Genomic DNA, 72,089 nt, shown 5'->3' with positions numbered 1-72,089 from the left:
TTAAATGTGTGCTGCATTGAACCAAATTAAATTGATATTCTAGTTACATATGTTCCTGAACCTTATTATACTTTCAGAGAAATAAAGACAAAATGTGGAGGAGAAATTGTGATTTCAGCACGATTTAATAAATACTCATTTAACCTCCACTATGCACTATATGCTATAAAAATATTTATTCCTGTGTGAGTAAAACGATAGCTAAAATAAGTCTCTTAGTTCAATTCTCCTAAATGACTATTCTTTTGCAAATGATTTCACATGAGACATTTTGTGCACTGAGAATAAAGAAAGTTTCTTCACCCTATTTTGTCTTTATTTCTCCAAAGTGCATTAGCAAAATAAATAGAGTTTATAATACAGTTTTCTTACTCGAATAGGAAGAAGCATGCAATGTTAATGCAACATAAATGCTTAATTTCACTTCAGCTAGAACACTGCAAATGTATCTAGCAACTCTTCTGCCTCATTGGTATTTAAAAAGTCTGGAAGAATGCTCAATTCTCTTCACAAGTTGCTGATTGCTTAGAATAATATATTCATCAAATAAGCATACACTTGGTTCAACACCAAATAGCAAATTCAGTCAAAGAGGAGATATTAGAAGATCTCTTTAAAAATGTTTATCAACAGTACATATGAAATTTCTCCTGTTTCCTAGTTTATCATGCTGATGAGTTGCTATACATATGCATTTAGGGAACCCCCCGAGAATAGTGGACTAATTATATCTTGTATGAGTTTGTGTGTGTGCATGTGTGGTTATAGTTTGATGTGATTCATTCAAGAAGCACTGCATATCTTTTATATCTTCAGAAATATGTAAAGATTCATAGATGAATAAGACATTGGCACTATTCTTAAGGACTGACGATTTTGGAAAACTAAGCACTTGAAGCCAAGGGACTAGTTTGGTAAGAGTGATCCTAGCAAATTATTTAAAAGATGGTTTAACAGCTGTCCAAAGAACATTACTCAGTAGTTTAGTGACTCGAAGGCAATGGACATTCTGAAATGAGATATATTACATTTCAAAGGATCTAGTGTTGTAATTTTATTCTTTAAGCCCTTCCTTTTCCCCACAAATCTGCGGTATTTAAAAAACAAAGAGATTGAAATGATATGGTTTCCTCATTTTCCTTATATGTATGTTTTTAATATCAAAAGAGATCTTAGTAATACTATTAAATTACCATTTTTTTAAATCAAAGTCCTCTATGCCTCCTTAAGCCAAACTCCACATTAACCATTAGTCTATTTGTCTTTTTGTTTTATGGATTCTAGTTGCTATCATTGTTGAATTTGCAGAAGCTGAATTGAATAAAGATAGTGACCTGGAGTTACTTATTGTCATCTGTTCAATTCAATTTTTGTAAGTAAAGAAGAAAATCCATTTAGTAAATACAAAATAGCTTCTCATTCTTAGTTTATTATGAATGAAGAAAGATTGCAAAAATGCTAAACAATATTTGAAAGCCTGGGTTTTGAAGATTTTCCTCAAAGGAGTCACCAAATATTGATTTTTACATCATTTCTCTTAGCAACATACAAAGAATAAGGCCCGTCTTCTGATTATCTTCACACATTCTGGTTTTAAATCCATGCATCACATTCTTCAATTCAAGAAACCTTGAGATAGATATGTGATGTCTTTCCAACAGAAATAACTGTCCAAATAAATGTGTTAAACTGGTGTGCTCACTTAAAGAAAGGTTTCCAGCTGATACAGGTGATTGTTCTAGCTGATATGTTTGATTGCTCTCATGTAGGCAATTACAAGGCCACAAGGAGAAGCACATAGAATCTGACTTCCAACCACAACCTGACTGAGGGCATGCTCAAATGTGACAGCCTTTGATGGAGGACACCTGAGGAGTGAGAGTCTGCTAAAATAAACCTGTAAAGAAAATAGCAAGAGTGGTATTTAGAAACACACACACACACAGAAAGGAACAAAGGGACACTGACTGAAACAGGAAACATGGATTAGATTTTGCATAGAACCTTCTCATGGTCAATCTTATTTCTACATATATATTTCTATGATCTCTATCTTCATGTCCTCTCATTCCTTACTTTTCTACACCCACTTACTGTTTACTGCCTTCAGCATGAAAGTGCTCAATAAGCTCTTGAAGTTTAAGAAAAGCATGGTAGGAAAACAGGTTTTTCTCTCACCTACCATTTATCACAGTACAGTGAATTAGTGAAAATTGGGTACACCATGTCAAATGTTTTTTTTTTTTATTTCTGCTGTTTATTTTATTTTACTTCAAGTTTGATATTTCACAAATTATACCCTGATAGATTATAAAGAAAAGAGTTAATAAGCATCTCTCAGTATTTTATTTGTAATTTAAACTTCTGAAAAATTTCTCTATAAACATGTAAAACAAGACCATTTTGCAGGAGAAAATACTACTACCTTATATTCTCAATGATATTATAAGTAGCCTATGTTTTTAGATTTCCCATATGCATTTGTTGCTATTGTTGTTCTGCTTCCATGATGTCTCTCTGTATTTTTTTAATGTGATATATAATTTTTCTGATGTTTCCTGTGTAGAATTTAGTAATGGAAAACTAGAAAAGGTGAAAGATGACTGTGAAGAACTAAATATGTATTAAAATCGAATTTACTTTCAGTCCACATAATTTATTTTACTATAATGAAAATTAGTCATTATCATCAACATCACTCTGGAATTGGGCTTTCATCAGATTAAATACCAATTTTTAAGAGGTGAAAGGCAGTTGTGATCAAAGTTTGGTATGTCTCTTTTGTGTTAGTAAACTATGTCACACAATTCTGTAAATTTCATTCCTAACTTTTATTTTTGTGCTTGAGTTCAAAAGCCAAAATGGACATTGAAATAGAATGAGGAGAATTTCATATTTTACTTTGCGGTTAAAATCAACTGTAAAAAATATCAGAATATAATGTGAATTTTGAGATTTCGTAATTGGCTTAAGCTATAACAATCCACTGAGAAAAAAAAATCCATTGAAGCCCCAAGGTAAAGTATTCTCTCAAATAAAGGTTAAAAGATGGCACCTTCAGCATTTTCTGAAGGCACATTATGTCTGGGCATATATAAAACCATCAAAGTGAACAGGAGCCCCATGTGTCAGCTTAAATTAGTTGACCATCCCACTTTTAGAGTTGTTGCTCATCATGAACTGACATTTTCCATCATTCGCAACTGACAGGAAAAAAAAAAAGAAAAACAGAAATGACCTCAATATGTTGGTTTGTAGAACCACAGACCATGAAAATTCCAGCTGGTGTTGATCTGAACCAATGAATGCAATAGGGATAAATGCCTTCATTTCAACTTTAATGGGATTCTTTGGCCATATGTAGAAGAAACAGTTGTAAAGTTTCCACAGAAGCTAGAGTGAGAAAGTGAAGGAAAGGTAATGTTTCCAGAGAAATCACACTCCAAATACAACCTTGTTCAATAGTCACCAAGTAGTATGCACTCACTTGATGGCAGTATCCATCTGGATACTTAGGGCCCATTTTCAAATGGGTGATTTTATATTAGGAAACATGGGAATTAGCAATGTTAATTTAACAAGGGCATAAACATGATTATCCCACTATTATGAAAATCTACAATTCATCCTTGATTTTTCCAAAAGAGTAAACACATATTTCACAGCAACAAAAATCCATAAAGGTACCTTGCTCTACATGCTCTTGTAACTTATTTTACCACTTAGGAAACAAAGGCAGAGGAAAATTACTGTGCAAGATATACCTGATGTGATAATTATCGATGGCTCAGCTGAGACCAATTTCTGAATGCCATAAATTCTCAGCCAGGAGTTTTGTATTGCAAAATGTTACTGCTCTTCAGAAAATATGCCTGTATAATTGTCACAAGAAGTGACCAAGAAAGCAGTTTCTTTATGTACAATTAACAAAAAGAGCCACACTTGGGTTTTAAAAAAAGAATTCTTAAATGCATTGATCTGTTCTTGACTGTAAAAGGTTGGATCACAGAAATTTTCTTCAAATTTTCATTACTTATTTTTATAGGCATGTTTATTTCTACATGATAACTACATGGTTTCTTTCTTTACCCACAGAACATTTTGATTTTGATTAATGGATTTTAGTACCACATTAATATTATCATGCCTGATTGGAAGTTTTAAACTATTACTCATCCTTATAACTGAAAATATCTTGACATATATTATTTCATATTTGACCTTGACTTTTCAGGAGGACAGTATTTTACAGAATGGATTGAGGATGAAAATATATTCTTGGCATTACTTAGGCAACATAGTATTTTCATTTTGAAACTATGTAAAATTTCAGCAACTCATAAATCTACACATGACTCCCTATGGTATAGAAGTTATGATGAACCTCCTAAGAAATTTAGGCATATGGTGGTAAAATATGACCTGTCATACTGTATTGTATTATAGATTAAGGAGGAAGAGTTTCTGATAAGTTTGTATGGAAATTTAATGTAATATTCAATAAGAAAAAAATCTGTCAAATGCATTTAATTCACAAAACTAACTTTTTTGTATTTCTATGCTGTTTTAAGAATAAATATTGAGAGTAAAAGAATGATGAAAACAAAGGAATAACTTTAACAGCTACTTTTAAAATGAAATATGTGTTCTTTTATTTTGAAATTGTCCTATAATGTTTATTTATTGTGCTGTCCAATTCACAGAAAGGCACAAAACTTACATAAAGTTGTGAGGTAGACAAAATTTTCTTCAGGAACTCTCACTATTATTGATTTAAATTCCAAAAATGCTTGGTTTTGTTTTGTTTCTTTTTTTTTTTTTTTTTTTTTTTTTTTGGTCAACTGCTATATTATCTCACTCAAGACTTCTTAGTGACACATCCCATTTGGTTCTTTTTTCCTATATTTGTATCAATATCAGAATGACAGATTTTTTTCTCTTGGGATATTGGTCAATAGACAAGTTTACCATAAAAAAAAAAAAAGACTTGAAAACCAGTTTGAGACTATTTCTGACATTCATTTGCATATTTACTCTCAAATCTTCTAGTTCTGATGTGTTAACTATTTCATTGTTATGAATTTCGGTTTTCTCATCTTTGAAATAAGCATAAAAATCACTGCCAGACAAAGCTGTAATGATAATTAAAATGTATTGTAATACCTTCAAGTTAACAACAACTTATATAGAAAATTTAAACTTGTAGCAGTGGATTAATATGACTCCAAAATCCATAATCATTCCATAACACCATGTGTGGCACTCATTTGCCATATATCAACTCCCTCACTGCAAGCATGGGATACATTACCAATGTTAAAGTTGTCTTTTCTTCTGAACTTTGATGTGATGCTCGAACCTTTTTCTGCAACTGTATTAGAATTGTCACAAGACAAAAAAGTCAAGAAAAACAAGTTTAATATATATATACTATTTTATGCCAACATTCTCCAAATTTATCTTGTCACTTCCTAAATAAAAATGTACTTTTTTAAATGGAAAAAAAATGTTGAAGTAGATAATATTTAATTAATCCAATAATCAATCTCTACTCTTCCTAAGTGACCTCTTTATTATATAATTTTTAAACCTTGAGAATCGTTTTTGCTATGTGTAATGTATTTATGATTATGTGTGAGGTGCGACTCTTGGTAGAGGTGTCACAAATCAATTTCTAACTAGCTAAATGGAGAAAGAGAAGTGAATTTTTTCATAATCTAGAATATTTGGAGTAAGGGTGGCCTTATGCAACACTGATTTTAGGATTTGAAGCAATGACAGTAGAATTCTGTTTCCCTCTGTCTTCCACTTGTTTCCCTCTTCTGCTGAGGTGTATTCTCCATTAGCAGTGAACATGGTTCTAGAAATTCCCAGGCTTTTATAATTTTTAAGATCCATGACCTCAGTAATAGATTCTCATTGTCTCTAGCAACCTCCTAATACCTGGAAAGGGAACTTGACTCGATGTAGGTCATATACTCATTCCCAGATGAATCAATCTCTGTTTTGAGGGAGGTAACATCCCCCTGGGTCTGCCAGTCGCCTCTATGGCTGACCCAACAAGAACACAGAAGGCAGTTCACCACTCCCTCTCCAAAATAAAAAGTCCATTTTAATGCAACAAGAGGAATAAATAACCACTTCTCAGTCTGCATGAAAGTCTCATTATTATTTTGTTTTTCATAAAGCAATGAAACATTTTTATCATGAAAAGCCATGTTATAAACAACATTGGTAAAATGGAACTTTCTAAATCATTTATTTTCACAGTTTATATGTGACTATTTCCATTTCAAAATGTACAGATCTCCACAGTGGAATTGTCTTGCTCTTATAATTTTTGCCCTTCTCCATATCATTGAAGGAATCTGAACAGTAATATAACCAGTTACAGATTGAGTGTGTTAAGTATACAAGTTTAAATTTCTATAGAAGTTAAGGACTAAATTTCGTTATGAATATAGGAATACACACCCATAAATACAGATCCACTAAATTTTCAAAATATAATCCTACTTAGAAAGAATATCCAATGGAAAAAATATACTCTCTTCCACAAATGGTATTGGGATAACTGGACAGCAACATGCAGAAGAACAAAACAGAACCATTTACTTATACCACACACAAAAATAAGTTCAAAATGGATAAAAGACCTATACGTGAGACAAGAAACACATTAATATCCTGGAAGAGAGCATAAGCAATAACATCTTTGACATCAGCTCTAGCAACTTCTTACTAGATATGCCTCTAGAGGCAAAGAAAATGAAAGCAAAAAAAAAAACTATTGGGACTTCATCAAAATAAAAAGCTTCTGCACAGCAAAGGAAGCAATCAACAAAACTAAAAAGCAACCCAGGGACTGAGAGAAGATATTTGCAAATGATATATCTGATAAAAGGTTAGTATCCAAATTCTATAAAGAACTTATAAAACTTAACGTTAAAAAACATCCTGTTTAAAAAAAATAGAGACATGAATAGACATTTTTCCGAAGTAGACATCCAGATGACCTACAGACTCATGAAAAGATGCTCAACATCACTCATCAGGGAAATACAAGATAAAACCATGATGAGATATAACCCCATACTAGTCAGAATGTGTACAAGAAACAAAGAATGTTGGGGAGGATGTGGAGAAAGGGGAAATCTTTTACACTGTTGATGGGAATGCAAACTGATGTAGCCACTCTGGAAAACAGTATGGAGGTTCCTTCAAAAGTTAAAAATAGAACTACCCTATGATCCAGCAGCTACTAGGTGTTTACTCAAAGATACAAAAATACTGATTCAAAGGGATATATGCATTTCCATATTTATAGCAGCATTATCAACAAAAGCCAAATTATGGAAAAAGCCCAAATGTCCATTGATGAATGAATATGAATGAAAGGAATATGAATATTCCTTTATACAAATAAAAGAGAAAAGAATGGAATCTTTCTATTCCCAATGACATGGATACAGATAGAGAGTATTATGCTAAGAAACATAAGTCAGAGAAAGACAAATACCATATGTCTTTACTCATATATTGAATTTAAGAAACAAAACAAATAACCATAGGGGAAAGAAAGACAGCAGAAAACTGAGGAACAGACTCTTAACTATAGAGAACAAACCAGAGGGGAGGCAAGTGGGGGCATGGTTAAATAGATTTTGGCCATTTGTTGTGATGAGCACCCAGTGTTGGATACAAGTGTTGAATCACTGAACTGCATACCTAAAACTAATATTATACTGTATGTGAACTGGAATTTAAATAAAATTTAAATATATATGTGACAAATATATATATATATATATATATTCCTGCTTATCTGAAATGGCAAATAAGTAACTAATATTCTATTTGGCTATTACATCTTGAGATTGTAAATGTCTTTATAAATAACACTCTTAAGTTTTCCGCTAAAGCCTGGAAACAAAGTGAGGAAAATGGAAATCAAAATAGTACTTCCATTTTTGATAAAGTGACTAGGTAATATGACTAGATCTATAGGCAAATGGATCTTAGGCATAGTTAATTCATTGGTCATAAGCATTATTGGTCAACTGCAGGTCTTCACCTGTAGAAACAGAACCTGCCCTGATCATTTTCGGGCAAGGAGGAGAGAACATGGCCACTTTGCAATCAGCTGCATTCATGGCCCCTTCCTTCTGACCTTGCCAGTCACGTAAATCATTCTCCCTTGTCAAAAATGGAATGAAGTCAGAAATATTACTCTATTGCAGATCCTGCAATATAGAAATATGATGCCAATAGAAAGTACGTTCCCTCTGAATATGACCATTTCTGGAGTCCATATTACCATTTGTAATTGTCATTTGATTCAAAACTTTCATTATGTAGCTTGTAAGTCTTAAGGCCAGGGAAATTCAGGGATGATGTTTAAGGTGGTAAACCTACTAAGGAATTTGAACTAAAATTTGAATTTTTCTTCACTCCTTTTAGTCATTGATTTATTTAGCAAGTAGTGGCTCAGCAGTTTGGAGCCTGCCTTCGGCCCAGGACATGATCCTGGAGTCTTGGGATCGAGTCCCACATCGGGCTCCCTGCATGGAACCTGAATCTCTCTCTGCCTCTCTCTGTGTGTCTCTCATGAATAAATAAATAATCTTTTAAAAAATCTATGCTAGGAAATAAACTGAAACACATGAATACAATATTGGTCAAAGCAGACGAGTGCTTTGCCCTCACAAATATTCTAGTTTAGAGGATGATACTGTAAAACAATAGGTGATTTAAATATCCTCCTAAAATGTTGTGATAAAGAAAGGTTTTCTGTAGTTAAAAAAACTCCAAACTAGTTTCAGGGGACACTCCGGAGACACTTTTTCTCAATTAGGGGCTGAGGGTGAATGGAGTAGATGAAGTAGAGTAGGGCTAGGTTTGGGGACAGTGGCAAGAGAACCAGACTCATGTGAAGATTGAAATAGTAAAGTTTGTCTATAATGGACAGAGACAGAAAGTAGATAATGTATGACAGGAAGTTGGAGCAGTAAAAATATACTTAAATCATTAATTAATCATTGAGCCTGTCAGGTTGTCTCTTGAGAGAACTTTCATTGGAAATAGAAAACAAAAGTATCAGAGAGAACATAGGGGCACATTCTGGAAATACATGAAATTCCATCTGTGTGGACAGAAGCCAAAATTAAGTTGATGAAGGACAAGCATTCATACAGGAATGGTGAGGTGGATTTTTTTTTTTACCAGTGAGAGAGGTGGATACCAAGACCCAAAAGAAAGGAAGTGAGTGACAGGGATGAAGAGAGAGAGATCAAAAGATAAATTGATATGTGTTCAGACACCCACATATGCTCTCAGATAAATGGCACTAATATTTTAAATAAAATTTTTGACATTATTATTTCCTTGGAATATCTATTTTCTGCATGGCCCTAACTGACAATAAATGCCAGTACATGATTTCTTGGGAGAAGCTGTCATTTTTCTTTTCATTTGAATAGGAGGTCAATCTTTCAATATTTCCATTGTTTAATAATCAAGAGGGTGGTTGTAGACTCGCTATGATTAATGGGTTTTAACAACACAATAATTATGTTGTCTAACTTGAAACTTTATTCCATCATTCAGCCAGGTATTGTGGTTCACACTTCTGAAATAGGGACTTGAAGGTCGGAATAGGTTAGATGAAGGACAGTGAGAAATAGATTTATATCTTCTTCCTGATTTTGACTCCACTTCTGATTAATGATAACTAAACCCAAATTCTAAAGGTTGCAAAGTGGTACATGATTCCTAATCTTTAGCGTGGGACGCAGGCTCCTTTATGAATCTGACGGCATACTTCCAACCTTTCTTTTATGTCTGCAGATGCAATGCAGCTGAATCCCTGAAATCACAGGGCATCCCAGGACTTTGGGCTGCTTTTCAGCATGGATCCTTCTGCATATCCCACCTATCTCAGACTCAGTTTCAAGACCACTTTCTCTAAAAATGATCCCTAACCCTCTAGACAGAGTTTGCTATTCTTTCTTTTCTGTTTCCACAGTAAGTACACAGCACCTAAAGCCTTTCTTTATCATTCTTAATACTCATATGATTTGGTTACTTGAAAAATGCACACATTACATAATACTCCTTACAAGTACATAGGGTGGCCAATTGTATTTTTTCAGCGTCCAACTTGGAGAGTTTAGGAAGTTTTTATCATTTAGTAGAGGTCTGATCCCTAAAGATTGAATAAACAAATGAATGAAAGAAAATCAAAGAAATATGTAATGAGTTAAAAGAATCAGATTGCAAGATGGGAGAGTGTGAGAAGAGAGTCACAGATTGAAATTTCTGTATTTGCCACTTATAGCAGTACAGCCCCAGAGACCTCCAGAGCACAGAAAGCTGAGTTGAGGGTTATGAGAGTGGAAGAGGTCAATTGTTTGCAAAGTTAAGATGTCTTCGTGGATATTGTAATCACATTATGTGATAGCAGGAGTTATAAAATTGAGGAAAACTGTGAGCTAGATTCTATTTTCCTTTGGCTAATCATACAGGATTAAAAAAATAATTTAGAAAAAATGCCAATGTCAAGATTAAGAAAAATAGTTTTAGATTTCCTCACTTAAATAAGTGGTTTCTTTCAATGAATAGGACCCCAAGCAGATGTTTATCTTTCCTCCAGAATGCAATCTCCCACAGGTGGCTAATCAATACACAGGTACAGCAATCCCTTTATGGAGCTTACACAGGAACACGGCTTAGCTTAAGATCCAACTGACATTTTGGAGCCTTGCTAGGGATTTAATATCAGACTCTCTGGATCCATTTTTCCTTGTAATATAAAAATTACTCAAGTCTGCCAATGGGCAAGATAAAACTAAAATACTAAATCTTTTCTCACATGCTGTGCTGTAAACATGCTTCCTTGCATTTTTTGTCTGAAAAGAACAGATGCTCTGGGAGGGCAGGGTTAATATTAGACCATAATTTATGAACTAGGCTACCCATAATTTAAATCACAAATATTATTCGTATCACAGTTAACACAGGCTTTTCTGCCTCTGCCTAAGAAGTGGTGTGACTTTGGTATTCTATTGACTATCCATGCAAGTCGTTAGCTGTTCCTTTATCTACCAGGAATAATAATCCTAAATATTTACTCAAGATTTTAAGAGAATATATAAATTAAGCTTTTCACATCTTCGAATGTATACAATTTCATTCTAAAACGTTTTGGAGTTTCAAAAATTCCTGCCATCTTGAAATATAATTTCAATATTCATGAGGATATGTTAGGCCTCCCACTTCATCCATCTCTTCTCATGTGTCTGATCATCTTAGCTCTACTGGAATTAATGTTCTAACTCCACAACTTTGTCAGTCCTTGACTAGGAGTGTATAAGATACTCAGCACTGTTCTTATGCACATTATAAGCATGAAATAAAGAGTAAATGTATTTAGCTATACATTCATCTGTTCCCTTTCTTTGTTCCTCAGTAACAATAAAAGGAAAAGGAGTCATTGAAACTACTTTTTTATTTAAAAGTTTGTTGGAGGGACCCGTGGTGGCTTGGTGGCTCAGTGTTTGAGGGTCTGTCTTTAGCTCAGGTCGTGATCCCGGGATCCGGGATCCAGTCCTGCATCAGGTTTCCTGTGAGGAGCTTGCTCCTCCCTCTGCCTGTGTCTCTGCCCCTCTGTGTGTGTGTGTGTGTGTGTGTGTGTGTGTGTGTGTGTGTGTATCATGAATAAATAAATAAATCTTTTAAAAAATAAAAAAATAAAAGTTTATTAGAATAAATTGCAATTATTATATCAACAAATTTCCTCCTTTGAAGTACCTTCATTGGGATTCACCTTGCTAGTATTCCTACTCTCATGGAAAATAATTTTGTTCTGCCTCCTGTCTAATGTCTGCAGACAGTTGATTCATATAATTTATCCATTCATGTAGTTGTCCACAGTGGTAGAGCTAGTTGAGTACTAGTTAATCCATTCTAGTTAGAATCAGAAATTCCATATCTGTGTTTTCTCCTTTGCCTTGAGAATGTCTTTACTCTCAGCTCTTTTTAATTATTTCTTAATCTTTTTATACAAAGTATTAACTCAAGTTTACACTCATGAGTGAAAACTTTGAGAACTATCCCAGAGAGACAATCAGTTTCTCCTCAGATTTCCTCAGAATTTTATTCACAGGTCTATACATTTATATTACATAATTATCAATTTAGCTCTCTCTATTTTGTCTTTATGCTGTGAGCATGAGTACTCCGAGGGCAAGAACTATAACTGTCTACCTTTCCCCAAGTACCCTTGCTCATGATACATATTAAGCATAATAAATAAATGGAAGAAGGGGAATGAATTCTTTCATTTCTTAGGCATTCTAGATTGTTCTCCTTCTTTGACATTTTCAGCTATCATCATCATAAGAAAGTAAATCCAAGCATATAGCCCTGCCACTAATGTTTTAGGTGTTTGGTTAGTTTTGTTTTTTTTTTTAAGAAACAAATTATTAATTACATTCTACAAATAACATATGTGTATATACACATATATATGGAGAGAGAGAGAAAGACAATTTCATAGTAATCCAGTTCTTATTTCATATAATCTTATTTAATCTTATTTTTTTGTTTACATACAGACTGTAGATTTGTAAATTTGCCGCAATCTCTACTGTTTACCTATCTTCTTTTCCTTCTAAAATTCAAGAGAGGTGCCATTCCTTGCAGAAACAATTCACATCACATCACAGAAAACACACCACATCACCATCACTGGCATATCAGCACTCTGAGAAGTCTTCCTAAATTTATACATTATGCTTATGATGCATTGTGTTTTGTATTTTATTTTGTTGTCTTTACCGCTGATCTTTGAAGTCCTTAGGGAAAGAAATTGTGTCTTGCTGATGCTTTCATTCCCGGGCATTAGCACAGTGCCTGACATATAATATGCAACTGACAACAATAAAATGTTTGGTCAATAGTGTTATGCATTACTTTAACATATTTCTTTGCAACTTTTTTCTCCATAGTGTTTATTATAGCCCATTTTTCAATCCCTGTTCCATGTCAATTTTGTAAGGGTTCTAAGTTTTATTTAAGGATTCTCTGCTATTTATTTTTACAATTATTCCAAGAATTATTAACTTCTTTTCTCTTTCTCTTGTTTGTTTGTTTATTTATTTATTTATTTTTATTTATTTATTTATTTATTTATTTATTTATTTATTTATTTATTTTCGTGAGAGACAGAGAGAGAGAGGCAGAGACACAGGCAGAGGGAGAAGCAGGCTCCACGCAGGAAGCCTGACATGGGACTCGATCCTGATTCTCCAGGATCAGGCCCTGGGCTGAAGGCAGTGCTAAACCGCTGAGCCATCCGGGCTGCCCCTCTAATCAGTCTTAATATTCATATGTATTACATGTAACTCAAGATTGTTTCTGAAATATGATTTCCTATTACCTTCACTGTCTTTTTTCTATTAAATCATCTAGGCCACTCTGTACTAGTTTGCCTCAAGGAAAATATGCCATAGAATAGAGCATAAAAAATGGGAGTCTATTCCTGGATTTTAATTTCCTAAACCCTAGCCACCTAAAGGGATATAAAAGAGTCAAAGCAGATACAAAATATTTATCAGGATACACAATTAGTGAGAGCAGTATTTTCTTCCTTGCTTCCCTCCAAGACTAGAAAAGATTCTTCCAGGCTTGAGAAGGCAAAGAAATTCAGTGGAAAAGCAAAAAGGAATGGGATTCCAAGGAAAGGGGGTCTGCAACCAGTTCTTATAAGACTGAAAAATTTTAGAGATTAAAAAAAATTTTAGAGATTAAAATTTTAGAGATTACCCATGACTACCTGGGTAGAACCAGGAGATGAGGGGTGGCAACACTCCAATAAAGAATTGTCTGCATGATGTATGTAAGCAGACTGAGCCTTATAAACAGTGTTTTCTTTTTGTTAGACTGTTACATGGGCAAAATAATTCAAATACAGTCAGTTGGAACAAGGTAGTAGTAAAGGTACCTATTCACTTATAAGAATTTTTAAAAAGAGAGAGAGAGAGAGAATGAAGAGAATCTTCACAGAGTTTTGTGTGAATCAGTGGCCAGTGACTATACACCATGAACATCTTGGTGGCAATATTATATTGTGGACATTTGACTTAGAAAACAAGATTTACTACCTCCCGCCCTTACTGATCCCATGACACACTCTACACACCCAGAACTAAAACTAAGAGAAAAAAATTGACTTCAAATTTATTTCCACTGTGGCAGCAGAATAAGGATTAAAAATGAGTTTTGAAGTAAGATTTATACTCACCACATATACTAATTATTTTTTGCAACTTAACAAAATGAGATATCAAGATGAAAGAACGTTTATGCATTGTTTCATTTCAGCATAAACAGATAAAACCACATATCCAAAACAAAGATAAAGGAGCCCCTAGAGAGTCGTACAGTTGACAGTCTATGTTTAAATTTGAAATGTTGGGCATCACTACGTATATTATAGTCATAATAATTGCTAAAAATTGCTTAGTAAATTCCAACTTTTCTCATCATAAGACAGTCTTTGTAAGATGACTAGAAAAACAGATTTAATTCTGAAGAGATAAGAAATTAAGGATTTCACTATTGCAGTGAAATAATTAGAAAAAGATCATAAAAGATGCCAGGTTTTCTAAAAACAATCCTGCCCTACTATGTGATTTAATCAATATTATCATTTTTTCTAATCAAAGTAATGCACATTACCTTACTATGTATAATTATTCCAAATACCCCAAGCATCAGCAAAATTGCAAACGGCAATATAGCCATATTAGTTCCAAGATTGTGTTTGTCTCGTTTGCTTCTTTATACCAGTGAAAGAAGTTAGGTCTTCTTATGCAGTTAATTTGTGTCTAAGAGATAGTCTTACATGCACTCTTAAATCAGTTTAATCTTTTTCTCGAAACCACTGCCATTGAAAAGCATGGGTAAACCAAATACCATCGCTGCAACGGCCATTATCCTGTTGACTCACATTTCAACCACGTTCTTTGCCTTTGTTGTTGCTAAAATTCAGCTCTGCTATAAGTTTTCCTATCTTCTGACTCCCAGATCTCACTTTTGAAGCCATTCATAATAACTTTGTTCTTTTGAGAAAATGTAATTCAAGGATTCTTAGCACAGCTCCAAAATTTTTACTCTATTATCTCATCCTTCCACTCTCCAATCACCATGACCTATGCCACTGTGTGTCTGAACATCACTTGTGGGATTGATTTAAATTATTTTTGAGGTGCAGGGGTGGCTTAGTCTGTTAAGTCTCTTCCTTCAGCTCAGGTCAGGGGCCTGGGGTCCTAGGATCAAGCCCCAAGTTGGACTCCCTGTTCAACAGGGAACCTGCTTCTCCCATTCTCTCTGCCTCTTCCCCTAGTTCATGCTCTTTCTTGCTCATTATCTCTTTCAAATAAATAAATTAAAACTTCTAAATAAATAAACAAATTTATTTAATGGAAGCTGTTTAACCATTATGCAATTACATTGATACAGAAATATGCTATAAAGGTGAAGAGGAAATAACAATTAACATATGCTGGATAATTACTTTTCCTAGCTCTAGCCAAATTCACGAACCTTATTACATGATTTATTTGCCCTGTGTTATGTTCGCTAGTATATATGAAATACCATTATGAATATAATCCACTCTAATTTCAATTTATTTCACTTCTGTTAAAAATCAACTAGTGAAACAATATGTCATTAAAACTGATTTGAGGTAAAAGCTTGAGAATATAGATAATGATAACACAAATGCCATGTATATAACATCAAAAAAATTGAAAATAGGGATCCCTGGGTGGCGCAGCGGTGTAGCGCCTGCCTTTGGCCCAGGGTGCGATCCTGGAGACCCGGGATCGAATCCCACATCGGGCTCCTGGTGCATGGAGCCTGCTTCTCCCTCTGCCTATGTCTCTGCCTCTCTCTCTCTCTCTCTGTGTGACTATCATAAATAAATAAAAATTTAAAAAAATTGAAAATAAATTTGTTTCTGAATCTCCAAGATGTTCACTAACCTAATCAATCTACAAATTTAAATCTCATGTATGTTTGAAACCTGAAAGAAAAATTTCTTGAGTAAACAACTAGTAAATCAACAGAATAAAGACATTCAGTACAGTGGAGTGTTCATAAAGGACAATCTAAACTCATTTAAACCAGGACCTCCTAAGCAATACTCATTTTAAAACTCATTTTGAGTTTATATCTATATATCTCCTATGTAGAGTGTGTGCCTTAAAAAAAGTGTATGGGTCTTTAGAAATTAGTTGAAAAGTTTCAGATGTTTTGGCTCATGATCTAGCAGTTGGGTGAAAAATTTATTTTAAGTTAGCATAGGTTAGCAAGAAACAAATGGATTTGAATTTCCTTATTGAAGTCTGGCAAGACTCATGCATTCTATTTCTTTGGCTATTTCTGAATTTTGGTAACTCTTAATGTATGTTCTGAATTATTCCTCTTGTGCTGTTTTTTCCAAATTCACATAACCTTAGCTGTTCACCATGACCATGTCTTTAGCTTACAACTTGAATCTGACCCTTGAATTCCACTAAAAGATCTTGATGCCCAAGTAGTTATGATGACATAGAGTTGAACTTAATGCATGCTATATTTTGAAGATGATAAAAGACAAAACAACCCCCTAAGAAATACTCTTCTAGGATAACACTAGTGAAATATTCATATAGATAAATTATGTGAAAGTAATTCAAACTCTGTACATTTATTATTCATTGACATAATAATACATATGGTATAATAAAATATATTTATTATTATTACATTTCAAGTCATTTATACACTGTAGCTCTAATAATTCAATGCATTTGATATCTTTTTTTTTTTAAGATTTCATTTATTTATTCATGAAAGACACAGAGAGAGAGAGGCAGAGACACAGGCAGAGGGAGAAGCAGGCTCCATGCACGGAGCCCAATGTGGGACTCTATCTCAGGACTCCAGGATCATGCCCTCAACTGCTGAGCCACCCAGGCATCCCTCAACGCATTTGATATCATTGCTTATTTCTCCTTATGGAACCACATACTTTTAATGTTAGCTAATAATTCAATAATTATATTGATGTATGTTTCAATTTTTAATTTTGAAATATGGTAAGCTGTTCTTTTGTTCAATAATTCTTTTCTTAATAAAAAGTACTGGAGGGTTTTTTGCTGGCTTGTTTGCTTATGTTTGTATATCAATCTCAGAGACTTGAATATCTTTCACATTGGAAATATTTTGAGTTAATTTCCGGGCACCAGAAAAGAAAAGTAGCTCTCAATCACCTGTCCCAACCTTCAGCAGACCTATGCTAAAGGGCACTGCCTTGGAGAAACTAATTTGCCCTGTGGCGGCTCTGCAGATTTGCCCTGTGACACTGAGGTCACTTTGACATTTGTGATCTTGCCATTCAAGGAATTCACAAATACTCCTTTGTCACATAATGCAGTACCATAAATGTAAGGCATAATTATCACTTCTTCTTCAGGAAGCACTCATTGTTTTTAGTAATTTCTTCATAGAGAAGGTGTTGTACATGCAGAATTTGCCACTGACTCTCCCCCAGGGAAAATTTAACACTCATCTTTCTGGTGTCCTTAGCATTAGGATACTCTTTAAGTCTCTTCCCACTGAAAATTTTGAAAGACTCAGAGCTTCAAACATATCATATGCTTATTATGGGTAAGAAATATGTTGATTTTTATTTTCCAAATGCAATAGATAATATGGAAATTTTCTAGGGTTAATATAAGATAACTATTCTGTACCAATTCTCTTTTACACTTATGTGAAGCTACAAAATACAAACAAATACCTGAATTAAGAACATTTGTTTTCCATAGTTCTTCTTAATGTGAACTTACACTTCGGATGCACATGAATTATCTTATAACAAAATGAATAAAATCAGACCTTTTCTATGAATTACAGTTAAGGTAAACTATAACTGGGTCAGTTTCAAGAACAATAGGATTGTTCTATGAGTCACAGCTTCAGATTTACATTGTCATATTCTCACAGGCTTTATTGTCTTTTTCTCAGGTTAACAAAGATGAGCCAGTTGAATCCATGAATAGGATTCCCATCAACATCATTGCAAATGCACAGTCAAAGAACGTCTGCAACTCTACTCTTTAGTAAAGTAGTACAGATAAACAATGAGGCATCTGCTGTTCCCTTTATCAATTGTATTTATCATCACTTTCTTGCTTGCTGCGCTATAGCATTATATCAAAAAGCTACACTCATTGAGTCATTTGGTATTATTAAAAAAATACCAAGATCTAGATTCAATTTTATTTAATACCTGCTCAGAATTTTGAGTTGTGACTATTTTAGTCATAAATTGATTTTGAGCTATCAAGTAAAAATATATTCTGATGGCTATTATGTACCAATTTATTTTATTTTATAAAAGATTTACTTATTAGAGAGAGCAGGGCAAGAGAGGCAGAGGAAAAGCAAGAGAGAATACCGAGTAAACTTCCCATTCAGCACACAGAGCAAAGAACCTCAGACCTGAGGCTTGATCCCAGGACCCTGAGATCATGACCTGAGCTGAATCAAGAGTGAGAAGCTTAACCAACAACTGAGCCACCCAGGTGCCCCTGTACTGACTTATATAACTCTCAGAAATATTGTATTTTAAGGTGGGCTGTTTGTGGAGCATTACATATAAATTTTAAATTTTGTTTAGACAAACAACATTAGCAATAAGGCTCATTTCTATGCTGACAAAAATGAAAGAGTACTTAAATCACTGAATCTTGATGTGTATGCATTGTGTATGAGAAAATTGTCCCCCATTTGTGTCAGTAATTTTGGCTCAGATTGAACTCATATATGATGACATAAAAAAAGCTATCTGCAAAAAATTCAAGAATGTGCTAGCCAAGAAGAAGAAGAAGAAGAAGAATCCCAGTGTATTACTGAATGATTTATTCAATATGTATGATCAGGATGAAATTCTAGTTAAAGGTAGCAGGATATAACAATAACAATGAAAAATGCCATGATTTTAAGGCAAAAATAAATAGTTGAGTTGAGTTTATATGTGATTTCATTTTCCAAAGAAAGATAAACTAAGTGGGATTTCAGGATCTATATTGAGTTTTAAAATACAATGTAAATGCCAATATAATTTTTAAATCTCTCTCTTATTCTAAGTAGAAATGGGCTTATGGAACCAATTTTGTAAGACCTAAATTAATGTAATTAGTTAAATAAAATAATTTTAGAATTTAAAATTATTTTGGCTTCCTTTCTTGTAATAAATATTTATATACGCATATAAAATTTTAACACCTAGTTATGCAGTACAATAGGTATTAATTTATATGACTGCTATGAAGTAAAATATTTTCCTTTTAAAAATAAATTAAATATGAATAGTCCTAACTAAATAGTTATAGGATCCTATTTTTATTCTTTGTGTTCTTTATTCTATAATTCTGTAAACACGTTGGTTTATATGAACATTAGTCATCATCACTACACTATAGATTTCAGATCACTACACTATAGTTTTATAGATCATCACATTACACTTGGTGCCAAGCTTGGTGCCTGCCTCATAATAGGTGCCCAATAATCATTTGTTAAATAAATGAATAAATGAAACTATGTTAAACTTTCAATGTATGATAAAAAGTGCATTCACGTGTGTGTTCATATGTGGGAGTACATTCAGACTTGCTTCTAAGTATGATCAACTGAACTTAATTGTTGTCTTTTCAAATGCAAAATAATGGCCATTGCCAGAAATAAATTAAATGCAATTTTACTCACGAAATCAATTGACTATCTTCGCTGCATTCTAGTGTGATGGCCACTTAAAGATCTGGGAGACAGTAAGATAGCTATGATTTTGAAGTGTTTTACTCCAGTTACAGAGATCAGGGACAAAACAAAAACAAATAAAACAAAAATCTCAAGCTATAATTATGTTTCTGAGGATGGTATAGAGGGGTCTATAATTTTTTTAAGTGGTCTCAAGTTCCTTGACCCTCCTTTTATCTAGAAGTAGGAGTTATTGCCTCCCAGTGAATCTCAACTGGCCTTAGATAACACTGTTGGCAAGGCTTAACGCATAACTTCTGCAAGTAGGCACATCACACTATTCAGCTTCCACTCTGTGTCCACAATCACTCCGGAAGCCCTGAGTTGCAATGTAAGGTCTGATTATCCTGAGGATAGCATCTTTAAGAGAGCTACCACCTCGTGAAGTACTCTCATGTAGGTGCTTAGGTCAACAGTCTGAGCTGAGCCTGATCTTTGAGCCTTTTAAGCTCAGGCGATAGACAAGTAAATAAAATCATGCCAAAATGGTTCTAACCCAGTCTTTTGAATCACTTTGAGCCATTCGGATCTCTATCCTTAAGCCCAGGACATTGAGAGACAGAGATAAGCCATATTCCTTGTGCCTTGTCATAATTCCTCACCCACAAAATCCACAGTTCTGTTTTTTAGGTCAGTAAGTATGTGGATATTTGTTATGCCTTAATAGAAACCTGGAAAAGGGGTTAGATGAATGAGAGATACCAGCTAACTTGAAGAAGTCATGGAAGACTTCGTGAACACAGTTACCCAATTAGTCATTTGTAGTTTCTGTTGAAGAATGTTTAGTAGTGGAAGTAGAAAGTGATAAATGCATGAGGACAGAACATATTCACTGAGTCACAGCAATCCAATCTGGCTACAAGGTAGAACACATATAGAAAAATCAGGTCAGGCCGGTGGCTCAGCAGTTTAGTGCCGCCTTCAGCCCAGGACCTGATCCTGGAGACCTGTGATCAAGTCCCACGTCAGGCTTCCTGCATGGAGCCTGCTTCTCCCTCTGCCTGTGTCTCTGCTTCTCCCTCTCTCTCTGTTTTTCATGAATAAATAAATAAAATCTTTAAAAAAAAAAAAGAAAAGAAAAATCAGGTCAGAATAGTAGGTTGGGACAAAGTTATGAAGGTTTCTGATGAGGGAAGATCTGGATATAATGTAGTATGCAGTGGACCATCACAAGACACATGTGAGTAAGTAAGGATATGAAACACACACCCATATATTTATATGACTGTATATAAATATATCGATGTATTTAAAATATATATGTATGTATGGCATATTTCGGTGGCAAGTATATGTGTAAAAACAAACATGTATCACATTAACCAAAACTAGAAAACTAATAATTTATGTTTTAAAATCACAATTAAAGTGTGTTAATATATGTCTTTCTGTACTAGGTTACAAACAATAGATTTTTATCTTTTCAAACAATAGATTTTTTTTTCCTTTTGCCATTTTCATGTAACTTAATTAGGATGCAAACATTTGAGCTCGTGTTACTACTTGAAAAGTCAATATTTTACAACTGATAGGTAAAACTAGTTATGTAGGAATGACTTTATATTTTATTACAATATTCTGAGTATTTTCTTTAGTAATATGACTATATAAATATGAGTATGTCTTTAAAGATATGGGGCATAGATCCAGGCACCTAAATCAATACATGAGATTACATGGCTATCAGTATTCATGTGCTTCTTATGTCTTCCCATGTTTATTTTTTCCCATGTTTAAATAATTATAGAACATTAATAAAATGACACAAAAGAATAAAAATTTTGAATGATGCTAATACATCATTCAGTCATTTCATCATATAAACAAAGGTTAAGCTTGACAGGAGATATAATTATAGTCTCTAAATCCAAGGAATTTTTTCAATATTTATGGAAAATGAAAATGTGTTCCTTCTTTAATTTTTCTCCTTAGATATAGTCCACCAACTTTGAAGTGCCAAGTATAACAGAAATGCAGTCCTATTTGTAAGTATGCTAAAAAAGTGCATGATGACAACAATATAGGAAGTTAGTTGAAATAAAAGTCTTTAAGGAATATAATTTAAGAAGATATAACTTTCATTTTAGTAGAATTTACTAAATAATTCTTATCATTTTTATTTCATGTGCTTCCACAAATTGTACATAAATTTATAAGTAATAGCATTAATCAGCTAGATTTGAATTTTTTGTTTCTTTAATCTCTTTCCCCATACTTTGATAGATAATGAATTCTTTATGGAGAGCAAAATTGTCGTCTTCAGTGTTATATTCTGGAACCATATTACATTGTTATAAACGTTATAAACAAGTATCTGATATTCAATTTCCAATGCAATGTGATTGTAATGACTTGAGAAAACCTTCCATTTCTGTAGTTCTCCACCATCTTCATTCTATAGCTAAAACATCAAGAATTTTTGAATTTATCTTAAGCCTTTAACACAGGATGAAGTCAAAATACTGTATAATCTCCATGAGGACTGAGATGATACAACTTCTTCATTTTAATTTCCACTGTATAAGGTGATGATTGACAAATTTTATTAATATTTGTTGCACTAATAGATGAATGAGTGAATGAATTAGTTTATACTTTTCTTCTTGTCATTCTTCCACATTTAATATAAAAAGATTTGTAATTACCATGCATTGCACATTGAAATATTATAAAACCCTGCATTTACTGATAAAGACAGTGCATGGAAAGGGAAACACAGTATGAAGATATTGAATGTGGGCTAGTTTTAAATATGTTGATACTATTATAAGGAATGCAAGGATGAGTAAGTACCTAGTATGGTGTTTGATATCTTTTAAAAAAATTGCTATAACATTATGTGGCAAATGATAGTATTTCTATTTTATAAGTAAGAAAATATTAATAAAACCAGGATTCCAAACACATTTCTAAGACATGGATCTTCATCAAAACACATTTTCAATCATACATAATTTAAATTTTATGTTACTATTCCTTCAAACAATTGTTATAACCCTTCTCAAAGTCATGTTGGAATGCCCAGGAAACTCTTCTATAGATACCTTTCTTTGATCTACCAGATGGACACATTACTAAGTCAAATCCACTTTTATTATCTGAAAGATTTTATACTTCAACTTCTTAGCTCTCTGATTTTACATTCTATTTCATTTCTATTGTTGCTCAAACTGATCTTGTAGATTTACTTAGTTAATTAGGATTGTCAATTATTCAATCTGTAGAAAAATGAGAGCAAGTAAGACATTAATACCAGAAAAGAATAGCTTCTATTTTAGGAATAAAATATATTTCTTAAACTAACTACTGGGAAAATGGTTTAGTATTTTAGAAAATATCTATTGTACATAATAAAATTTGAATTAAGATATTACAACTTTTTATAATTAGATAAGAGGCATTTAAACCTAATTGAGAATTAATAAATATTTTCAAAACTATCCACTAATTGCAGAACAAAGCTTATTTTAAATTGGTCCAAAGTAATATGAAAACAGGAATACTTTTATTACCGAATGATATAAAGGAAAAAAAAAACTATAGCACATGGTTATTTTGAAATAATTCAGTTAAAAAGCATCATTATAGTATGAAGACACTTAAAAAGTAAGATAAGAAATTAGGCAGACATTTTTATCATTATTGTGACAATATGGCCACAGAATTAGATCTTATTAAAACATCAGACTGGACTATTAAAAGATCAGACTGGTCAAACGATTATGTTGGACCATTAATTACTATGACTCTAGAAATAGTAGGACAGATAATATTTTTTCTTCAGTTATTTCCAGCGTTACATGAATGTAATTGGTCACATGAAATCTTAAAATTTATTGTAACATTATTTTTTTCTTGCTTTTCTGAATATGTTTATTAGTACTACAAGTAATCTGCTATTTAGATTTTTAAAAATCTGTTTCCTGAACAGAAGAGATGAAGTAAAGCTCTACTGAAAACAGATAAAATTGTCATGAAATAAATAATTGAACATGTCAATAAGATTTATGCAAATAGTGTTCATTAATTTTACCTTTAAAGATTGTTTTAAGTCTCTCATTACATAACTTAAGGTCATTAAAACTTTTAAATAAATATGGACCATATAACATTGCAAAAGTTGGGTGTCTCTATATTAATTCTAAGTATAATTTTTATTTTATTTTATTTTTTAAAGATTTTATTTATTCATGAGAGACAGAGATAGAGTGGCAGAGACATAGGCAGAGGGAGAGCAAGGAGGGAGCCCCATGTGGGACTCAATCCCAGAACCCCAGGATCATGCCCTGAGTCGAAGGCAGACACTCAATCCCTGAGCCACCCAGGTGTCCCTCTAAGTATAATTTTTAGATCGTACAGTGTGAACTTCATTTTATTCTATTGCAGAATAAGGTGAATAAATTTAACAAATAGAGCTAGCACTTCTTTTGGACAGAATAGATATTATTTCAAAAAAGTATACTAGATCTGAATATTAGAAAAAAAACTAAAATGAAATAACAACAAATTTTGGAAGAGATCTTTGATTATAAAAAATGTTTAGGCAAGGGTGCCTAGGTGGCTCAGTTACTTAAGAGTTCCACTCTTGGTTTGAGCTCAGGTCATGATCTCAGGTGGTGAGATCAAGCCCGGTGTCTCTGCACTCAGCATGGAGTCTTCTTGAGATTCTCTGCCTCTCTCTCTCTCTGTGCCCTTCCCTCTGCCCTCATGCTCTCTCTCTCTCTCAAATAGATGATAGATAGAAAAATAGATGATAGATAGATAGATAGATAGATAGATAGATAGATAGATAGATAATAGATAAAATCTTTAAGAAATGTCTGGACCAAAAAAAAAAAAAAAACTAAAAGAAGTAAAAAATTGTTTAAAATCAGTTTATCATCTAGAGATAAGTGAAAAATAAGTGGCATGTGAATACAAAACTAAATTAATCATTCCAAGAGGTAATAGAAGCAGAAATCACAAAATTGAAAAGTTCTGAAAATCCGAAAATAAATTACAAATAGTAGGATTAATCTGATAGTTCAAAATCCTAGTAAAGTTGTCAGCTTTAAATATAACATCTTAACTTTGCAAAATTCATAGGAAGAGTTACTGATATTTGTAATGACATTTCAAGAAATATTATTTTGTGAGTTTAGCCTAAACTCATTCCAAGAATTCTTTTGATATATTGAGAATCAGTTGCCACCATGCAAGTTTTTTTTTTGATACCTACATGAAGCCTTCTTTATGAAAAGAGTAACTTTTCTTTCTTTTCTTTTTTTTTAAGATTTTATTTATTTATTCATGAGAGACAGAGAGAGAGAGAGAGGGGCAGAGACATAGGCATAGGGAGAAGGAGGCCCCATACAGGGAGTCCAATGTGAGACTCAATCTCAGGACTCCAGGATCATGCTCTGAGCCGAAGGGAAGTGCTTAACTGCTGATCCACCCGGGCATCCCTCTTTCTTCCTCTTTCTTCCTTTCTTTCTTTCTTTTTTTTTTTTAATTGAGAAGGTTTTAGAAATTATTCAGGGAAAATTATATTATTAAAGTCAGAGATTGGGGCACCTGGGTGGCTCAGTTGGTTGTGTCTACCTTCACTGCATGTTATGATCTTAGGGATCCAGAATTGAGTCCCACACAGGGCTCCTTGCTCAGTGGAGAGTCTGCCTCTCCCTCTCTTATCTACTTAGACTCTCTTTCACTCTCTTTCAAATAAATAAAATCTGAAAAAAATAAAGTCATATATTGTGGTGTCTAGAAGTCAAAAATATTCAATTAGGAATCATCTTTTAGACTCCAAGTGTTCATCAACTGAAGAATGAATAAAGAGGATTTGGTGTATATATGCCATGAAATAGTACTTAGACATCAAAAAAATGAAATCTTGCCATTTGGAACAACATAGATGGAACTAGAGTGTATTATGCAAGATTAATAATTCAAAAAAATTCATGATGATTCTAAAAACTTCAGATGGTATCGATAAGATAAATTTAAAATTTTTATAAATTTGGGGCACCTGGGTGCCTCAGCAATTGAGCATCTTCCTTTGGCTCAGGACATGATTCTGGGGTCCTGGGATCAAGTCCTGCATCAGGCTCCTTGCATGGAGTCTGCTTCTCCCTCTGCTTATGTCTCTGTCTTTCTCTTTCTCTGTGTCTCTCATAATAAGTAAATAAAATGTTAAAAAAAAGAACCATTCTTAACTTTTGATGAACATCATATATTTTATTTCTCAGCCTGTATTTACAAAGAGAAAAAAATGTAGATAAGCCAAACACAGAAACAGAGCTTTAAAGAAATTTAGAAAATGATACAATGCCATAATATGCTGATATAACACAAATTCATTTAATTATAAGTTTAATACAGAATGCACTAAAGTTAATGGGGAAGGATTGTTAATCTTCAAGTAATCATAAAATATACTATTACTAAAATAGCTTTGATTTTAAAAGCTTATGTTAATGTTTGTTTAATTTTACTTTTTTCCTTTTAGGTGTTTTATTTATTTTAAATCAAAGGAAGTAATATTAAAATTTCTTAAGCCATAATTCCTGGCATTCTTCAGTTTCTGTGGTGTTATGCAAATGGATTGAATTATCAATTGTGTCACTTTTATGACTTCTAAATCAATAAAGTTTTTGTTTTGATATCTGTCAGTTCTCTGTATGTTACTATCAAATGTCTCCCTAACCTGAGCATGGCTCATGGGTACAATTTTCCCTGAATTCTTATTTACCTGAGAGAAGTATCAGTTCACTATTTATAAATCACTAGTAACATCTTTCTTTGAGAATTTTGTAGGAATTGTTTTACTCTTCTTGGAGTTGAGTATTATACTAAAAAAAAAAAAATCTAAAGTTAATATTACTTTCTCTAAATGACTATTCATCCTGAAAGCTTAGTAATTTCATCAAGATATATCTTAATATTAATATTTTGTTTTTTTAATAAAGCATGTCCTATTGATTTATAAATTCATATCTATATTTCTTAAAATATTTCTTTTTGTACTCTTTCTTAGCATAACCTACTATTTTTACATTGAGATTTTATCAACTGGGTTGTATAGCAATTATCTTATTTACAATCATTTTTATACACATTTCTTACAATTTTTGGAGGAAAGGAAGTGATCTTCAAGAATCTACCCACTATAGCTCTTCAATTAGCTTTTTTTTCAATTTGTTTAATGTAATTTGTATTCTATTCCATTGCTCAAACAATAAATTTTATGCTTCTTTTCCAATTATTTCCTAAGCTATGTTTTATATGTTAAAAATAATGAAACTGATGCCAAAGAATTGAGAGTTTATTTTAAAACTAACCATCATTAGGAAATAATTAGTATGTACCTCATTAGCTTAAAGGTCATACTAAAGGAACATAAAAATATGCATCCATTTATTCACTCAAAAATTTGTTGAGCTGGTCTAACACAAAGATGGAGGATGATAGCTACTAAAACACATGCTGGGTATATAATAATATATAAATATATGGATTTGCTTTTAAGAGAGGCATAGACTAGTAATAAAATAAAGACTTCCAATCATTATAGCCATTGGAGATCTCAACATCTGAAATCTAGAAAGTAACTAGAAAAATTTTATTTCCAGTAGTAAAATTTTAAAAGATGTTTTTAAATCTCCATACCATTTATGAAATATATACTTATAAAATAAATACCAATAATTAATTTTGACCTGCTTTAGCTTAGGACAATGTAGTTACCCCCTCTAAATCCTTAATTTCTTCTTTTATAAGCAATAATAATGGCCAACTTTTCTGAAGTTCTTAATATATGGTTAGAATATTATTAAGCATTGGATTATTTAATTCTTTTAATACAAAAGGTGTGCATGTGTTTGTGTGTGTGAATTGAAACAGAATAGGTTTAATATCAAGATATTACAACTAAAAATGATGGAATTAAATTTTGAATCTATTCTTGTCTAGATTCACCGCTTATGATCATAAGTCTACATAGTTCCCACTGAAAAACATGTATGACAATTCAATGAAAGAACAAAAATGAAGTGTTTAACATAGTGTCTAGCATGTAGAAAATGCCCAGTCAACATTAACTGCAGTTATGATTAAATTAACATATGATTTCATTAATGTTATTTATCATATATAATTATATATTAAAATTTATAAATGTAAATACAAAGAAATCATTTTGCATATTATTTTTAGAGTTCTTTAGTTGTCATAAATATTTAATAATGATAATATCATGAAAACTAATGATTTCCAGATATAATGCCTATACCAGGGTTATATTAAGTATTGACTTAGTATTGACTCTACTGAGTCAACAACCAAAGTATTCAAAAAAAAAAACTCAAAAACAAAAACAAACAAACAAACAAAAACTCATTAAAATACAAAGAACTAGAATATACTGGGTCCCAGAGTCCAAGGATATAGAGCAATTGGGTAGGTATGGAAGATAGTGGATATGGGAGATTGTTTTCATTGAACAAATATATAGATTAATTGAATAAAAGAAGTAAATGTGTTGATGGTCACTGAAGCCATTTATCATTGCCAGAGAAAGTATTTTAAGACATTACCAGGAGAAATTTACAATGAAATCTGAAGTGTTGAATTACAATTGTAGGTATTATTTTATTATGGGTGGGTAAATAGAGATAAGTGCAGAGTTATATAAGTGTGTATAAGTATATTCCAAGATAGGGGCACCTGGGTTGCTCAGTGGTTGAGCATTTGCCTTTGGCTCAGGACGTGATCCTGGAGTCCTGGGATCAAGTCCCACATCAGGTTCCCCTGGGGCAGTCTCTGTCTTCCTATGCCTCTGCTTCTCTGTGTCACCCATGAAAAAAATAAAGTCTTAAAAAAAAAAAAAAAAGGATATTCCAGAATATATTTTCTAATTTTATCCCCTGGTTAAGTGTAGAGGCAATTAACACCCACGGTAATAATGATACTGAGAGCCCTGGTATTGATTTCAAAATGACATCTTCCATTAAATGGGACCAAGTTAATTTGGTTAAAAACATTAATTCTAGAGCTGGTTGGAGAAAAGTGCAAGACGAGCTAGAACATTGTTTTGTGCTAGAAAGTAGGAAGATGTTCAGTACATTGTGTGAACCTATCAAAAAGCACAAGTTTTCTAGCCTACACTATTAGATAGAGTTCTTGGGCTCCACTTTCTGCTGCACTAAGTCAATGACAAATATTTTAAGTGTTTTAATGTGCCACATACCATTCTGGGAATAAACTGTATTGTTGGTATGATAGTCTCCATTGATGGATCATACAATGTACCCATTGTTTAAGCCATATGTTTATTGGTCTCCCATTTAAGTATCTGAAAGTAGATAGTCCAACATATAGTGTCAGGATTTATCTATCAATCACATCACTCTGTTGTTGAAGCTTATATTTTCAAAATCATTTTGTGTTTCAGGATATCCAGTCATTGTAAGTCATGATATCTTTATTTCAGCCAAACAGAAACAGAAGAAGGAGAAGGAGGAAAGAAGGGGAAGAAGAAGGGTTTACCTTTCTTTAATGGCATGTTCCAGCAGTTGCACTTAACACCTACAGGAATCGTTTTGCAACCACCTGGTCATGTGGCCATATGTACTTGCTAGTGTGAGTATGAAACATATATATTTCATGGAACCACATGCTGAGCTAAAATATAAGTATTTTATTACTATAGAACAATGATAGGAATTGATATTGGAGGAGTACAAATAACTATATTAACTCCAATAATTATTCTTAATTCACTCACACGCTCCTCTGCCCCCAATTAATCTAAATCACTTACAGTACATTCAAATCCCTAAGATGGCACTAAATTTCTTTTTCTTGTAGATCTGCTCTCCAGGCTACTCTCACTGGGTTTCTAATTTTCTTTGTATATCTATTGCACAAATGCCCTTCTGGGATCATCTGTCCCAATTATCCTATTGATTTTATTTGATCAGATTGGTGGTTGTTTCTTTAGGAAATGTCTGTTGTCTGTATCACTGCAACTTTTCTCATATGCTGATCAAATTCCTAAGAGAAATAATATCATGCTTCTTAACTGTTTTCAAAATGCTATTCCATTCTTATCAAGATATCTATCTTTATTTTCTTTATGCTTTTCAGAGAATAGATCTCCCTGTTTTCTGTCATTGTGCAGGAAAGACAGAATAACCACATATTGGGATTTAGACTTCTTTAAACAGATTTTCACAGGCTACCCCACACTCCATTCCCGGCAATTCTCTTCACTTTTATTTTCATACAGTCAGAATACCAGTAATTCCTGGGCCATATACAGATGTTGTTAAGCATATTAGATTTCTGCTGTTTTTATAATTTGGGGCTTAGAATTTAACTTTCCTGAGATGGCTAAATCAGGAATAATTTGTACTACCTTTTATCTTCCAAAATACTGTTGCTATTATTTTCTCCGTTTTTTCTTTTCTTTTTTTTCTTGAAGATGTATCTTTAAAAACATTTTTTACTTTTAGTAGAGTTTAAGACATTCATAAAGATAAACATTTAATTTACCATCTTTAATCTGAATCTAGGTATTTATTTTTTAATATTAAAAATACAAAAGGGATGGGACGCCCGGGTGATCAGTGGTTGAGCATCCGCCTTTGACTCAGGGCATGATCCCACGGTTGTGGGGTTGAGTCCCACATCGGCTCCCTGAATAGAGCCTGTTTCTCCCTCTGCCTCCGCCTCTCTCTGTGTGTTTCTCATGAATAAATAAATAAAATCTTTTTAAAATAAATAAATAAAAATTCAAAAGGGGTGCCTGGATGGCCCAGTTGGTTGAGTGCCCAACTCCTGATTTTGGCTCAGATCTTGATCACAGGTAGTGAGATGGAGGCCTGCTTCTGGCGCTATGCTCAGTGTGTAGTCTGCTTGAGTTTCTCTCTTCGTCTCCCTTTGCTCCTCCCCTCTGCATGCATGCTCTTTCTCTCTCCCTATTTGTCTCTCTCTCTCTCTCTAAAACAAATAAATAAATCTTTAAGAAATACAAATGAATAAAACCTTATTCATGCTTAATATACAAATTAACACAAGGACTTTTATTTGGTCTATAATAGTTACATATTACATGCATTACATGAGTATGAATAGAAAATAATGTATTCTGGGTTACATGAAGTACGGGGACAGAAACATTAATTCTTATTTTATTAAATTAAAGAATATTGTGATACATTTCTGTTTACTCATATTCTATTGTCAGTAATAGCCTGTATTATCATAGATGGTGAGCATATAATTATAAGTTCCTTTTAAATTGAGAATGATCAGAACTCTTTGTAAACCACCTTAAGATGTACTAACAATTACCTGAAAATCCAATTTTAAAAAGCTGTCAAAGATGAAGATGAGTCATTACAGTTGTCCTTTATAAAAAAAAAAAAAAAAAAAAAAAAAAAAAAAAAAAACAAGTATACTAAATGTAGTGATCTACTCTGTGATGACAAGTGTCCCTTAGTGGTACATTCTTCATTACTTATAAATGCTTTTGAATCTAAGAAAATAAAATTGGACTTATAGTGATATAACTAAAATAGGACCTCTTGGAGGGAATACATGTGCTTGGCATGCTTGAGTTGCTCCATGAGGCCATCTGGGACACAAACACTTTCTATTTTTCTGTTGTCATTAAAGTGGCGATTATTGTCCTTTTTGCCTGCTGAATCACTGTAATCACAAGATATGTGCTGTGTCTTGAGTCATTCACATCTGATTATATGCATAAAGAATCTAAGAATCTAACTCCCTAAAATCAAGTAAATACCACCCATTCCCAAAGTGTAATTATATATGAACAGAAACAAAGTAGAGATTATCTACTGAGCAGATAAAAGATAATATATATTATGACTATTTAACATAGTTTTGAAAAAAAAATCTATTTATTCAAACAAAACCAAATACAACGGTGACTTAAAATGCATTGAAAATGAGTGTTTTAAAAATTCTTTCATTATGGGATTTTACTGCAAAAGTTAGGTGCCAGATACTAGCATCTCAGAAAAATATTAAACATAAATAAATAGTCTAATTAAATACATGCCATTAGACATTGCTATAGATTGTTAAATTGATCTTAGATTTAAATTTTGAGGTATTGCACCAAAAGCATTAAAGTATTATTGTAAATAATAATAATATGCTCTAAAATGTACTAAATGACTAATAAATAATTGTAAACTATCAATACTATAAGAAAATTATAAGAAAGATTTTGTGTCATTAAGAGTATTATAAAATTTCATTTGCTTTATTGTAGAAAAGATATATTGCATGGCACATATTAATAATTTCAGCTTTGGCTAAAAGGAAGAAAAAAAAGCATGTAAGGCTAAAGGTATCTCATAGCCTTAAAGTTTAAAGAATGATATTAAAAGAAGGGAAACGGTTGATGGAAGTTTCTGGAAATGAGAAAAGCAGTAACCATATGTCCTATGCTATTAGCTATATAAATAAAATTCTTCTTTTTACGTTATAGAAATGGTTTTTCCAAATCAGCTAAGCATAAATTAAAAAAAAAATAAGTTAAAATTGTGATTTTAGTGATAGCTGATTAGATTAGCTGATACCTAATCTAAAATGATTCTTAAAAGAAATTGCATTTATTATAAAGATTATTTTAAGAGGCATTTCACTTCAATGATTACCTATGATTTCTTTAAGAATTATTTTTATGAATAAACTATGAATTAATTTATTTGTTAAGAATTCTATTAAAATTATTATTCAGAATCTAATAAACTTCAAAATATAATGTAGAATCTCATTTTGATTCATAACAAATAAGTCATTTATGTTTTATTAAAATATTTTAATAATATATTGGCACAATAGTACATGCAAATGCTTCTATTTGAAGTACACTTTCATTTTGGACAATTCATAATTTCCTCTTGATGGAAGATACAATCCAGTTGCGTTTTGTTTTGTTTTTTTTTAAGATTTATTTATTTCTCTTTAAAGACAGAAAGAAGAAGGGTGCAAGTGGGGGAGAGGAGAGGAAGAAGGAGAGAGTGCACAAACAGACTCCTCACTGAGTCTAGAGCCTTAAAAACTGCCTAAACACTAGATCTGATGCCTTTTCAATGTTTTTTCCAGTTATTACCCCCAGGGAAAAAGAGGTAAGTAACTGTGATATAGTTCTTCAAGAAAAGAAAGATTGCAAATCATCCCAATCTTACCTCTCTCTATAAAAGATAATAATTTAACTTCTAGAAATACGCTAATAATAATTTGCTGGAACAGGGATTCTCATAGTAGTTCTGTGTACCTCTATGGTTTTATCCTACCAATTGAAAAGGTCCATAAGGTCAAAACAATTTTCATGAAAATACTAAAGCATTATTTGTCTTTTTCATTATGCTGACACTTGCACTTCTGGTACAAAAATAATGTTGGTTAAATTGCTAACACCTCAGCATGAATCAAGTCAGTGGCATCAAACTGTATTAGTAGTCATCGTATTTTACACTTCTGTGAACTGGGAGGAAAAATAAAGGCAGTGCATTTGAGAATGTCTTTGCTGAATGTAATGGCTAAATTTTGTATGTCAGCTTGCCTAGCTTATAGTGCCAAAGGCACAGACCTTGGTCAAACACTAGTCTAGATGTTAATGTTAAGGTATTTTGTAGCTGTGATTAACATCTACAATCAGTTGACATTTAATAAAGTAGATTATCCTCAATAATGTGAGTGGACCTCATTCAATCAATTGAAAGAAACAGGTTTCTCAGAAAAGGAGTATTGCATCAAGATTTTAACAGAAATCCTTCCTGAGTTTCTAGCCTCCTGGCTTGTGTATGGATTTTGAATTCAAGAATGCAAACATCAACTCTCGTCCTAGTTTCCAGCCTACCAGCCTCTATAGATTTTGGATTTGCCAGCCCCATAAATATATGAGCCAATTCCTTAAAATAAATACATATAAATGTATAAATATAAATATGTATAAATGTGTGTATGTGTGTGTCTCCTATTGGTTTTATTTGGTTGGAGAACCCTGACTGTTACAGATTTTGCTACTGAGAGTGGTTTCAGAGGGACAGAATCTTAAGGATGAGTTCTCTGAATTAGTTCTGGGGTTTGTGAAATTGACTCACTAATCTGGTTCTAATTAAAGATACTAATTATTCTATTTCCAGTAGTAAAGAGGGCACTGATCATCCATGACAAGAGGTGGCAGTAGAGATATGCAAATTATCACTGTTAGACACTCCTAACCAAATACTTACAAGAGGGAAGGTTCTGAGTGACCATGTATTTGCTATCATAAAACATTTTTATCAAACTAATGACTATAATGAGATTGGCTGGTTGCTCCTAATAATACTGCATGGAATACAGAAACAGAATGAGTTCAGGGCTTTAAATTCCCTGCATGAATGACCTAGAAGTGCCTATATCTTCCCTGAATGAAGCTCTTATCTCCTATATCCACAAAGGTGAGATTTCTAAAACCAAACCAAGAGCCTTATCCTGTGAGTGGTTGAATTACAGCCACAAATGATTTCTCAGTCTCATGGGGTATATGTTGTTAAAGTGAATTCATTAATTGGAAAAGGATGGGATCCTGAAAATCTGAATGGGCGGTATGATTTAGCCAGAGACACTTAAGCTATACATTCTGCAAAGTCCTTGTCTGAGAAGGCTAAGAAAGCTGTAACATCCTCCTCGTAGGTAATTGGCTGGCAAGACCCTGGCAAGGTTCCTATCAGGATCCATCCTTGCTACTCCTCTTTGCTTCCAGACCTTTAACTAACGAGACTCAAGTATCAATAGGACTGAAAGATGAGGTACAAAATATGACCCATGAGGAAATGTACTATACTCCAAAAATGTACTGTACTCCAAAAGAATTGCATGAATATTCCAATTTATACAGGCATAAACTCTAAAGACACAGAAATGGATATTAGGAGTCTAGGATAATGGCAGAAGGAACATTAACCAAACTGGGCATTGGGATCCAGTGCTGGAGCTTGAAAGGTTTGAAAAGTCTTTAACAGTTTGTCTCATTGGCTTGCTGAAATATATAGACCAAAAGGTGTCCAAACAATAAATTATGTTGAAATGCCATAAGTACCTTGGAATCCTGTAGAAGAATGTATTAAAAATTTAGGTAGATTTGAGAGTTAGTGGATTTATCATTTAAGATCTGTTCGTTGACTGAGGGATACATACTTTTTACCATACCATGAGAGATATATTTGTGAGGAGAGATCCAGCATCCTTGAAGAGTTCTGTGGTTGTTCTTTTCTATGGACCAGAGTCTGATGCCACTGAACTGAGATTCTTAAATTCAATGGGAATAATTAGATGCCAAAGGTTTGGGTGGCAGCATTTAATTGCAAAAGACAAGGTGGACCTGGTTACTCTAATTAACAGCAGAGTAGAGCAGTAAAGAGAAAAATCCAACCTGTGGAAATCATGGTGTCCCTAGAAGAGAAGAAGATGGGAAGTTTAATAAATTATTATTTGATATGTGTAAGTGGAAGTGTTCCAGGTTAAGCAAATCAAAGCTTAATTTGAATTACCAAAACAAAACAAAACAGAAAACAAGCAAAAAAAAAAAAAAATCATAGTCCCTTAATTAATTCCCATACTTGAGCCTGCTTCTAAGCCCAAAACCCCTTGAAAGAGGAAACCAGACCCTTGGAGAAAGGATACCAGTACTTTTTAAAATTATTTATACTGCTAATCTTTCTCTCAAACATCCCCAAAAGGACTGCTTCCAAAGTGATTGTGTTTTGTGGAAAAAGGAATAATTAGTCCTTCTGGGAATTTCTGGACACATGGTCTGAACCAATACTTATTCCAGGAGACTCAAAATACAACTATGGCCCACTAGCCAGAGAAAGGGCTGATGGCACTCACTCAAGTTTTAGATCAGGTTCATCTCACAGTAGAACCAGTGGCTCCTCAAACACACCATTTGGTTATTTCTCCAGTTCCAAAATGCATGATTAAAATAGACATTGGCAGAATATGAGAACATGTGAAATGAGGACAATGGTAGAAAGCCCAAATGGAAGCCACTAGAACTGCCTTTACTGAGGAAAACAGTAAACAAAAAGCAATACCACATTACTAAAGGATTGCAGATTAATACCATCATCAAGGATTTGAAGGATAAAGGATATGGTGTCTCCTCCATTCAATGAAACCATTGGCCTACACATGAATAGTTGTGTAAAGGGAGAGAAGGAAATGAAGAGAAGTATGTTGGCCAAATACTACTATGAGTGTGCAACTGTTTCTGTTGCCACATATCAAATTATGACCAATTTAGCAATTCAATACAACATATATTTATCATCTCACAGTTTGCATGCATGAAGAGGCCAGTACATTTTTACTACTCTGTTCAAGGCCTCATCATACTGAAATCAAAGTGTAAACCAGGATTGTGATCTCATCTGAGGCTCAAAGTCCTTTTTGATCCTCACCGGTTATTGACAGAATTTAATTCATTTTGGTTGTAGGACTGAGGGTTGTGCTTTCTTTCTAGCCATCAACTGAGGATGTTCTGAGCTCCTTCAAACCTTAAACAATTCCTGCCACGTGTCCCTCTCCATATATCATGGCAGATTATACTTTCAAGCCCAGTGGAAATATTTCTTTCCCTTCAGTTCTCACTGACATTTTTTTTAAGGCCTCATCCAAGAAAACGCCCATTTTGAGTAACTCAAAGTCAACTGATTAGGGACATAAGTTGCTTCTGCAAAATCTCTTTGTTGTATAAATTGATGTAAATACAGTAGTTATATCCTATTATATTCACAAGCCAATTCACAACCAACAGGAGGTGATTACACAGAGTATGTGCATCGTGACAGAAGTAGGAATCTCAGGGCCTCCTAGAAGCTGCCTATTACAAAGACTTTGGATGCTGAGCTGAGTATTTAAAGTAAAATGCATAATTAATAAAAATCAACTTACCTTTGGAATAGGTAGGAATAGATAGGAATAGAATAAAAACAAAGAAAGAGTACAATGCCCTAAAGAAGATTTGGAAGTGTGAAATATCCGAGATCATTGATTCAGGGTATTTTATTACATTAATGTTATTAGTTAGAAAATCCTTGAAATAAATAAAGTAATGTTAACCCGAGTTAATATTTTTTACCTTGGGACATCTGGGTGACTCAGTATAGTTTAAGCATCCAGCTCTTGATTTTGGCTCAGGTCATGATCTCAGGGTTGTGAGATCTAGCCCCCTGTCAGACTCTGTGCACAGCAGGGATCTGCTTGAAATTCTCTCCCTCTTCCTTTGCCCTTCCTCAACCTCCCAGTTGTGTGAGCACTCTCTCTCTCTCTCTCTAAGAAATAAATCTTTAGAAAAAAGATTTCTCATGTAATGAGAAACCATATAAATGAATTAAGAAATTTCAAAACATCGGTAATAACAGGGGTGATTAAGGGAAAGAATGAAAGATAAATAACTTGCCCACGCCTGAGTAAGAAAAAGGCCATCTAGAAAGGAATTCTATTTTTGGAAGAGATTTGGTGTAGTAATTTTCTATAGATTGTGTAAAAATTACCATAAATTATGAATTAAAACAACGTAAATTTGTTTCATAGTTTCTAGAGGTCAAAAATCCAAAATGTGTTTCACTAGGCTAAAATCAAAGTGTCAACACAACTGTGCTCCTTCTGGAGACCCAGGGAGAATCTATCTTTTAGTTTTCCAGCTTTTTTAGGTGTCCACATTCCTTGCCTTACATTTCTCTTCGTCCATCTTCAAAGTCAACAATGATTGTTTGAGGTTTTACTATATTGACTCATTCTGACCTCTTCTATTTCTCTCTTTCAATTTAAAGGATCCTTATAATTACATTGAGTCCACTTGAAGAAATCCAGATAATCTCATCACAAAGTCAGCTGATTAGCAATCTTGATTTCATCTACAGCCTTAATGCCCCTCTTCCCTATAAAAATGTAATCAGAGCCTAAGGGAATTAGGATGTGGACATCTTTGTGAGTCCATTATTCTACGTGTCACACATGGATAGAGGAAAAGCCGTTCAAATTAGAAATATTTTAGGTTATTTCACTTATTTTAATTTCTTTAATAAAGTACCCCTTTTCTATTTTACCTTCAGGAACCATGAACTTTAGTGCCACTCTTTGTAACTCTAAGTAGTTTGCCTGATTTGTTTTGCCTCTATTTTTATAGATCCAATATTTTTTTCTCTCTCTTTTTAAAAATATTTTATTTACTTATTCATGAGAGACACTGAGAGGGAGAGAGGGAGAGACACAGGCAGAGGGATAAGCAGGCTCCATGCAGGGAGCCTGAGGTGAGACTTGATCCAGGGTCTCCAGGATCACGCCCTGGGCTGAAGGTAGTGCTAAACAGCTGGACCACCAGGGCTGCCCTAGATCCAATATTTTTCTTAGATAAACCATTATTACATCAATTCCTAAGTATTAAAATCAAATTAAGAAGAAAACACTATAAGGCTTAATTGTTGAGTGCTGAATAAGAGAATAAACTCCAACTCTAGTATTCAGTGGCTTTCACCAAATTATCTGATTTTTTTTTATTCTCACAGAATGCTTATTTAAGTAGTCAAGTTTGTCAAAAATTTTATAATTAATTTAGATTTCTTTCATTATCTCTTTTTAATAATCGAGGTGTTGGAGCTACAAGTTTATAATTTGCAAGCATAGGGGTATTTTTGTGCATCCTTGAAAATAAAGCATTCAAGTCTTTGTGCAAGGTCTGTGGGCACCACAGATGTTAGCAGGTGAATTTTTAATGGTGTTTTGTTTTTGTTTTTTGTTTTGCATATCAACAACTCCACAAACAAAAATAAGAGTGCCTCATTAACATTTATTGTTTCTGCAAGGTCAAAAGGAAAAGACAGTCAACTCTAATTATAACTATTGTAGACTAGAAGTAATGTGTTACTAAATAACTCCTAACATTCTCAATTTTACTTTTATAGTTTTTATTGGAAATGAAAAAAATGCATATATCTCCAAAAGCATCAAATTAAAGAATTTGAAAGGTACATGGATTGTATTCATTTTAAGTGAAAAGTGAAAACACCTTTGTTTACTACCAAAATGATTTTACTACTATTATTTTTCATATTATTATGGAACTAGAGAAAAATATTGAGTACTACATTTCAGAAGACTTACTCCTTCTCATCAGGCCTTTTTGCATCAAGAACTAGAAATCCACTTTTTTAAATAAAGACTTTATTTATTTATTCATGAGAAATACAAAGAGAGGAGCAGAGACACAGGCAGAGGGAGAAACAATCCACAAGGAGCCTGATGTGGGACTCCATCCCAGGACCCTGAAATCACGCCCTGAGCTGAAAGCAGATGCTCAACCACTGAGCCACTCAGGCATCTCTGGAAATCCACTCCTTAAATGTTTGAGAAATATGTGATTTATTATATATAGGAGTCTAATAATATATATTATTTATATATAGGAGTTTCTTAGAGAACTACTTCAGCTTCCAGAAAGATAAACAGTGAAGAATCATAGGGACAAAAACTGAAAGAGTTCTAAAGATGAGTTCATCCTCTACTCCTCATTTTTCCCCTCTTTCTATTTTTCTCCTCATTCTCCTTCCTCTCCTCACTCTCCTCTCCTCCCCTGTTCTCTTATCTCTTTTCTCCTCATCCTCTGTCTCTCTGCTTTTTTACCTCTGTTATTCATATAAATACAAACTCTTAACCCCATCCAGAATCCCATTTTATTTTGCCCATGGTCCAGAGTACCTCTAGACTGCAAAGTAACAGTTGCTTGGAACACATTCATTCATTATTTCTGTGCATCTATTTACATACTTTTCACTAATAAATGGATTTAGTATAAATCAATTAAGTTGGAATAGTTTCTAGGATACCTGGGTGGCTCAGTGGTTGAGCACCGGTCTATAGCTCAGGGCATGATCCAGGAGTCCCAGAATCTAGTCCCACATCAGGCTCCCTGCATGGAGCCTGCTTCTCCCTCTGCCAGTGTTTCTGCCTCTCTCTCTCTCTGTGTTTCTCTTGAATAAATAAAGAAAATTATTTTTTTTAAAAGTGGAAATAGTTTCCTGTTTTTGTGTATCTTATATTTTAATGAAAAAAGACAGTGAGTAAACAATAAATAATGAAAAGTAAATTATATACTATGTTAAGATGTAATAAGAATTATGAAAAAAAGCAAAGACTAGGTGGTCAAAGATGAATTTGGACATAAATTACAATTTTAAATGAAGTGATTAGGAAAATCATATTTCATTGTCAATCTTTGTGTGCTTCTTGACTATAATTCCCCAAGGGTGAGAATGTATTTGACCTAATTCAAGTTACTATGTATTTCCATTTTATATTCAAAAGTTGGATAGGGTACATGGCATTTTCCAAGTAGCTATGCTTCTCCCTAAATCTGTAGATTATGATTTGTTTACCACAGAAAATACTAAGCCAGTGATGTCCTTATAAAATTATTCCTTCTGTAGATTATAATTTGCTTACAACAATAACAAAATACTAGACCAATGATATCCTAATAAAATTATTCCTTTGGTGAAGACTATATCCAATATCATTGATCTATTTTCCAAGACATCAATTTTCAGCATATTTACAAGACTACACCAGGTCATCTGTCTCCAGCTTCTCCTTCTTTCTCCTTCTGCTTCTTTCTCCTTCTTCTTCTCCTTCTCCTCTTCTCCATCTCCTCCTCCTCCTCCTGGGGAGGGGGGGGGGAGGCGCAATCCTTCGGAGGGGGGAGGGGGGCGGGGGGGGGGGGCTTTTTTTCTTTTGAGGGCGGAGGCGGAGGAGGAGAGGAGGCGGAACGGTCTTTCTTCTTCTCGTCTCTTCTGCTTTTTCTTCTCCTTCTCCTCTCTTCGCCTTCTCTTCTTCTTCTTTCTTCTTCTTCTTCTTCTTCTTCTTCTTCCTCTTCTTTCTAATTCTTATTCTTATTCTTTCTTATTCTTATTCTTATTCTTATTCTTATTCTTATTCTTATTCTTATTCTTCTTATTCTTATTCTTATTCTGTCTTCTTTCCACATCCCCCCTCCCAAGCTCTTTTCCTGTATGTGAATCACTGGATAGCTGCTTAATTTCTTAATTTGTTACTGTTCAGGGATTAAAAGCTCCACTTTTCAGCATCTTTTATACCATCTGATTCATTGGCAAATATTGTCCTCAGGTCAAATGAAAATTTACCATGATGGTAAATACAACATAAAAACCACAAATAGGGAGTTGTAGTCAGTTCCCCATATATGAAGTCATTAGCTGACACCTGTTTACTTCTTTTTTCAGGTTATATACATGGAAGATTTAAGGAATGTTTATAAGCCAACAAGAATCCAATCTCCTTTATACAAGGAAATCAATATGAAAAGTTCTCCTAATAGCAGTCATTACTAAATGACAGATATGAGAGAAATAGCTAAGAGTACTCTTCTCTTGCACTGACCTGATCACATAGGACTATCATGATGGGGATTGAAATCTATTAATTGCCATTGCTACTATCTGCTATGATATCTTATGTCCTTATTTTATTCACTTGAACCTCACTATTATCTGCTATGGTTAGGCTTTCTGCTTTATCAGGTATATTATTTACCCACAGAGCAGGTAATAATGGCAAGCTTGTTAATTATTTTACTTAGTCTTTACTCAAGCAGATATCATAGATCTTGTCCCTGACACTTGGTAATGGAGCTGCATTTACAATTTGTCCTATGTTGGCTAGATGGGGTAAATCATTATCTACCTCCCAAGTGCCTTTAGGATTATATGCTGCAAAGTCCAATGATACTGCACTTTTTGCATTAATATAAGCCTCTGTGGGTACACATAAATTTAAATATTGTCCAACACTACTGAATAAGGCAAAATGAAAAAAAAAAAAAGCTGCTATGTGGGGAACAGATTTAGTTGTACATTTGCATCCTCTCCTATTCCTTTATTCACTTCATGATTCTATAAATTTTTTGTAGTATTCTCCCCATACATATTTCCTTCATATTTAAGTTACTAATTTTTACCATGCCTTTTGTGTCACTTATTTTAAGTCACAAGCATCATATTAGTTTTGCAACATTAAAGGATAAAGAAAATTATTTAATAGTGTCTCCTTGTCCATTTCTGTACATTAGTAACATTGAATGTATACTTCGATCAGAAGAAATATATCTTGGGTTGGGGTGAATTAATAATTTCTGTTACAAAGCTTTAATTCTATTCTAAGGTTACTTCTATTACAGGATAAGTAATATTTAGAGTATATTAGATGTAAATCTGTTAACAGAAACTTGTAGTTCCATGAAACTACTGTTAGTGCTCTACATAATTCATATTCTGGCTATGATCTGTATCCTCTGATAATGTAAACCCTATTTTCAAATTATTCTTTTTTTGTGGTTGACCTTGAGTCTTTATATTAGTCATTTTGTTTAATCCAAGAGAAAGCAGTCATTTCTACAGTTATGAGTGCACATCCTAAGTATGCATAGGATGTCCAGTTATTTTATGAATCCAAATAATTACTAAGGAATTGGACTCGAACATTAGTATTAGTATTACAGTCTCTGCTTGAGCTGGGAAGTGGGTTATATTTATTTTTGTCTCCTTTTATATTGTTAGGAGTCCCCATAACTTACTCTATTCCTTCCTGTAAATACCCAGAAAAAAATCCACAAATGACTACCCTTAAGGGGGTTCACTCTTGCCCAATCACTAAGTGTTGTATGCACAGCAATAGAGCAAATCCATTGACGAGAGCCTGTTTATAAAAATTGAAGTGGTTTCCTTAAAATACCCTACTTTTCTTCTATTATTAAATAGTTTGTATCTCTCCTTCACTACACAGACTTTCCTTTGCCTTCTTCCATCTAGTTTTACAGCATATGGTCATAATACAACTGCTGATTTCAAGAAACAACCCGGTCTTCAATCTAGACACTTCTATCAGTCAACCAGTTAGCATGTTTTGACTTGGATGGGATAGAATCATAGAATTCAGACCACACAGCACTGGCAGTGAGGATGCCATGGGGAGCTCTATGGTTGGCTTCACAGGAAGTAATGCTACCTTCTCATTTATGCATTGCACTACCCCTACTATTCATTCTTTAGAATGCTATGCAATATACCATTTCCACAATATGTGAGAGACTTGAAGTGCTGCTCCCTGATTATTTAAATGTTTCTCAGACCTCAATCAAATATGATGAAGTGCTTCTGTGCTCAGAATTATCTGATGCCATTCAGAAGCATGGACAGTTTTGACCAGTAACTGATAACTAGCTAGCAATTGTCTTTCAAATGCTAAACCCAAAAGTAGCACTATTTTTCCAAAGCCCAGTCTGCCTGCCTATGTTGTAAATGCAGTACTTCTAATACTGTCTGAACTATCTGGACTGCTTATACCACCTCCTCTGCAAATACTTTAATGTTTGCCCCTGATACATTCAGATTGAGATTTCTTTCTGGTCACTTTGTAAATGGGATTCAACAGGATTTCCACTTGAGGTATATGAATTTACTGAAAACCAAAGAAACCTAATAGCTTTTGAGCTTTTTGCATATTGATAATGTCTGTACAAGTTAGTAAATCACTTATAATATGGAAATTATCTTTGGTTGTTCAATCCCTAAGTTTTATTATTATTTTTTTCATGAACTGGGTTGGACTTTGAATTTACCCAAAGTTTTCAGTACATCTCTATTCATCATATGAGTGACTAAGGTTCTTAAATTTTGCTGAGTGTCTTTCTGTAAGGGGGCAATTATCATGATACCATCAATGTAGGAAAGTTAACTTATATTGATGGTTATCAAGTCCAAGTCGTGCTTTCATAGATTATGACAACGTCTAATGAATTCAAATACCTCTGTGGCAAAATTGAATGTATAATAATTTTCATTTCATGAGAATGAATCTCTGCATGGTTGTACTGCAGAATTAGTTTAAGAAGATGACAACAGGGGACACCTGGGTGGCTCAGTGGTTTAGCGTCTGCCTTTGGCTCAGGTCATGATCCCGGGGTCCTGGGATCGAGTCCCACATGGGGCTCCCTGCGGGGAGCCTGCTTTTCTCTCTGCTTATGTCTCTGCCTCCCTCTGTGCGTCTCTCATGAATAAATAAATAAACTCTTTTTTTAAAAAGACGATGACAATGGATCTAAGATTAAGGTTTCTGAAAATTATATGGATTATAACTTCAATATACCTCCTGTTGAAAAGAGAGTAATATGATTTTTTTTAACAGCAGAACAGGAGATTCAGTAGAAAAATCTCTTGGAAAAATAGAGAAGCCAAATAAAACTTGTACATAAAAATAAAAAAAAAAAACAACTCTTCACTCCATAAAGATATAAATCAGGAGGATTTTTAAAGAAAACATATATATTTAATGAAAAATTATATTCTTACATAATTTTGCAAACCCAGGACCTAATACAGTATCTTGCACTTATTCAGTACTTATACAATATCTTTTTATTACTTGAATCAAAATAATCATTTTAACAAATTAATTTTGGAATTAACATTTGACTGGGGTGGTGGTGAAGAGAGGAAATAAAAAAAAAAACCTCTATGTCTTTTAAGCAGTCTACATTCTATAGAATCTTCCTACTTAACTACTCCACCTCTCATGAATACCTAAGCATAGCTCCTTCTGTTCTGAGTAATAACAGTGCTTGATGTACTAATAAAGATGTGCTGAGCTGTATAAAACCTAAGTTGAGTTGTCAAACTGAAGAGCACATGCCAACTGCTGTCTCTTGTGTACTCAGGATTTAAACTATGTTCTGTCCACAGCAAAACAGTCTTCAAAAGGAATATATTACCATACTGGAGGCAACATTGCATTTCTGGCATGTTGTTGCCTTTCATTATTGAGAAAAAAAAGCCTCCACATTTTCTTTATTAAAAAAATATTTTACAGAAAACTGAAGTGAATACCACAATTTTGAAAGTTAGCTCCTCCAAATTTTGCAGAAATCCTTTATTTATATTGTCATAATGCTAATATTAAACTATGTGAATTTATTAGTCATTCTACAAATAATAAATTAAATTTATCCTATTATAATAAGTATGAATTGCACTTAAAATTTGTAACTATATTAATATATGTGCATTTTATATTTACTGTATGTGTTAATGTGTATATATTTACATATATAGGTATACATCATATCTGCGTATATTTAATCTTATATATATGTAGTATATATAAATATGTAAATACAAATCTATATATTTAAATAGATCTATTTGAATCTCGTCCTAGAAGATGAAACTATTAATGATTCTTTTCTAATTTCATTCAGGCTGAAAATAACAGAGTACTTCAAAAATTTCTTTTTACTGAAGGCCATGAAAAATCTTAGTTTGAGGAGGTAAGGTGGTTTCATTATAAAAATTGGATTGACATTGGATGAAATTACACACACAATGGAAGAAAGGAGAGATCAGTACAAAGTTTGAGACATTTTTTTTTCTTTCTCTTAGGTGGATTCTCTAGAAGTAGATACTGAAACAGAGATTCTTGTGCAAGTGATTACCAAGGGAATGTGCTCAGTTGAAGCTGGTACTGAAGAAAGTAGGAATAGGATGAGGGATGCAAATGAGTAAAGCCAGGCATCATCTAAGTCTAGCTTTATCCTGATCCCAAGAAGAACATAGAAGCATAAAGAGCATCAACTAAATTGTCTGACTCTGGGCACAGGACTTTTTACATGCCCACATTACTCACTGACAAGAGGTATCCCCTTTCAGGAGTGGCATACTTCTAAGCAACTTTGGCAAAGCAATTCCAGGTGACTCAGAAGTATGCTCAGTAACTTCTGTGGACTAGTCCAGCTGTGAGCTGTTTGCAGACAATGACACCCACATAAGCTGGTAGGTGGGGGCATCAACCCCATAAAGAAAATCTCAGCAGGCACCATATTAATTGGATACCGTATGCTAGGCTAATGGGAAGTAATACCCATCATTGATGTACTGGCCACATATATCATGTCAAAATTTTCGTCTAAAAATAATCTTTCCAGACTTTAGTCCATGATCTTCCTTCTCTTATGATTTCTAGATGTCAGAATTTTATCATTATTATCTCTTTAACATTTCATTTCCATTCCTACTTCAGAGAATGCAAAGGCAGCAAAGTGAATTGCTATGAAAGAACAAAAGGTAATAGGGATCAAAGTAAAGGAGCCAACTTTTCCTCCAACAGGGCAAGCTGGAGGGATCCAATGCTGGGGAGAGGAAGAAACTGGGAATTGGCTTGGGAAATTAAGCTTTGACATCATACTTTTTTGTAAGTTTTGTTTGGTTCTTTATTTTGTATTATAATTGACTTTATTCTTCAGAAGAGTTTTAAATTCATTTAAAAGAAAAACTGAATAGGGATGCCTGAGTGGCTCAGGGGTTGAACATCTCTGCCTTTGGCTCAGATCATGATCCCAGGGTCCTGGGATCAAGTCCCACATTGGGCTCCCTGCAGGGAGCCTGCTCCGCCCTCTGCCTATGTCTCTGCCTCTCTCTCTATGTGTCTCATGAATCAATCAATTAATCAATCCTGAATAATCCCAATAGTTTATTTTTGCTTTTGTCTCCTTTGCCTCAGAGATATATCTAGAAGGATGATGCTATGGCCAATGTCAAAGAGGTTACTTCCTGTGTTGTCCTCTAATATTTTCATGGTTTCAGGTTTCACATTTAGGACTTTCATCCATTTTGAACTTATTCTTGTGTAAAGTGCAAGAAAGTAGTCCACTTCCATTCCTTTGCATGTTGCTATCCAGTTTTCTCAATACTATCGCTGAAGAAACTTTTTCCCATTGTATATTCTTCACCCTCTGTCAAGGATTAATTGACCATATGGTTGTGGGTCCATTTCTGAGTTTTCTGTTCTGTTCCATCGATCTCTGTGTCTATTTTAATGCCAGCACCATATTGTTTTAAGTATTACAGTTTTGTAATATAACTTGAAGACCAGAGTTGTGATGCCCCAAGTTTTGATGTTATAGAGAGTTCCCCTTACCTGCCAAACCCAAACTTCTCTTATTGTTAGCATCTTATATGAGCATGAGGTATTTGCTATGGCCAATGAACCAACACTGATAGATTATTTAATTATTAAAATTCATACTTTAGAGATTTCCTTGATTTTACCCCATTTACTTTTTATCTTCCCCACAATACCTGTCTTTTTAAAAAAAAAAAAAGATTTTTATTTATTTATTCATGAGAGACAGAGAGAGAGAAAGAGGCAGAGACACAGGAAGAGGGAGAAGCAGGCTCCATGCAGGGAGCCCGACATGGGACTCAATCCCAGGTCTCCAGGATCATGCACTGGGCTGAAGGCAGGCACTTAACACGGAGCCACTCAGGGATCCCCAGTCTTTCAAAGACATTTGTCATTTCTTCTTAGGATCCACTTGTCTATGACAGATTCTTAAACTTTTTTTTTTTCTTTTGATGACCCTGACATTTTTGAGGAGTACTGGCCAGTTTTGTTTGCAGGGTTGTTGTTGTTGTTGTTGTTGTTGTTGTTGTTTGTAAGGTGTTCCTACAGAATCAGAATTTTTCCAGTGTTTTTGTCATAATTAGGCAGGGTTATGGCTTATGAAGAGAAAGACCACATGTGTAAAGTGACATTTTAATCTTATCATACAAAGGGTAAGTACTATTAATACGATTCATCTCCTTCCATGTTGACCTTAATCCCTTGACTAATGTAGTGTTTGTCAGCTTTCTCTGCTGTAAAGTTATTATTTTTTCACCTTTGACTTACTGTACCCTCTGTAAGGAAGACACTATGCATACCTCCCACTTGAGAGGAAGCTATGCCACCCCTCACTGAAGCCAGGGTATTTTCATAAATTATGTAAAATACTTCATGGGGTATTTTTCTATCCTTACCCCTTTATTTTTTCAGTCATTCATTTATATTAGTATGAACTCATAGATATTTATTTTATATTTTGGGCTATAACCCAATACTAATTTATATATTCTGATATTCTGCTGCTCAAATTTTCCAGTTTCAGTCATTGGGAATTCTTTCATTTAGCTCATTTAGGTCATTTCATTTGAATTTACCTTCATCTCTATGGTGTTTGTCTTCTCTCCTTCTTTCCTCTCCATCCTCTCTTCTCCTTGCACTTCTTGGCTTTCTGACACTACAATATGCTCCAAACTCATCTTATATATGACATAATGCAACCCTGGAATCATCCATTTGTTCAAGGAACTCTGACTCATTTTATTGAAGAATGGTATTAGGAACCAGGATCTGAGTGCTATGTGTCCTTCTTGCTACTGAAGTGTCATTTCTTGTATGGATTTTTGGTTGGAAGACAAGTGCAATCTATATGTGAAACTCAACCTGTGGATATATACGTTTGTATAGATATTTCTAAGGCAGCCATTTGTATCTTTATGAAACCAAACATGAGTTCATAGTAACATCTTCATCTAAGATCTAATCAACTTCATCTAATCCACTGCCACATGAATCACTGTAGCCTCCTCCTCTTGCAAATCTGTAAATTTCTACTCTAACAGTGACAAACCTGAATACTACCAAATACTCTCCACTTCATTAAATTTTCAATTTTAGTATATATCTATGGCATATTAGACTAATTAACCTCTACACCCACTGGGGAAAACTATATCAAGAAAACCTTGCTTACATGCAAATCCTTTTGCCATTAATATTACAGACTCTAGACATTTCTAAAATTGTATATATTAGCACCATTTCCCTCCATTTGCCTCAGCAAAGTTGTGCATATATTTGTAATATAATCAGATTTCTCGTCAAAATCTGCATTCTTTCCTATATTTCTCAAAATCTTAAGATTTTTTTTTTAAAGATTTTATTTATTTATTATGAAAGACACACACACACACAGAGGCAGAGACACAGGCAGAGGGAGAAGCAGGCTCCATGTAAGGAGCCCGACGTGGAACTCGATCCCAGCACTCCTTGGGCAAAAGGCAGACGCTTAACCACTGATCCACCCAAGCATCCCTTAAGATTTTTTTTTTTATTAATTAACATTCATGAAGGTTCATTCTTGCCACTAAATTTTTGGGATTTTGACAAATGAATAATGTCATATAACCATCATTCCAATATTATATAGAATAGTTCCAACTAGGGTACCTGGGAGGCTCAGAAGTTAAGTAACAGTTGCACAGAGTTCATTCTGTTCTGTTCTGTTGAACAGACTCTTGGTTTTGACTTAGGCCATAATCTTGGGGTTATCATGGAATTGGGTCCCACATTGGGCTCCATGCCAGTGCTGAGTCGGCTTGGCAGTCTCTCCCTCTCCTTCTGTCCCTGCCCCCACTTGCATGCACTCTCTCATTCAAATTAAATAAATAAATAAATAAATAAATAAATAAATAAATAAATAAATAAAATCTTAAAAAAAGAAAAAAAGAATAGTTCACCAACCTAAAATACCCCCTGCCTTTACTTACCTTACCTATACTCATCACACCTGATACTTAACCACTAATCTGGTTATTGTATTTATAGTTGGCTTTTCCAAAATGTCATACAATTAGAATCAGATTGGCTTCCTTCACATACCAAAATTTGTTTAAAACCTATCCATGTCCATTCATATTTTAATAGTTCATTTCATTGTTGAAAATGTTCAATTGTATAAATATACCATAGTTAGTGTGTCCATCATCTGTTACATGAGATCTTAGTTGCTCCCATTCATGTGCAGGTTTCCATGTGGACACAGATTTTCACATACCTAGAAGCACTATAATTGAATCATATGGTAAGATTATGTTTAGATTGGTAAAGAGCTACCAAATTTTCTTCCGAAGTGAACTCTATCATTTACCATACCCACCAGCACTGAGTGAGAATTCCTGTTGCTGTATATTCTTTGTAGCAATTGGTATCGTCAGATTTTTTTTCAATTACCCATTCTAATAGGTTTGCAGTGGTATTTCATTTTCCTGTGAATTATTTTCCTGGGAGCCCTTAAATCTCACAGGTGTCCAGCAATTCATAAATTATAGTTCAGGCTGCCTACCTCTGGCAGTAGTTCCCACAGCAGTTTCCACTTGTGACTCTGCTTTATGTTCCCTCTGTTTCTCCAGGCTTGCAGACAGCAGTTTGCCCTATGTCCTCACCTCTCTAAGGGATCCAAGAACAGTTGTTGATATTTCTGTCTGTTCAGCTTCTTATTTGTTGTTAGGATGGATTGATGACTTCTAAGTTCTTTATATGTGGAACATGTGCTTTCTCATTTTTTAAAAAGTAAGTTCTTATTATGGATAATTGTAGGATTTTTGAAATGTATTTTTTATTTGGTTATATATAGGTGTCCTTTTAAAATTGTTGTTTGTTTAGTTTAGTTTAACTTAGTTTAATTTATATTGGTTTGGGCAATCCAATGATTATTTTCAATTTATCTAGTTACTTAATAGTCTTAAAATTGTTACAAATATTCTCTAATTATTTAATTACACAGAATTTCTATCTCCTGGATTTGTTCTTTGTCCTTGTTTTATCTCTCTCTCTCTCTTTCTCTCTCTCTCTCTCTCTCTGATCATTTAAATTTATGTATTTTTCTTTCACACTCTAGAAGGCTTTCTTTAGACTTTCTTTATGTAATAAGTTGAATATCTTTATGCAAGTACTATCTCTTTATAGTGCATTTAAATAATGCCAATAGGGATCCCTGGGTGGCGCAGCGGTTTGGCGCCTGCCTTTGGCCCAGGGCGCGATCCTGGAGACCCGGGATCGAATCCCACGTCGGGCTCCCTGTGCATGGAGCCTGCTTCTCCCTCTGCCTGTGTCTCTGCCTCTCTCTCTCTCTCTGTATGACTATCATAAATAAATAAAAAATAAATAAATTAAAAAAAATAATGCCAATATATTCCATAGATTTTAATTCAATATCCATTTTTTCAATTTATTTTCAATACCTCAAATACAATTTTTTCTTCATGTGGTGTTTCATTTTAATCTAATAGATTTTGTTTTCAAGACTGTCTATTCCTGTCTTATATTCTATGGCCTATTGCTTAGATAGTTTATGTATTAAGATTTTTATTTTTATTCTTAAGTTTGGCTCCTTAAGTACATGAGTTGAATATATGCTAAGTCAAATTCTGATATAAGCAGTTAATATATGGTTTATTAATTATTTTTGAAAAGAAACTGATCATTATATGATTATCCAAAATATATACCAGCGTAATTAAAGAATTAATGTAATACTAAGAGCATAAACAACTAGAATCAAATACTTATCATAATGTATCATCAGCCAGTTTGGGTTAATATGTCATAAGTAAGAAAGACATAAAAAAAGTATTAGAAAAAAAATATACACATATTATTGCCATTTGTAAATGTGTAAATAAACAAATCAAAGAAATAAAGGTGGCATAATATTTATAAGTCAAAAATGTTAATTTTTATTTGAAAACTTCAAAGAATACTAACATTGATTTTAAAATAGGGAAAACAAAATAAACAGTCACTGCACCAAAAAAAATTGCAAGTAGAAGAATAATAGTAGCAATTAAAAGATGAACTGAATAATAAATACATTTTTCAACAGTATTTGTTAAATATTTATTAAGTTTTTAATTTTAATTCTAGTACAATTAATATACAGTGTTATATTAGTATCAGGTGTAAAATATAATGATTCAACAATTCTATACATTATTCACTGTCATCATAAGTATACGCTTATTATTTTAAAAAATAATTAATAAATCATAATGCTGGGAGGTAGTAATTAGATGAAACACCTTATTAAAAATAAAAATATATAAATACATTTCTAAATTTTTCACAGAAAATTAGAGGTGTTTATTTTGTCTAAATACAAACACAAATGACTGATAACAATGTAACATGCAAAAATTTTAGTAGAATGGAAATAGTGTAGATTTTAAAGATTTTTGGCAAAAGAAAATATACTAGCAGTAAATATACTAGTATAAGATAAAGACTCATGGCACGTGAAAATAACAGAATACAAGCTCTACATGAATATTATCAAATTTAGGGCAGGTGAAAGATTTAAATCTATATACATATTGATTTTTATGCACACATTAAAAAACAAGCCACTCTGGTCATAATAAGTAGATGAGAAGGTAACAGGAAATGAGAAAAATTAATAGAGTGAAGATAGGTCATGTAGTACTAATTTTTTAAAGTTTTTGAAGATGCAAAAAAGAAAATTGCTAATTTATCATTTCATATTTTACAATGTCACTAACCAATGAAATTCAGATAAAAAATAATTGCATAGTTGATCAAGTTAGCAAGATTTTCAAAATTAGCAAGCATCAACATAGATAAGGATGAATGGATTTTCTCTTCAAATTCTTTTTAAATTATAATTAAAAATAATTTTATACTCTTTATCAAAAAACTTAAAAATCCTCATGCTTCTTGACATAATAAACCCCTCTGGAATTCTACTCTAAAATCAATTCTCACATACGTAATAATTTATTTGCAAAATTGTATTATACTTATTTAGAGTAACCAAACATTGGAAATGATAAACATTTCAAAAAATATAAGTACATTGTGATTGTTAGATTTTTTTCAAAAACTTAATAAATAACTTCTCTTCTGTGCCAGAATTTGTAACCAATTGAGAAATGAAAAAGGAGGCGGGCAAATGAAAATTAATAGGCCTTATATCTGCAGGAAACTTGAATTAGACAAATTCAGCCACTCAGGCAGGCACTGCCTCACAGTTTCAGGCCTCTGTAGAAGAGGAGCTAAACTTTTTACTGGGTGCAAAAGAGGACTACAACACATAATATGTGTAGGCAGGTAGATAACAAGAGATATCTCAGAAGTTGCTGAGACACACAGGCCCTGTTTTTTCTCTCAAATTTATGAATATGTAGGAGCAATAAGTAGTTTTTCCTGCAGAGAACATGAAGCCAGGGAAAAACAGTATACCCAGGTAATAATAGTACATTATAGAATGAAACCCCCTGTAAGTCATAATTGAATTCTAAAACATTGCTAACCCCATGTTAATATAATGCATGGTAAATATAACACACAGTGAAAATCTGGGTACTAAATTGAACCTGCAACTTGAATTTGTTTGTCAACATGTCAGCTGTTAAACCGACTGAGTGCCCCTGGTGCCCCTTTAAATTTTAATTATTTAAGAATAAATACATATGCATTTGGACGTCCAACAATATTCTGGATAGCCTAACAAAATATAATAAATAGGATTTGTTTGTTCTTCTATTTTTCTCTGGGAAATTTTCTATGGCTATATAACTATATTTCAGGAAATGATTTATATAGCTCATCTAGTAGTGCTCTGTATTTTTCATCGATTATTTACTCCCTCACAAAAAGTTTCCTTTTACTTTGTGCCAACTATTTGACCATGACTCAAAATGAAACTTTGAAAGTTACTCTTGACAGAAATGTATGAAGGAAAACCCTAAAAATCTAAATCCCAGTGCATTGTCAAAGAGGGCAGTACCTCAATGGCTCTTTGTAAAACACATTCAAATTGAGAATAATCTCTCAAATTCTAGTAAATAAAGAAAAAATATATATAAAAGCAAGGATGATATAGAAAAAAAAGTAATTTTAGCTTTCTAGGTGATTGAGGATAGTAAGAAACTGTTGTAGCAGAACAAGAAAAACTATCACGACAGTTCAATTTGGAAAGACTAAAGTGGAAATGAATTAATTGAATGTGCCACTATCTGGGCAAGGTGATCTGGATTAAATCCATGCTGAGCACTGAGCCAGCTTAGAAAACTGAATTAGTCACCTCCACAGTTCTCTGTGTTACAGAATGATGCTTTAACTAGATAACATCTAAGCTCTCATCTACCTTTAAAATTCCATTTCTGGTATTTCAGCACATCCAAAGGAGAAATTCTCATTTTCCCCCCTTTCTCTTCTTGTGATAGTTAGAAGCCTTCAACAAATCTAGGGTGATATAACATGAAAATTCACATATTAGTTTAACACATTCCAGACAACTAGAACTAGATACTGAAGCTGGAGAAAGCTACACTCACAAATGTAAAGAAAAGTGATTTTCCTAACAAGGAAATTAATTTAAACAAAATATTACTGCCCTCATTTAGTAAATATATATGGAATTATTTTTTAATCAGAAATTTTGGTAATAATTTATTGATAAGAATTAAGGAATAATATCAAGAAGGTCAGCTTTGACATTCAACAACGTATTAATGTATGCAACCATTCAATTGATGTTTGTCATCTATAATTTTATAGGCTATAAACTAAACATTGAAGATATATACCCTGCTGTTAGAGAATTTGTTTAGGCAACATTAATCTGAGGTGTTTTTAGAAATAGAATCACTGTCTTCAAATGATCTTGAATTATTTAAATTATCTCCTTAAGTTACCAAGCAAACTTTTCAGCAAATATGTAACCTCATAACATCAGTAGTTGGGGAAAACCCCAGGTAGTATATTCCTTTCTCAAGCTGTGCTCAAACACGTCTTTAAATAGGTTCACAAGCATTGCGAGACCCAAAATAAAATAACAGGGACTTTATCATTATTATAAATGCTAAGAAATTATGCAGACAATGGTGGTGGGTATTAATTTGATAGTTCGATAAAGTAGTAAATGCACTGTTAAATGATTCCATTCCAGTATTAAATATATTTAATAAAATACTATATTCATAATGAAATATTGAGAATTATAACTAAGTATAAAAATAAAGGAAGAAAGAATGTAATAATAAAGGCAATTTTTTTTCTTATTCTCTTATAACAAGTTTTTATTTATCTCTCTATTCTCCCTTAGCTTTTTGTCCTATATATTTTCCAATATTTAAATAATGTGGGGCCTACGAGTATGCAACATTTCTTTCTTTATCTTTGACATCTAGCCAGAAGCTATATAAATAGTAAGTACACAAAAATATTTTATTGACTGTGATGACTATACCATTTTTGGTTTACATGTTCTATTCACTATTATCATAACAATCTAAACTCTTTGGTAAGTAGAATACTTACAATACAAAGTTATTTATGAACTTATTTGTTAAAATGTGAAGAAACTTAAAGAAACATATATTGCAGGACCAAAAGTAGTATTTATGAAGTTGCTAAGAAATACTGTCCAGGGCACCTGGGTGGCTCAGTGGTTGAGCTTCAGCCTTCAGCTCGGGTGGTGATACCACAGGATCCTGGGATCGAGTCCCACATCGGGCTCCCCACAGTGGGGGCTGGGGTGGGGAGGCCTGATTCTCTCTCTGCCTATGTCTCTACCTCTCTGTGTCTCTCATGAATAAATGAATAATATCTTTAAAAAATACTATCCTAACTGAAAAGGGGGTAACATTTCAATCAAAATTAACAAACTTGTATTTTAATTTTGAACCACAAATAAGATTATAAGCAGGTAAAAAGACAGAAAAAGAGAATAAATCACACAACCTTTTAATTTTAATTTACTTTCACAGTCACACTGCTTTCAAAATATTGCAACTCACTTAAAATTATCTTACTATTAACAAATGTTTAAACCATCAAAACCAGTAGAATTTGTACATGGGTTTGTTGGGATTGTGCTTTTTTATTATTATTATTATTTACCATGGCTAAAAAAAGATACTTAAAATAAAATTTAACTGTACTAAAAAAATGCAAACATAATAGAACAAAATAAAATTTCTAGTTTCTTAATTTTCTTTATTTTCAAGCAAAATCTTTTTTACTTTATTTTTTAAATTGTATTTATTTCTTTCTATTTTTTAAGTTTTTATTTAACTTCTAGTTAACATACAGTGTGTATTGGTTTGAGGATTAGAATATAGTGATTCATCACTTAAATATAACACCCAGTGCTCATAACAGCAAGTGCCCTCCTTTATATCTACCATCTATTTAGCCCATTCCCAGCCCATATCCCTTGCAGCAACCCTCAGTTTGTTTACTACACTTAAGAGTTTGTTATGGTTTGCCTCCCTCTCTCTCTTTTTCTTTTCTTCCCATATGTTCATCTGTTTATTTCTTAAATTCCACATATGTGTGAAATCATCTGGTAATTGTCATTCTCTGACTTATTTTGCTTAGCATAGCATACTCTAGTTCTAGTCAATTGTTACATATGGCAAGATTTCCTTATTTTTGATGGCTGGGTAATATTCCTCTGCGTGTGTGTTTGTGTGTGTGTGTGTGTGTGTGTGTGTGTGTACACATACCACCTCTTCTTTATCCATTCATCAATCAATGGAATTTGTGCTCTTTCCATAATTTGGCTATTGTTGATAATGCTGCTATAAACATCAGGGAGCATGTGCACCTTCAAATCAGTATTTTTATATCCTTTGGGTAAATACCTAGTAGTGCAATCACTAAGTCATAGGGTAGTTTTATTTTTAATTTTTTAAGGAAGTTCCATACTGTTTTCCAGAATGACTGCACCAGCTTGCATTCCCACTAGCAAAGTAAGAGGATTCCACTTTGTCAGCATCCTTGCAAGCATCTGTTGTTTCCTGTGTTGTTAATTTTAGCCAGTCTGATAGATGTTGGGGGGCGGGTATCTCACTATTCACAGATGACATGATACTCTATGTAAAAAAAAAGCCCAAAATACTACAAAAAATTACTAGAACTGATCCATGAATTCAGTAAAGCCACGGGTTATAAAATCAACATACACAAATCCATTGCATTTCTATACATCAATAATGAAGCAGTAGAAAGAGAAATCAAGGAACTGATCCCATTTACAATTGTACTGAAAACCATAAGATATCTAGGAATAAACCTAACTAAACAGGTAAAAGCTCTGTACTCTGAAAACTATAGAACACTTATGAAAAAATTGAAGATGACACATAGAAATGGAAAAACATCCCAGGCTCGTGGAGTGGAAGAACAAATGTGGTCAAAATTTTACTACCAAAAGCAATCTACATATTTAATGCAATCCCTATGAAAATACCACCAGCATTTTTCACAGTGCTAGAACAATACTAAAGTTTGTGTAGAACCATAAAGACCCCAACTAGCCAAAGCAATCTTGAAAAAGAAAAGCAAATCTGGAGGCACCATAATTCCAGACTTCAAACTATACTACAAAGCTGTAGTCATCAAGACAGTATGATACTAGCACAAAAACAGACACAGAGATCAATGGAACAGAATAGAAACTTCAGAAATGGATGCACATTTATATGGTCAAATAATCCTGTACAAAGCAGAAAAAAATATCCAATCAAAAAAAAAAAAAAAAAGGATAGTATCTTCAACAAATGGTGTTAGTATAATAACATGTCAAAAAAATGACACCAGAGTACTTTCTTACACTATCCACAATAATAAATTTAAAATGGATGAGATACCTAAATGTGGGAAAGAAACCATTAAAATCCTACAGGAAAGCGTAGGAAGCAACTTCTGTGACCTTGGCCAGAGTAACTTCTTTACTAGACATGTCTCCCGAGGCAAGAGAAACAAAAGCAAAAGTGAACTATTGGGACTTCATGAAGATAAAAAGCTTCTGCACAGTGAAGGAAGCAACTAACAAAACTAAAAGGCAACCTACAGAATGAGAGAGTATATTTGCAAATGAAATATCTGATAAAGGGTTAGTATCCAATATCTATAAATAACTTACCAAAGTCAACAACCCAATAATGAATAATCCAGTTAAGAAATGATTAGAAGATACAAATAGGCATTTTTCCAAAGAAGACATCCAGATGGTCAACAGACATGTGAAAAGATGCTCAACATCACTCATCATCAGGGAAAGGCAAACAGAAGGGAATTCTAGCCTTTGAGGGAAAGTCTGATCAGATATTATTTGGTCTCTTTCTTTTGTTAAATTTGTTGAAGAGGAGCAATTAACTGGTGTATATTTACACAAAATTCAGAGTTAGAAAAAAATCTAAAACATTATAAAAAACTTTTAAAGGAAATGTATTGAAGTATGCTGTCTGACAAGGGTAAAAGTGTTCTCCTGAGTTATGACATGAAAGATGAGATGATATCATTCTCTATGACACTGATAACACCAGCAAAGACTTTTTTTTATGATTTTAAGTGACTTGCTAAAGTGGTATCTATGAGCAATATACTCATTTCCTAAAATCACCTGAATCTGTTACTTCAGAATCAAGTTTTCATGAATTTTAATGCTCAGAATTTCTTACAAAGATGGAAGCTCTTAATAAGGAACTTCTTACTACAAATAGTTTGATTGGTGGAGTGGGACACTTTTCTAACATGTTATTTTCTTTCATTTTTAGACCAAGAAACCAAAGACATGTTATGAAACACATTAAACAATGATGTCCAAATCCTTCAGCAGGACAGGAAGAAATACATTCACAAGTCAAAAGCAGCCAAAGACTGCTTTAGGATGCATCTGTCATGGATACTCCCAAGGTGAAATGTTCACTTTTTTCACTTTTGATTACACTGTGCTTACTCATTTAGTAGCAGACAGGCTATACAAAGAGTGCTTTGGTGTGAGTCTCACCAAAACTTCTGGATCCATGTTTAATCTGAAGATAGGAAATTATTCAATACTGCCAAATACTAGCTGCCAACGTCTAATTGAGCATTACCTTTTTTTAATGTAGAAGACGGGAGAATTTTGATTGCATGTGGAACTTAACCTATAAGTAAAGTTAGCTATGATTAATTGGATATAAATATTCTGACAGTTTGGGTGATATGAGAAGGAATTAAAAGTGCAAAGGATTTTGAGGAGGACAAATACTTGATTGCTAAAGGGTAGAAGGTATAGCAGTGGGCAGGGAAAGCCTTCAGGAAAAGAGGACAGTGCAAGGAGATTCAGACTGCAGTACATTTATAAGGATATCCTAGCCAGGTCAGTGGAGGACTTTGAGGCAAAGAATGCCCATTATAAGACACACCCCCTCCCGGGTGGAAATGATCTGGAGTCTAGTACACCTGCCATGCTTTGTCAGTGAAAATCTTGCACATGCACAGCCTTGGCATGAATGCTGCAATCTGAGGCTGTCAGGTACCTACATGGCTCTCAGCATGTTCTTTCCTGAAGGAAGATGTACATGGCACACTTCCATGGTTGCCACAGACACCTTGGTTGAAAGACAAAATTATCACTTCTTTTGATATTATGAAATTATTAGCATTATGTGATGATTTATGCTTATTATTTAAAACTGTGAGTTAAAAAAATAAAACTGTGAGTTAGGACTTTTTAACATTGTTCCTTGACTTCTAAGTAGTCTTTAGATTTCAAAATTTAACTTTACCTTACATATATTAGCAGTTCCTAGGACCTTCCTCCCCACAGTGAGTTCCCCAATGATATGATTAATGCTTTTTATATTAAAAAAAACAGTTAAACAGTCTCACAATCACATTTGAGTGGTTAGTGCTTTTCTGTGATTGTTTTCACAGTATTTGAACTGAAAGAAGCCAAAGTAAGCCCTGTCAGCTATTAAACAAGGGAAGAACATCAATTAGGTCCTTCCAGTGACATCAGATCGTAGAAGGCAATGACAAATATACTATTGGATGCTTGAGAAAAGGAAATCCTTGACAGAGAATTTGGGTGAATGATAAACTAGTTTTTACTGGGAAGTAGAACTTACAAAGTGATGAAAGTGGATATTTGGCTGAGAAAATTTTCCAACAAAGTGTGGAAGGAACAACCTGTTATCTTCTTATTGCTTTTAACAAAATGTGAGAGGAAAGATAAAATTGAAGAATAAAGTTTTAAGCAGATAGGAACCACCACTTGATGAATTGGAAAATTCTCAGCCTATTCCTATTATAAAAAGCAAGAACATGTACTCTGGAGAGAACACAAAGATTGAGGCCAAGCAATTGTTTGCCAAGAGATTAGGTGTGTAATTCATGGATCCAATTAACCATCTCAGCAGAAGCCAGAAATAGAAATGTAGTTACCCAAGAATGATCTGTAGAATACTTTCTTGACTGATAGCTTTGGACTCTCATGAATTGCACAAGAGAAAGACAAAATTTTGAGAACTTTATACCAATAGAAATGCCATCTTCTGAAAGGAAAAGGTCAGAGTCAGAATGAAAAAAGGAAGAATGACCCTGAGGGCAGAACCATGCATTTGAGGCATGGCCAATAGTGGACTGCAGGGGGCGAAAACTCCCATGCTAGGAGGGCATAAAGAGCAGGGCTGCCATCCCAGCAGTGCCAGAAGACAGAGTTCTCAGAGACAGATGATTATTATATGGCCTTGAAAACTAATGGAATTTGCCCAACTAAGGTGCCATCCAATATATTTCAAATATATTTCTGATATATAAATGGTCTGCTTGCAAGTTATTTTGATAAGCTAACAATCAATATTGTTATTCAAAATAAACTGATATTCTTTCTAACAAATATGTTATAAAACTTAATGTTATATAAAATCTATTTTGGTTGACAAAATGCATTTCAACTATTAAGATATTAGTAGCTCTTATAATTTCTATATTTATTTTTAAATCCTGAAAACAGTTTCCACTTTTCTGCTGAAGTCCAAATTTATTATTCTTGCTTTTACTTTTAAAATAGGCATCTGAACATGAAAAAAACTAGGGAGCCAGTAGCACTAAAGAACACAGGATGACATGTGAAATGCAAAAGTGGCAAAAAAAAAAAAAAAAGATGATTTGACCCCCTTAACTACATGAAAATCTCCCCATGAAATGGGTCCCCATTTGAGAAAATTTTCTTTTAAGTAACATCTCTTTTTCGACTGAGATGCTCGTTATAAAGATGCACCCAGAAGTAGTCATTAGTATCAATCTTTTGGGATCAGATTATTTAGACTAGCACATTCAAGCAGTGATGAACCTCTTCCCAAAATGGTAATAATTTTGATTATCTCTTACACATACTCTGGCTCCTAATAATAATAGCATACTATCAGCAATGAAGAAATTAATAGGATTTTCTGTTTGCAGTGCTAAGTGTACAAACACATCTAAATTATTTGATAATCTTAATAAAATTTGGAAATATCATCAGTGATAAATTAATTTGGATGGAAGATTAAGAGACGATATTATATTTTTAATTGGAAGAGGTCAGTTTTTCCTATATGCAACCTTTGAAGATACGTAATAACCTGAGATTCCTAGATCTATATTGGATTAATGGTGTGAGATTAGATGCTACAAAATTCTCTGTAATGTCTTAAGTAAATCTCACCAACTTTTAATAAGAGCAAATATAAAATATAAAACAATTTAAAGCAAAGGGTTTTTTTTATTTTTTTTAAGTAAAGCGTTTTCTTTTTTTTTTCATGGAATTGGGGATAAAATTAGCAATGTGTGGACCAAGTAATGGACCTAAAAACAATGGATCAGTACATTCTTTACATTTTTCCACCTTCTTGTGATATGACATCCCAATTTGCTAAAGCTTCCTTCTCCCTGTATTGTATGAATTTCTTAGTTCCTGAAAATACATGAGTTTGCAACTTATACAGAACCTTCAAAAAAAAAAGAAAAAAGAACCTTCTATGTGCAGCATTTAAGAAGAAATAAGACTGAGATGCCCTCATCTCCTTTTATGCATGGGACTATATATTTCTTCAAAGTTTGAAAGGATATTCATTGCAGAAACAGTATTGAGATCTGGGAAACTAAAGGTTTATATATTTTTTAAAGTAACTATACATTGAAGCTCAAGAAAAAATATTCAAAACCACTAAGAGTACATGTCTGATGAGCTAGTTCCTATAAATAAACAAGAATTGGAGGCTATCTCCCGACATTACTTGCAATAGACTTTAGTCTTTTCTTTTCTTTCATTTTTCTTTTTCTTTCTTCTTTTCTTTCTTTCTTTCTCTTTCTTTCTTTCTTTCTTTCTTTCTTTCTTTCTTTCTTTCTTTCTTTCTTTCTTTCTTTCTTTCTTTCTTTCTTTCTTTCTTTCTTTCTTTCTTCTTTTTTTTCTATCTGATAACTCAGAATGGATGAGGATACTGGCATGTACTTGGAGAGACTGCTAAAATTTACTAAATGCAGACATGTAATATATAAGGGATAAATGTGTTAATCAAAATAAGTGCATGATTCAAATTTTCCTCTTGCAAACATTTTATTCTTGGGATCAATATGCTGGAAATTGCCTTCGATATTTTCTCAAACATGAGATTAAAGTCCAAAGAAATCTATTTTAATGCGATGTTGTTTAAATATGTTGTTTACAAAAGCATTTGATCCGAAAGTATTGAATGCCTTTCTTTGAATCTATCTTAAAATGTTATCGCTGAACTTTGCCCAATTAGCTTATTAGTAATGGTTTATAACTTCCTGGCAGTCTTTCTCTTTTTCTTTTTTTCAAGTTTTTATTTAAATTCCAGTTCATTAACATATAGTGTAATATTAGTTTCAGGTGTAGAATTGAGTGATTCATCACTTACATGACAACACTTTTATCACTTACATTCTTGTGCTCATCCCAAGTATACTCCTTGATCTCCATTATCTTTTTAATCCATCCCCTGCCTACCTCCCTTTGGTTACCTTCAATTTGTTCTTTATAGTTAAGAGTCTGTTTCTTGGTTCCTGACAGTCTTTTTCAAGCCAAGATAAAGAATACCAAATTCCCAAATATAGGACTAGTTTTAAATATTCTGATCTAAAGAATACATTGAAAGCTTTGTAGTCTTGTGGTTATTTATTGCAGTGCATTGCTTGAACTAGGACAATGTGGAGGATAAGATCATTAAACACAAACGATGATGATGGCACGAGCAACATGCAGTAATAGAATCATGATCCAGAGTCTACTGCTGTTGTCTTGGCCCTACTGATAGAATGAGATGCCTCACAGGTCAGGAGCATTTGATTCCATGTGTCCACATTTCACGACGAAAGGCAGATCAGAGAATATTCTTGGTGGCTGTACTCTTGATGTATAGAGACTTTTTCTTCCTTTCTAGTTCCTCTTTGGACTTCTATAGCATATTCTCAATTATCTTTGAGATATTAGACTTCTGTCATTAATTGTAATTGTTACTGTTGTAACAATGATGGCTCACTCTTGACACAACAGCAATTGGTCCCAAGTGGTGCCTCAGCCCTGTTTGTCCTCATGAATATCTCTATATTTCAAGTGTCAGCTTGGCACCTAACTCATTTCCTGCAGCTTGCTGCTGAACATGATCATTAATTTAGGGATGTAATGTCCACCCAGTATTTTTTCCATAAAAAGTTGTAGCTCAAATTTGAAAATTCATAGTAAATGATTTCTAGCTAAGATGTTCTTAAATTTTCTTTCCTCAAAATGCTCCTCAACGAGCAACAAAGACTCCTGTCTTTGGCCTCACTGGACCATCACCCACCCTAGGCTTAGACTCTGCTGGGGTGCAGCTGCAAAAGTTTTACATTCTCTATTTACCATTTTAATGCAGGGTGAGGAAGGGGAGCATTTATGTACTTTGTGTCAATTAGATTTAATATTGGTGGTATCATTGCTATTTATTAAAGGTGCAAACACAACCAAAACTTAGAGAAGACTATAGTATTTATCAGTCATTTCCGGTTATCCCATGGTTCAGAATCACCTGGGGGGACCTATTAAAGCACCAGGGGCCCTACCACATGAGATCTTGATTTGGTGGGATTACTAAGAGATTTGAGAATTTGTATTCACCCAAGTCCCCAGGTGATGCAAATGCTGCTGGCTCAGTAACCACACATTCAAAGCCATTGTTCTATACAGTCACCCAAACTTAGTATTGTAGTATTATTTACCAAGTGTAAATTCAGCGATTAATCCTTTGGATATAATGCATGTACCCGCCACCTTCCATAATCAAGTCATTAGGTTTTGTTTACTCTCTCTCTATTGTAAATATAGGAATCACTTGGGAATTTTTATGTGAGTGGTTGGTAGTTTTATTAGTTGCATAATTCAGTGAATTTTAATAAGACCAGTTCAATTTTTTCCTATCTTTCTCCAGACTTTTTTCATTTTACACAGAGCCTGAATGAATGAGCATAGCCCTTTGTAAGATATTTAAGATTTATTTGGTGGGCATGGTATAGATTACTTTAAAAAGTCTTAAAAATTCTTAAATTTTTTTCTCATGCATTTCTTCCTTTTCTGCTGTTTAACTTGACTTTCTTTAAATATTTGGAGAGCTGTCAAGCAAAAAAAATATCAATTTAATTATCCCAAAGGAATGTAAGTCACAACGAGGTAAATAATAGCTCAGGAAAAAAAAAATATCAGAATGTATTACTTAGGATTTGCTGAGTTCCTCATCATAAAAATGGTATAAGCATGAAGATAGACATACTCTGTACCTAGGAAGTTTAGAAAGGATCTCAAACATCAAAGAAGTGGTCAGATTAAATGGTTTTGCCCTGAAAGGATTTTCTAAGGAAGAAAATTTAAATGTTATATACTTGAGCATTCCAGGAAAATATAACATTATCGTAAAGGACCTATGTTTCTCTGAAACCAAGTGTCTGTCACCATAATCAACACAGAAAAACAAACAAAAAACTACTCTCTGGTCTATATATTAAATATACTTTGGACAAACAAAATAGATGATACTTTGTGCTTTCAACTGTGTAAATAACATTTCTGGAGTCTTCTTTTTTTAATCATGTATTGTCCTCTCCCAGCAAAATATCACTATCTTTCTCTCTAAAAACAATTATACATTAAGACTCCCAGTAAAGAAGTGTCATAAAATAGAGTGAACTAGTTGTTTTTATTTTTGTTTTACACTACATTTTAATGAGTGCATTCCAAACCGACATAAAACACTATAATCTTAGAATAATACACAGTATCATGTCATTTATGTGCTTTCTCAGTGCAGATATAAATTTGGGAAATGTCATAATTTGGGCAATAAAAAGGAGATAGGATTACACCTTAATTGAGCAAAGTCACAATAGATGCACACACATATACTATATATAGTAGATGCATACACGCAAAGTCCTCTAAAAATATACCAGGGACTATTTGCCAGTTTCCCACTCCCAAAGAAACTTTCAGTAAAAGCAGGTACATTTAGTACACTCCACATGCTGTTAATTATAGAAGTTATGCAACCTTACCCTTAGTTAAAAAAATAGTAAACATATTTTTTAAATTATCACATATTGTAAAAAATGGGAATGCTACCCTCAATTAAAAATCCAGAGAATATATGTATAAAAAAGACTTATGAGTAGCATGCATATACTTGATTTATTTGGTTTTCTATAGCAGTGTCAATCAAGAAAATATAAGTCACTCTACATATTTCACATAGGAAACTGAATATGAGGAATTGATTGCACATTCTTCAACTATTGAGAGAGCAAACAGTGGATACTATGGATAGTTTAACCACAGGAGTTGCAGAAAGACTGTACTACTTCTTGCTCCAACTTAACTTTTCTTTGCTGTTTGCTCAGGGCCATATATCAGGGATTTCTTCAGATGATTTACACAGGTATTCTACATTCTGTTCCTGCATTTCTGCAAATATTTTTCTTCTGACCTAAAGGAGAATGATTTCTTAGCTATTTATAGAATTCCTGGGTCATGTACTTCCAACATTCAAAATCGACATGAGTCTTGAAATATAGCAAGTATTTTTGAGACAACATTGTGATCAGAATATTGCCTTCTTTGTAGTTGAAGTATAAATGTTGAACACAAGGAGAAAGAATGAACCAAACACACTTTTACATGGAGAACTTTAACAAGGATATGGGAAAAGAAAATAGAATTATGGCTAGAAAGACGGAAGTACAGTAAAAGAAGCCTGTAATCTTGTAGTAAAGGTAGCCAGTGAGAAAAGCCTGGTGAGAGTGCAGCTGAAAAACAGGATGTCAGCAATGAAATTTATATTTAGAGGGATGGTTTCTCAGTCTTTTCTTTTTTATATCCTCTATATTTTTATATCGTCTATAATTTTATATTCTTGTTTTGTTGGTTTTGGAGAGAAAAAAAGAAATAAGGGAGATGTCTAATGTGAATACTGCAGGAAAAGAAGACAACCACATAAAAAGAGAAAGTATTCCATAAATTGAACACATTCAATAGAAGTAACTCAAAGTCAGAAAGAACTTGAAGAAATCTAAGCAAACCTCTCTCCCACATATGTACCTCAGTTCCAATGACAAATTCTGGAATATTGGGAAACATGTCTGTCTCTTTGTTCAGAATTGAGTTTGCTCAAATTTCATTTAATTCTTAAAAGGCAGAAGAATCCGTGTTACAATTTATAACTTTCTCTGAAACTATATGAATTGATATCCACTCCTATATAAAATAAGTATATATTCTGATTTTTTGGTATTTATTGACACAGGTATTTAGAATATTTACTAAATATTTGAAATTTCATCACCTGAAACTAAATGAGTTTAAATCAACCATAGTAAATATAATTAATAATCAAGATCTCAGATATATTCAGAATTAAAATAAACTCAGAAAAATTATTAAAAACTACTCTGGTGGTTCTAATTACAACAGTTGAAGGATAGGAACATAACTGGCCAACCTATGTGGGTTCCCTTTATAAAAATACTATTATTTACAATTTTAGTTCTGTTTATGAATTTTATTTTGCATGATGTGTCATTTCATTGTCTCAGCTCAGTAGATGTGACAATAGTTTTAATTCAATTAAAAGAAAAAAAGGGAAGAACTTTTATCAAACTTAATGAAAGATATTAGGAATCATATATTTATACACTGTATTTGTCTACTCTATACTTATTTTTAAATGTTATAACAGAGAGAATGGAAACTTTAGGAACTATTGAAACAGAGTCCATTAAAAAAAAAGTGTAAGAGCATAATAATCCCAGGAAAGTTTATTTTTAATCGAAAGAATAAGCTATGTAATATCTTCTCATCCATCAGCACCTTCAGAAAGTAAATGTAAACCTTTTCAGACATAATCATCTGTCTTAGAATATTTTAATACTATTCATGTATTACCCTCTGAAAAACATCAAAGGATCACATTATCTGGAAATAAGTAGAAATACAAAAGAGTCTAATAGCTTTCTTTGGTTTAAAAAAAAAAAACTATGTGGGGGATATGTGAAAGATGAATACATAAGAGATTAAGTGAACATCTTATAAACAATTAGTTAAATACTATTGAGTTACCATATTCAAAAGCAAAAAAAAAGATATATGAAGAGTAGAATGTATAAGCCTATTATGGGGATTAATTTCATGCTCAAAGTTGTTTGGTGAGGATATGATGAATCTAAGCTGGGAAAGTTCTTTAAAGTTTAGAAAAACCATCCGGTTGCCTTGGAGATGGAAGGACATTTGAGAAGATGACTCTGTGGGAGATGGTTTGTTATACATTCTTCAGGTTTGTAAAAATGCAGAACTAATTTTCCTCTTGGTTCTCATGCACAAAGACAGAGGAGGAGAATTTCCCTGTATGTGTCCCTATCCTAAATAACTCTGGCCATGATATTATGGGTGATTCTTTTGAGATCACTTTAGAGTGAGCCATATTCCCCAGAGTGACCCCAGTAACTAGCAGAGTTGGTGCCACATAGTAGGCACAGTTAATATTGGCTGCATAAATGCCTACAGAAAGGAAGTACTTCAGAATAAAGTGAATAAAGGCAAAGAACGAGTAATTTGTTTTGTGGGTGCGTTAATTAGACTGATAAGAAAGTGAAAAGAGTTGAGTACTTTGCTTTAATCATAGCCTGATAGCATCATAATTTATATGCCCATTGTTCGGTTATGTATTATTCATTCATCAATTACTTAATGAGAGTTATTTTTTAATGTACTGGGCCCTTGGCTTGTCATTCAGTAAATATTTCCTGAATTTGAATTTTAAACAAAATGTCAATGGGTCAGGTTTTTGAAGATCTGGATTCTGATCTTGACAGTGTGAAATGATTTGTGTAAATCATGGAATTTCATCCCCAATCTATGTTTCCCCTGCTAAAAAAAAAAAAACTAATAACAGAAAATATTCAAGTATAACTTTTTTTTCTTGTACACAATTTTAGGATAATTCAGAATAAACTATGAGGAAATACTTTCCCATACATACACATATACACACATGCACGCACATTTATCATTTTAAAGTAAACTAATAATGATTAATAATAATATTAATAAATCATATGATTTGAAATAATTATTTGTATAGGCACCTATCACTTCAAAATGAATTGAAACATAGTATTTCATGTGCAAAAATGTTTTTGAAGAATACCACCTTAGAACATATTCCTCAGAAACAAATCTCAGGTTCAGTCTGACCCCAAGGGAAGCCCTAGAGCCCAGATTTTACTTCAGAGTTGGCCTCACCTTGAGGCAAGAGGGCCAGAGTCTCTGCCCTTTCATTTCCCTGGCCTGTATTTTGGGAGGGAAGGTGGTGTAGCATATGTGACAGAAATGGAGGTGGGCGGGAAGAAGGTGAAATCTTTCCATATGAGGCCTCTCCTATTGTCTAAAGGAACTGATACTAGCCAGAAAAAATATATAGTGAAATTTAACCTCCTTTGGGCTCAAAAGAGCAAAGCTGATCTCAGCATTTTCTTTCAGTTCTGAACTGTCCTGGGGGTAAGGCTCCTGTCAACATCATCAGTGTTGCTGCTGTGTCTTGACCCAAATGAGGGAAACGTACAGAAGGTAGTTCTCTTGTCATAAACAGGATTTACTTTTCAACAAAAAAGTCCATTCAAAGCAAAGAATCTGAGAAAAGAGTTCAGAGAACATGCTGTTGAATCTCATGAAATTCAAAGAAACAATCAGAATGCTTTAGATTCTTTTGAAGATTAATGAAGTCTGTGTAAATATTATTAACCAAAATTGATAGAAAAAAATGATTATTAGATAAAGCTAATATGTTAGAAAGAGTTTTGGTTTTAGAAATTTCATTAGCTCAGAAGTAGAACCAGGATAATTTATTGAAACCTACAAGCTTTGTCCATTCCTATGTGAGAAACTTGTTTGACTTATTTTTGCAAAAACCTCCCCATCCAAACTCAAAATCATTTACAAACTATCTGAACAATATTTCTGGATTTGATATTGTATGATATGTAACATTTACCCAGGAGGTCTAGTTTCTGCATATAAAATACACTGTGTGAAAAACAGAAATAATTTCAAAATAATTTAACTTTTTAGGTGTATTTCATTCTCCATGAGGAGACTCTGTAGACATCTTATTCTACTTGCCTTTTCTTTCTTTTTTACTTGGAAAGCAGATACATCTGAGCCTCTTTCACTTCAAAATCCTCCAATCCCCTATCCTGTCTTTACCTTCATCACTCATACCTTATCTTGTTACTTGTCCTTCTCTTATTCTCTCCTTACTCCTCATTTAATGTTCCAAACTTTAAAGTAACTACTTTCACAACAGAACAAATTCCACACAAAGAAAGGTATTAGTAGGAAGTAGATTTGGGGAGTGTTGAGCATTCCAAAATAGAATTTCCATTTGAGGATGAGAGAGAGACAGATTTGTTATCCCTTAATAAATATGTGTGCCAGACAAACTTAACACTTTAAAATTAAGAGTAGGTAAAACAGAAATTTTGGACAAATCATAAAAATGATTTAAAAGATAGTCAGAAGATGTTACTTAACTAATAATTTCTGAGCACAAAAGATTAAGTGCCTCACACTCAATTTTTTAAATTATTTTTTTCTTATAATTGGAGGGGAAAAGCATAGGGAGATGCCACATACATAAGTTGAGCAAAGCAAAAATAGCCTAATATATCCAAAAAGCTAAAATTCCTGTTTTGTGGGAAACCTGGGTTGCTCAGTGGTTGAGCATCTAGACTCCTTTGGCTCAGGTCATGATCTCAGGATCCTGGGATCAAGTTTGGCATCAGGATCCCTGGAGGGAGGCTGCTTCTCCCTCTGCCTATTTCTCTGCCTCTCTTTCTATGTCTTTCATGAATAAATAAATAGAATTTTTTTTAAAAAATTACTGTTTTGCATTGTGAAATACAATATATGGTAGTATATACATAGGTGTCTGATATTTTTAAACTTTTTTTGAGAAGAGGGACAATAGGCATAGAGAAATTCATGTTCTTTACACTATGTAAATATATATTTTAATCAGCCTAAGATTATTGACTATTTCTATTTATTGTTTGTGTCTTGATTGATTAAGATAAAGGATATGAGCTGGAAAGGATGACAGGAAGAAGATGACATTAATTTTTTTCCTTCAAGCAGAAGACAGTACAATATTAGGAAACTGGACTAAACTGTTAAAGGTTAAACATACAATTTTATTTATGCTTGAATATTCCAAAAGTTACTGATGTTGGTTTCTTGTACTGTGATAGAATTTTTCTCTTTTATCCAGAGGAGTTACAACATCCCTGGGTATGGTGTTTCAAAGGAGTGGACTTTTCTGAGGAGCTTGGTGATGGCTATCTTAGAATACGGGAAGTAAAAAAAAAAAATACAGGAAGTAGGAAATAACTTTTCTTCTCAGAACTTCTGGTAATGTGGTCTAAATAGAACTCTACCCCTTGCGGTGGATGTGAGTTTGATCCTGCCATGAAGAGATTTATCAGAATCTGGATTCAACATGCTGGGCCTGTAGATTATGAAAAGAGAAAATTCTAATAGTTCAGTTACAATATTCATTTGGTTATCCATAAATATTTTACGAAGTCTTGTTAAAAGCTGTAACCCACTCTTTATTCTGCTTTAGAGACATGTGGTAAAGCCTCCTCCACATTATCAATGGAATAAAAAAGAATGTGGAGAGAAATAGTACCTACAAGGAAGCACCAATATCAGCCTGAAGAATGCCATCAATCGTATAAAAGATCTGATCACCAAACTGGGATCCAGATATCACAGGAACTGTAGCATGTGGCCAGAGATGGAACAGGAAAGATTCAATTCTGTGTAACTGTTACTAATATATGCAGAAAGAAATCTCGGGGCCAGGGAAGATCTGAATCGGTACACTACAGCTTGGGTAATGTCTGTTTTGCCCATCATTGTAACCAAGTTACTAGAGTTGATGCCTTATATATGAGAGAGATTAAAACTATATTTGTGTATTAATTCTCAAGGAAATAAAAAATAATTGGGCTGTGAAGAGAAATTTTAGCCGCATGCTTGCGAGGGATAATAGACAAAACTGCTATATAAGGAAACTACAGTTTTCATATGATTCTTTGTTTCCTCTGCAGCTGAGCACAATTCTAGATGAATAATATTGGATTCTGCCAAAGATTGCTTCAGCTAAATAAACAGATATTGTAGTCTGTTGGAGATATTGACATACAAATAGAGACATTTATATTTCATTGGAAATATAATCTTTTGCAGTGGTAAAGTCTATCATTCTACCTTCTGTGAAGTTATGATTATTTTTCTAGCTTTAAATATTGTGATCTTTACACTAACATTTCAGTCTAAACTTTAGCCTGATGCCTAAGCAAAAGGATACCCCATTATAGATTAAATATTTGTATTTCTCTTTTATAGTGACAAAAGTGCCAAAACCCACTTCTAATCACAGACAGGATGCAACATGGATGAGGAAATGTAGGGTTTCCCTAAGTCACATTAATAAATATGCAAGGAACCTAACTGATCTTGGAAATGGAATATAGCAAAAGTTTTTTTTTTAAATGCTTATTATGGAAATTTAATATATGTAAAATATAGCAAAAATTTTTAATGTTATTTAGGTTCAAAATATAAACTGACCTTTTACTTGAGATTTGATCCCCAGAAAAGTATTGTGTTATTAATGACTCCAGGATGCTATATTTGATGAAATTAGAAAAGTGCTTTTCAATTTAGTTGACACTCTTTGGAGCTTTCACTGCATGTGATTTGAAAGCTAACATCATAAACTATAAGCTTGAGAACGCATAGTAGGGAAAACCTCATTCAAACTTATCGCTGAAGAAAGTGGACATTTTTGCTTGAAGAAAATATTGTAGTTTAGACAAAGAATTGGCAGTGATGAACATTGTCTTAGAACTATTAGGGTTTTGTCTTTGGGACTCAGACTATATCAATGGTCATAGATATATACCCACATCATATCTACATGTATATGGTCATAGGTATGTGCCCATATCATATTCTGTATATATGGGTATATAGAGTATGTATGTACATATGCCCTGAATCAAATTCTCTCCATTCAGTTGGACAGCAAAAGGCAATA

Source organism: Canis lupus, chromosome 3, assembly GCF_011100685.1.
Source record: "Canis lupus familiaris isolate Mischka breed German Shepherd chromosome 3, alternate assembly UU_Cfam_GSD_1.0, whole genome shotgun sequence".
Taxonomy (NCBI): domain Eukaryota; kingdom Metazoa; phylum Chordata; class Mammalia; order Carnivora; family Canidae; genus Canis; species Canis lupus.
The sequence above is the reverse complement of the archived record's forward strand: the minus strand, read 5'-3'. Positions refer to the sequence as shown.